The sequence below is a fragment of the Oncorhynchus gorbuscha genome, linkage group LG07, assembly GCF_021184085.1.
Source record: "Oncorhynchus gorbuscha isolate QuinsamMale2020 ecotype Even-year linkage group LG07, OgorEven_v1.0, whole genome shotgun sequence".
Taxonomy (NCBI): domain Eukaryota; kingdom Metazoa; phylum Chordata; class Actinopteri; order Salmoniformes; family Salmonidae; genus Oncorhynchus; species Oncorhynchus gorbuscha.
Window position 1 is genome coordinate 63,470,713 of NC_060179.1, and position 66,975 is coordinate 63,537,687.

Below are 66,975 nucleotides of genomic sequence, written 5' to 3' on the forward strand. Positions count from 1 at the left end.
AACACAATGCTAAACATGAAATGTGTATATAGACTAGACAGCATTTATAACTTCAACACTGATCTAAATTACAAATAGATAGCCTAACAAAGACCCAATCACAATGGAGTATAAAGTGCATTCTCCTTCTTATTGTTCTTAAAACATTTTTAAAAACTCACCAAGAGCTGCTGTCTCTTAGGTCATCCATTCCTACACACCTAACCTTTCTGTTTGTCCTTCAAATGAGAGCTAAGTCGATTATGTGCTGCTAAACAGACTGCAATTTCACTCTGAACCAAGCTCTAAAAACAACCTCAGTCATACATTTACATTTTCCCTCTGGAATCTTCCTTAGATGTGCTCCTCGTGAACTTGTGGCCCAAGTTCCTCTGTTTGTGTGTCCGAGTGAAGGATGCTGAAACACAAACTGAACTCAGTTCCTCACAACAGCCTAAACCCCCATCTGAGAACTCTTTCTTTCCTCCTCTGGGTTTAAATAAGAGTTTTTGTCTCTCTCTCTCTCCCTCTGTCTTTTAGGACAAACCCAATGTCAGGTCAAACAAAGCTACTTATTCTCAGACAGGTGTGGAATGCTCAGATCCACAGATCAATATGTCATCTGTAACACACAACTTCCACCAACATGCTGCCGCATTTGTTTACAAGGTTGTAAAGTTACTTCGGTTTTCAAAGGTTAAATTCATTTCAAAGAACAGGCCACTAAGTGTTATTATTTTCAGGATTTGATCGACTGAAGAACAACTGAAGCACTTAATCAGAAGAGATGACGAAAGTCGGATCTTTTGAGATGTTTCTGATTCAAGCAGCCACAGCAAACTATATAGCTAGCTATCGCCCAACAGTCTGTGGCTGGTTGATAATGTAGCTAGCTAGTTTTAAGATGAAGTATGAGATCACTTTATTGGTCAATTGCACACAAGGTCCAAATGAAATTTGACTTCCACTTTTAACCCAACCCCTCTGAAAGACATACATGTTTTTTGGAGAGGTGCGGGGCTGCCACACTGGGCACTGTTGTTGTGGGGGGTTAAATGCATTGCTCAAGGGGCACAACAGCAGGCAACATCATTTAGGATTTTGATACCAGCAACTCTCCGGTTTCCAGGTCACTTCCTGACAGATTCTTCCTGTCAGACCTGGGATTTGAACTGGCAACCCTCCTGTTGCTGTCTCTCTGCACTAACTGCTAGGCTACCTGCCCCTATTAACATTACTTTCAGTTTATAGATGTTGAACAAAACGAGCGACTAAGCAACAACTGAGCCATTTCCCTAGAAAACATGATGAAAGGCAAGCACAGACAGAGTCTATAATGTTCCAAATTGAGCGCCAAGGTTCCTCCATCGCGCGCGCTTCTCAAAACTACACGTAACGACATGCACTGCGCTTACGTACTTAACAATCCGACGTGAATCCCACTTCCTGGTTACCTTCCTGCTAACTCAAAAAACTTGCACCAGTCAACAACAACTAACAAGGTTTGACCTTTGCAAAAACCTTATAGCGATGTGATCTACGGTGTAAATTCCTCTCGTTTCTTCTCTTGACTTCTTTTTTTTAAGCTAGGAAGCAATATATTGCAGGAAGGTGAACAGGTAACGTTAGCTAGTTAGCTAAACAAACTGCCAGTAACTACAGTAATGTAGCTAGCTAGTTAACGTTAATCTCATTGTTTACTAACATAAACAGTGTCCGTTAGTCTATTAGCCATTACCCATGTTAACAGATTAGCTAACTTTACTGTACTACTGTAACAGCTAGCCTGTCAGCCATGGATAAACTCATTTGTCAACAACAATAAGGTGGGTTACTACTCATCCAACCATTTTCATCAACAATGGTTTGGTTAACCAGATAGACAGTGTGCTGCAACATTAGTCTTGCTATTTAAATAGCTAGCTAGTTAGGGAAATACCTAGGTAATGTTAGCTAGATAAATCAGCAATGGTGTCAGTGGCAGTTGCTGAAGGGCCATCATTACTAATTGGATAGTGGACTGGATTGCTTCATCTTCTTCAGCCATGCTTTGTCTGCCAAAATCACTGAAAGAGATGATTGCTGCCTGCCTGATGTTATTTTTAGCTCTGAATGCATCCTAATTGATGTAGTGGTCAAAAGTAGGCTTTGACAATTCTGCACCAGCTGCTAGCTTGTTAATCATAGTTCTTGCTGTAATTTATGCAATGTTGATTATTGTAGCCAGTTCCAGTTACTCAATGATGTAAATGACCATCTTACAAAGCTCTTGAGCTGATTTTTTAAAAAAGACATCAAAACCCGAGAGAGAGAGAGTAAAGAGCCAAGAAATTCTGTGTAATTTATTTTGTATGTCAGACAGACATAGTCTAAGCTGGGTTTCCTCACTTGTCTCCCAATTCACTCCACAGCTCCATCAGGCCAGGGCGACAGCACAGCACAGTGCTGGGCAGGATCGGAGGGTCCGGGAAGGAACAAAGAAAAACTGAAGAGGAAAAGAAGGGGTGAGTGGGCGGATGAGGGATTGAAGCTGCACAGAGAACCTGGAGAGGAACAGAGGGACTGAAAGAGAGGAGAATACTAGTAACAAACGACAGAGGAGCTCAAAAGGAATCCAAACAGCTCTGAGACAGTGTACGGCCCGGTATGGAGGATTTCAGACGGACCTACCTGCGTCTGTGTAAGGAGGGGGGCGTGGATCCCCAGGAGTCAGTGCTAGCTCAGCTCCAGGAGACCAGGGGAGCCGCAGCAGGATCCAGGCTGGACCTGAGGGGACACAGCCTGTCTGTAGACACCTGTGCCGTGCTGGGGAGGGTCCTTCACAAAGACACACTCTTCACCGAGCTGGCCCTCAGTGACTGCATGCTCACTGAGGAAGGTATGTGTTTGTTGGGTGGTAGTCGTGTGGGGATCTTTCTGTCTTTTTGTTACTGTGCTGACTGTGTGATACTGTGTATATTTGAGCCATGGATGTACTATGAATCCTGTAGGGCTTTTGCTACTGCTGCACAGAGATTATATAGCTAGAACTGTTTGCTTTGTTGCTGCAGTTTAGTTACATTGTTATAATGCTTAGATAACACTTTTTATAGCAACGCTTTGATAACACTTGCTCCTGACTGCCACTTGTCTTTGTCATGTCCAGGTGCCAAGCTGCTCCTGAATGGGCTGTGTGCCAACACTACTGTTAAAGTCCTGGATCTGAAGGTAAGGACCATCAGAGGCCTCTACACACCGCAGACCACTTGACTAGTCTGAGATGGGGTGGCCAGCCTGACTTGACAAATTTCAATTTGATCATATTTTTCTACTTGTTGTCAGGGAAATAACTTGAGATCAACAGGAGCTGAGGCTTTAGGGAAGCTGTTGGTGAGAAACAAGACACTGTGCAGGTGAGTTGGTTAGTGAGCTAGTAGCAAGCTAGATCATTCAATGAAAACTTTTTGGTTTAAATTTCTATTGAAATGTCTATAAAATGTGGCTAAGCGTTCAGGTATGTTAAGATTATTTCAGTTATATTTTTTTAAATAAATAAAAAGAATCCCTCTATACAACGATACTGCATTGCTAAGGGAACCATAACCCAAGCTAAGGTTGTTGTGTTGGACACAGGCTGGTGTTGGAGTGGAATGCGTTGGGGATGTGGGAGGAGGCGTTCTCAGTGTTCTGTGAGGGTTTGGCCACCAACGCCTGTCTAACCCAGCTGGACCTGCGCAACAACCAGATCAACCACCAGGGGGCCTCGGAGCTCTGCCTGGCCCTCAAGCGGAACAGCACCCTGCAGGAACTGGGTCAGTAGGTTTGCAGGTGTAGGGTTAAGTTACTTTTTAGATGCAGATTTGCTTTTTGCATTTCCCCCACAAATAGTTAAGTTTAGGATGTGGGTAGAGGAAGCTGATCCTAGATCTGTACGTAGGGAAAACTTCACAAAGGAGCACCACGTATTGGGAAATGACTCAATACAGCCAAGATCACTAGAGTCGAGATTCAACTAGAGTAGTCGGGGTGTGCATCTTTCCCTTTCAGGACGATTCAATATGTATCTAGATGCATGGGCACTGATACGGGAACAATATGTTTTAGTTTGAAGCGATTCAATGATTAGAGGAAAGAATCGATTCGGTTCGATGCGATACAATTCGATGTACTAATATTTGTTCCATAAACACATTCATTTTTCATTCTAAATTAAAAATCAGCTGCTGATGGAGCTCAAAGGTTGAGCCTCTGAGCTGTATCTGTCTGATCTGACTTCTGTGTGTGTGTAAATTATGTACTGTGTATGTATGTCTATGGATGTCCTTTGGGTGGTGGACCATTCTTGATACACACTGGAAACTGTTGAGCGTGAAAAACGCAGCAGCAATTCTTGTCACAAACCAGTGCGCCTGGCATCGACTACCATACCCCATTCAAAGGCACTTAAATATTTTGTCTTGTCCATTCACCCTCTGACACACATACACAATCCATATCTCGATTGTCTCAATGCTAAAAGAATCCTTCTTTAACCTGTCTCCTCCCCTTCATCTACACTGGTTGAAGTGGATTTAACACGTGACATCAATAATGGATCATGGCTTTCACCTGGTCAGTCTGTCCTCGAAAAAGCAAGTGTTCTTAATGCTTTATATACTCAGTGTAGATCTGTCATTCTCATTGAAAGCAAGTCTAAGAAGCGCTAGATTGGTTGTATGCGCACTATTTCTATGCTTCCCGTTCTTTAGTTTCATTTTTGAGTCTTTTACTTTCGGTTTTGTACAGCAGCTGAAAATACAATATTTTTGGTTATGGAAACGCAGCTGTTTAGATGGTACAATGATTCTCTACACAATGACTGCTTGTTTTGTCACATAAACTGAAATTAGCGCGTAGTTTGACCAGGCTACTGATATGACCCGGGGGTGTTCGGCATTGCAAAATGACTTGTAGATCAATGACTGTTAACACAATGACATGCTTAGTTCCACACTGAAGAAGAGGATGCAGTTGTCACAAAAGATGAGCGGTATTTTCAGAAGGTAGAAAGAAAGTCATTTGTCCAAAACATTTTAGTGAACCGGCGATTTGTAATGTTTGAATCTATTTCCTGACTCATGCATGCTACATTTCTATCGGTTTGGGGTCCGGACCGATGCACTCATGTCTTAAACATTTGAACCGGGACCAATGGGTATTGTGAAACATTACATCCCTGTGGAGTAGACCAAAGCCTGGTCTGAAAACAACCCAGAAGCTATTCTCCTAGCCCCTACACCTTCAGTGTCACTGTCTTCACAACTGAAAGAACCAGGTAGGTGTAAGCAATATGGTCCCCAGAGCCCATGAGAAAGCAAGGTCATCAACATATTGCTTACACTGACTGATTCAATACCTTCAGAGCCGAAAATATCAAATTTTTTGGGGCTAGGATAAAGGCTTGAACTAGATTTTTTTCTGGGAGACTAGGTCCATGAACAATGTACCATTTGATGCCTAGACAGCAAAGGTGTCATGGTTCTCTATCTGGTCTGTTGCCTGTGTTGTGGTTGTATAGATGTGAGGTGGAACAACATTGGTCTGCTGGGTGGCCGGTCCTTCCTGGAGGCTCTACAGCAGAACAGGACCCTGACACACCTGGAGATGGCTGGAAACAACATCCCCAGCGACACACTCAAAGCCCTCGGTAAGCTGTTTGTGTGTGTGTCTGTCTGTCTCAGTGTCAGTCAGTCTGTCTAAGCTTGTGTGTTGCTGAACGTCTGTTATTGTAATGTTTTTGATCGAAGTAACCACCCCCCACCTATGGTCTCCCCCCTCCATAGAGCAGGCGATGGATCATAACTCGGACAGGCAGTCCACTGTGAGAGAGAGCCGCAGCAGAACCCAGGTCCTCAGCAAGGAGATCCAGATCCTCAAGGAGGAGAAGGGACGCCAGGTATGGAGCTGCTGGGAAATAGACTTCTCCATGTAGAACAAGAAGGGGAGAGACAAGGGAATAGCACTGCACATAATATACTGTATCTTGGTTTATTATTTACCATTTGATGTTTAGAAATATGTGTGCAGATGAACCAGAAGCCCTGTATGTAAGATGTTTATGTTGCCTTTCCCCCTCTCCCTTTAGTTTCTGAGTCTGATGGAGACCATAGACAAACAGAGAGACGAGATGGGCCGAAGCACCAGGTCAGCGTGAGTGGTACAATAAGACTAGCCTTGACTGTTTCTGCATCAACAATAATAAGAAAAATAATAACGACAGCAACGTTATTGTGTTGCCAACAGGACTTGTCTGGCTAGACAATGACAACTTGGCTTAAAAGCAGAAACAGACTGGCACCCAGGCTAACATCGGTCATGTAGCTACGGTGCATTCGGAAAGTATTCAGACCCCTTGACTTTTTCCACATTTTGTTGTGTTATACAGCCCTATTCTAAAATGTATTAAATGATTGCTTTTTCTCATCAATCTACACACAATACCCCGTAATGACAAAGCAAAAACTGTTTTTTAGACATAAAAAAACTAAAATGTTAATATTACATTTACATAAGTATTCTGACCCTTTTACTCAGATGAAGCACCGTCGGCAGAGATTAGGGCCTCGAGTCTTCTTGGTATGACGCTACAAGCTTGGCACACCTGTATTTGGGGAGTTTCTCCCAGTCTTCTCTGCAGATCCTGAAGCTCTGTCAGGTTGGATGGGGAGCGTTGCGGCACAGCTATTTTCAGGTCTCTCTAGAGATGTTCGATTAGAGAAGTACTGGCTCTGGCTGGGCCACTTAATGACGTTCAGAGACTTCTCTCCTGTGATGTCTTGGCTGTGTACTTAGGGTTGTTGTCCTGTTGGAAGGTGAACCTTCGCCCCCAGTCTCAGGTCCTGAGCGCTCTGGAGCAGGTTTTCATCAAGGATCTCTCTGTACTTTGCTCCGTTCATCTTTCCCTCGATCCTGACTAGTCTGCCAGTCCCTGCAGCTGAAAAACATCCTCACAGCATGATGCTGCCACCACCATGCTTCACCGTAGGGATAGTGCCAGGTTTCCTCCAGACGCTTGGCATTCATGCCTAGGAGTTCAATCTTGGTTTCATCAGACCAGAGAATCTTCTTTCTCATGGTCTGAGAGTCCTTTAGGTGACTTTTGGCCAACTCCAAGCGGGCTGTCATGTGCCTTTTACTGAGGAGGGGCTTCCGTCTGGCCACTCTACCATAAAGGCCTGATTGGTGGAGTGCTGCAGAGATGGTTGTCCTTCTGGAAGGTCCTCCCATCTCCACAGACGAAATCTGAAACTCTGTCAGAGTGACCATCGGGTTCTTTGTCACCTCACTGACCAAGGCCCTTCTCCCCCGATTGCTCAGTTTGGCCGGGCGGCCAGCTCTGGTTCCAAACTTCTTCCATTTATGAATGATGGAGGCCACTGTGTTCTTGGGGATCTTCAATGCTGCAGAAATTTGTTGGTACCCTTCCCCAGATCTGTGCCTCGACACAATCCTGTCTCGGAGCTCTACGGACAATTCCTTCAACCTCATGGCTTGGATTTTTATATTTTACATTTATATTTAAATGCGCTGTCAACTGTGGGACCTTTATATAGACAGGTGTGTGCTTTTCTACATCATGTCCAATCGATCGGAGTCCACCTGTGGTAAATTCAATTAAGTTGTAGAAACATCTCCAATTAAGTTGTAGAAACGTATCCTGTTTCCATAATCAATGGAAACAGGATACATCTGAGCTAAATTTCGAGTCTCAGAGCAAAGGGTCTGAATAGTTATTTACATAATGTATTTCTGTTTAAAAAATAAATAATTCTAAAAACCTGTTTTCGCTTTGTCATTATGGTGTATTGTGTGTAGATTGAGTTTTTTATTTTTATTTAATCCATTTTAGAATAAGGCTGTAACGTAACAAAATGTGGAAACGGGTAAGGTGTCTGCATACTTTCTGAATGCACTGTATATACAATCTATAGACATACAGTGCTTTCAGAAAGTATTCACACCCTTTTACTCTTTCCACATTTTGTTGTTTTATGGACAGAATTTAAAATGGATTAAATTGAGATTTTGTTGTACTGGTGTACACACAAAACCTCAATGTCAAAGTAGAATTCAGTTTTTTATTTATTTTACTAATTCATTGAAAATGAAAAGCTGAAATGTCTTGAGTCAATAAGTATTCAACCCCTTTTGTTATGGCAAGTCTAAATACGTTCAGGAGTAAAAATGTGCTAAACAAGTTGTATAATAAGTTGCATGGACTTTACAATAATAGTGTTTTAACATGATTTTTTTGAATGACAACCTTATCTCTGTATCCCACACATACAATTATCTGTAAGGTCTCTCTGTTGAGCAGTGAATTTCAAACACAAATTTAATAAGGCACTAACGTAAAACTGCCCAAAAATAAAGTAACTTTTTATCCTGAACACAAAGAGTTATGTTTGGGTTAAACACAACACATCATTGAGTACCACTCATGTTTTCAAGCATGGTGGTGGCTGCATCATGTTATGGGTATGCTTGTCATCGGCAAGGACTAGGGAGTTTTTAGGATAAAAATAAACGGCAAAAGCACAGGCAAAATCCTAGAGGAAAACCTGGTTCAGTTTGCTTTCCAAGAGACACTGGGAGACATTCACTTTTCAGCAGGACAATAACCTAAAATACAAGGCCAAATATACACTGGACATTGAATTTTCCTGAATGGCCTAGTTACAGTTTTTACTTAAATCGGCTTGAAAATCAATTGCAAGACTTGAAAATGGCTGTCTAGCAATCATCAACAACCAACTTGACAGAGCTTCAAGAATAAAAACATAATATTGTGCAAATATTGTACAATCCAGGTGTGCAAAGCTCTTCGAGACTTACCCAGAAAGACTCACAGCTGTATTCACTGCCAAAGGTGATTCTGACATTTATTGACTTGGAGGTTGAATACTTATGTAAATGAGAGTGTTCTTTATTTTCAATACATTTGCAAACATTAAAAAAAAAACATTTTTACTTTGTCGTTATGGGCTATTGTGTGAAGATCTATTTTAATACATTTTGAATTCAGGCTGTAACACACAATGTGGAACAAGTCGAGGGTATATGAATACTTTCTGAAGGCTCTGTACATATGAATTACCCTGTGTTTCCCTCTCCTCCAGGACCACATCTATCCATGTGGGTCAGCTACAGGAGGCCCTGAACGAGAGGAAGTCTGTTGTCAACTCTCTCACAGCCAAGTAAGCAGGCCTCATCAGTCCATGTTTAAACCCCACATTCATCCTCAAGTCACATCAACAGGTGTAGACTTTACTGTGAAATGCTTACTTACGAGTCCTTTCTCAACAATGCACAGTTAAAAAGAAAGAAACATTTTTAAAGAAAGAAATAGTAACACAACAATAACGAGACTATATAGAAGGAGAACCGGTACCAAGTCAATGTGCAGGGGTACGAGGTCGTGACTAGGCAATCATGATAGATAATAAACAGAGTAGCATCAGCGTGTGTGAAAGTGTCAATATGTGCCGTCAATATGGGTGCACGCGTGTGTGTCTGTGTGTGAGTGTATGTGTGTGTTGGAGTGCGAGTGTGTGGGTAGAGTCCAGTGATTTCATAGAGCCATTGCAAGAGAGTTAGTGCAAAAAAATGTGGTTCGATGCAAATAGTCCGGGTAGCCATTTGATGAACTGTTTAGCAGTCTTATGGCTTGGGGGCAGAAGCTGTCCAGGAGCCTTTTGGTCCCAGACTTGGATCTCAGGTACCACTTGCCTTGTGGTAGCAGAAAGAACAGTCTATGACTTAGGTGACTGGAGTTTTGACAAGTTTTAGGTCCTTCCTCTGACACCACCTGGTATAGAGGTCCTGGATGGCAGGGAGCTCAGCCCCAGTGTCACGATCGTTAGAATAACTGGACCAAAGCGCAGCGTGATCTGGGTTCCACATCTATTGATTTCTAGTTGAAACTAGAAAAACAAAAACAATAAATCTCAAAATGATCCATGAATCTAACAATAGTGCTAATAGGCAACTATCCATGGTCAAGATCCCACAAAGCACAATGAGAAAATGGATACCTAAATATGATCCCCAATCAGAATCAGAGACAACAATAAACAGCAGTCTCTGATTGGGAACCATACCAGGCCAACATAGATCATAAATCACCTTGATAACCCACCCGAGTCACTGTCATGCCCCAACCAACATAGAGAATAAACAGCTCTCTATGGTCAGGGCATGACGCCCAGTGATGTACTGGGCTGTACACACTACCCTCTGTAGTGCCTTACATGCTGACCACACCGCTCGTGTTACGTGCGTGAGTGTTGCAAAATTAATTTCCACATACATGTTATTCAATCATTGCATCCACACTGCTCGCACTCGTCAGCGAGCGTCAGCATAGCCAGGCGCTAAAATGCAACTTGGTTCTGTGACACTTGACATGCTGCAAGTCCCGCCTCTACCATCTTATCATTGGTTTTTCGGAGCATATACCCATGTGGGTGATTGAAAGATGAACTGAGGTCCACACTTCAGGCCAGTGGTGGTGGTAATGCACCTTAAAGTTGGTTGCCAACCACCATATAAAGTAAGAAGAAGAAGCAAAAAGGAGGAGAGATTACTATAAACAAACTTGGTTTACCCTTTTATCTGTGGATTAATCAACATGCACGCTCGCCCGGTGTAGTCAGCATGTTATGGTCGGATGCCAAGCAGTTGCCATAGATGCTCTCAGTGGTGCAGCTGTAGAACTTTGAGGGTCTGAGGGCCCACATCAAATCTTTTCAGACTCCAGAGGGAGCAGAGGCATTGTTGTGCCTTCTTCATGACTGTGTTGGTGTGCTTGGACCATGATAGTTCCTTACTGATGTGGACACAGAGGAATAGCTCCGTCGATGTGAATGGGGGCGTGCTCGGCCCTCCTTTCCTGTGGTCCGTGATCAGCTCCGTTGTCTTGCATTTACATTTGTCTCTTACCTCCTCCCTATAAACTGTTTCATCGTCGTCTGTGATTTGGCCTACCACCGTCGTGTCGTCTGCAAACTTAATGATGGTGTTGCAGTCGTGCATGGGCATGCAGTCATGGATGAACAGGGAGTACAGGAGGACACTAAGCATGCACCCCTGAGGTGCCCTCGTGTTGAGGGTCAGCATTGTGGATGTGTTGTTGCCTATCCCCACCACCTAGAGGTGGCCCGTCAGGAAGTCCAGGATTCAGTTGCAGGGGGAGGTGTTCAGTCGCAGGATCCTTAGCTTAGTGATGAGCTTGGATGGCACTATGGTGTTGAACGCTGAACTGTAGTAATTGAACAGTATTCTCTCACAGGTTTTCTTTTTGTCCAGATGGGAAAGGGCAGTGTGGAGTGCAATAGAGATTGCGTCATCTGTGGATCTGTTTGGGCGGTATGCGAATTGGAGTGGCTCCAGGGTGTTTAGGATTATGGTGTTGATGTGAGCCATGACCAGCCTTTCAAAGCATTTCATGGCTCCAGATGTAAGTGCTACGGTGCGATAGTCATTTAGACAGGTTACCTTGGCGTTCTTGGGCACAGGGACTATGGTGGTCAGTTTGAAACATGTAGGTATTACAGACTAGGTCAGTGAGAGTTTGAAAATGTCTGTGAAGAGACTTGCAAGCTGGTCAGTGCATGCGCTGAGTACATGTCCTGGTAATCCGTCAGGCCCTGCGGCTCTGTGAATGTTTACCTGTTTAAAGGTCCTACTCACACAGTTGTCCAGAACAGCTGGTGCTCTCATGCATGGTTCAGTGTTGCTTGCCTCAAATTGAGCAGAGAAGGTATTTAGCTTATCTGGTAGGCTTGCATCACTGGGCAACTCGCGGCTGGGCTTCCTTTTGTAAACCGTGATGGTTTGCAAGACCTGCCACATTCAACCAGCGTTGGAGCCGGTGTAGCAAGACACTTTGTGTTATTTGTTTGATGGTTCGTTGGGGGGGGGTTCCGCTCCTTCAAAGAAGCAGCTCTAGCCTTCAGCTCAGTGCGGATGTTGCCTGTAACCCATGGCTTCTGGTTGGGGTATGTACGTACTAGAGGTCGACCGACTATGATTTTTCAACGCCGATACCGATTTATTGGATGACCAAAAAAAGCAGATACAGGTTAATCGGCCAATTTTATTTATTTAATTAATAATGACAATTACAACAATATTGAATGAACACTTATTTTAACTTAATATAATACATCAATAAAATCAATTTAGCCTCAAATAAATAATGAAACATGTTCAATTTGGTTTAAATAATGCAAAAACAAATTGTTGGAGAAGAAAGTAAAAGTGCAATATGTGCCATGTAAGAAAGCTAACGTTTAAGTTCCTTGCTCAGAACATGAGAACATATGAAAGCTGGGGGTTCCTTTTAACATGAGTCTTCAATATTCCCAGGTAAGAAGTTTTAGGTTGTAGTTATTATAGGAATTATAGGACTATTTCTCTCTATACGATTTGTATTTCATATACCTTTGACTATTGGATGTTCTTATAGGCACTTTAGTATTGCCAGTGTAACAGTATAGCTTCCATCCCTCTCCTCGCCGCTATCTGGGCTCGAACCAGGAACACATTGACAACAGCCACCCTCGAAGCAGCGTAACCCATCGCTCCAGAAAAGCCGCAGCCCTTGCAGTGCAAGGGGAACAACCACTCCAAGTCTCAGAGCGAGTGACGTTTGAAATGCTATTAGCACGCACCCCGCTAACTAGCTAGCCATTTCACATCGGTTACACCAGCCTAATCTCGGGAGTTGATAGGCTTAAAGTCATAAACAGCTCAATGCTTGAAGCATTGAAAAGAGCTGCTGGCAAAACGTACGAAAGTGCTGTTTGAAAGAATGCTTACAAGCCTAGTGGTGCCTACCATCGCTCAGTCAGACTGCTCTATCAAATATCAAATCATAGACTTAATTATAACATAATAACACACAGAAATACGAACCTTAGGTCATTAAATGGTCGAATCCGGAAACTATCATTTCGAAAACAAAACGTTTATTCTTTCAGTGAAGTACGGAACTGTTCGGTATTTTATCTAACGGATGGCATCCCTAAGTCTAAATATTGCTGTTACATTGCACAACCTTCAATGTTATGTCATAATTACGTAAAATTCTGGCAAATTAGTTCACAATGAGCCAGGCGGCCTAAACTGTTGCATATACCCTGACTCTGCGTGCAATGAACACAAGAGAATTGACACAATTTCACCTGGTTAATATTGCCTGCTAACCTTTCTTTTAGCTAAATATGCAGATTTATTTATTTATTTATTTCACCTTTATTTAACCAGGTAGGCAAGTTGAGAACAAGTTCTCATTTACAATTGCGACCTGGCCAAGATAAAGCAAAGCAGTTCGACAGATACAACGACACAGAGTTACACATGGAGTAAAACAAACATACAGTCAATAATACAGTATAAACAAGTCTATATACAATGTGAGCAAATTAGGTGAGAAGGGAGGTAAAGGCAAAAAAGGCCATGGTGGCAAAGTAAATACAATATAGCAAGTAAAACACTGGAATGGTAGTTTTGCAATGGAAGAATGTGCAAAGTAGAAATAAATATAATGGTGTGCAAAGGAGCAAAATAAATAAATTAATTAAATACAGTTGGGAAAGAGGTAGTTGTTTGGGCTAAATTATAGGTGGGCTATGTACAGGTGCAGTAATCTGTAAGATGCTCTGACAGTTGGTGCTTAAAGCTAGTGAGGGAGATAAGTGTTTCCAGTTTCAGAGATTTTTGTAGTTCGTTCCAGTCATTGGCAGCAGAGAACTGGAAGAAGAGGCGGCCAAAGAAAGAATTGGTTTTGGGGGTGACGAGAGAGATATACCTGCTGGAGCGTGTGCTACAGGTGGGAGATGCTATGGTGACCAGCGAGCTGAGATAAGGGGGGACTTTACCTAGCAGGGTCTTGTAGATGACATGGAGCCAGTGGGTTTGGCGACGAGTATGAAGCGAGGGCCAGCCAACGAGAGCGTACAGGTCGCAATGGTGGGTAGTATATGGGGCTTTGGTGACAAAACGGATTGCACTGTGATAGACTGCATCCAATTTGTTGAGTAGGGTATTGGAGGCTATTTTGTAAATGGTTTAAAAAAATATACTTCTGTATATTGATTTTAAGAAAGGCATTGATGTTTATGGTTAGGTAGACGTTGGAGCAATGACAGTTCTTCTTTGAGAATGCGCACCGCATCGATTATATTCAACGTAGGACACGCTAGATAAACTAGTAATATCATCAACCATGTGTAGTTCTAACTAGTGATTATGATTGATTGATTGTTTTTTATAAGATAAGTTGCTAGCTAGCATTAAACTTACCTTGGCTTCTTACTGCATTCGCATATCTCCCTGTGGAGTGCAATGAGAGGCAGGTGGTTCGAGCGTTGGACTAGTTAATCGTAAGGTTGCAAGATTGAATCCCTGAGCTGACAAGGTAAAAATCTGTCGTTCTGTCCCTGAACAAGGCAGTTACCCCATGGTTCCTAGGCCATCATTGAATTAAATAAAGTTGTAAAAAAAAAAAAATAGACAAAATTGTTATAAACTTAAAATCGGCCCTAATTAATCGGCCATTCCGATGAATCGGTCGACCTCTAGTACGTACTCGCCACTGTGGGGACGACATCGTCGATGCACTTATTAATGAAGCCGTTGACTGATGTGGTAAACTCCTCAATGCCATCGGATGAATCCTGGACCATATTCCAGTCTGTGCTAGCAAAACAGTCCTGTAGTTTAGCATCCAGGTCGCCAGGTCGCAATTGTAAATGAGATCTTGTTCTCAACTTGCCTACCTGGTTAAATACAGGTGAAATAAATCAAATCCGCTTCATCGGATCACTTCCGTAGTGAGTGCGTTACTGGTACTTCTTACTGTCTATGTTCAGATCTACAATGATTAGAAGACGTTTGAGCCACATGTAAATATATGAGAATTTGATTAATATGAGTCTTAGGTTGATGTTCCTCACCTTCCATATCTTGTTTTAAATCTCATCACCACATCTCCTTTATCTTAATGAAGTACTGATGCTGTGACTAGAAGAAACCCATGTTGAATTTTTAATCAGGCACTTAAAAAGATAGATATTCTTGGTTCTCAGGTAGAGGACCCAGGCAGGGGGCTATATATATATCCACGGTGACCCACTTCAGTCCCCTCTCCCTCAGGGCTCATTCATACAGGACACAGGTACTACTGTACCTCTGGATAAACCCTATGGAGGGTGGCATCCACTCTGTCTTAGATATACACTACTGTTCAAAAGTTTGGGGTCACTTAGAAATGTCCTTGTTTTTGAAAGAAAAGCACATTTATCAGAAATACAGTGTAGGGCCTCCCGGGTGGCGCTGTGGTCTAAGGCACTGCATTGCAGTGCTAGCTGTGCCACCAGAGACTCTTGGTTCGAGCCCAGGCTCGATGGGGTGACGCTCAATTGGCCTAGCATCGTCCGGGTTAGGGAGGGTTTGGCCTATCCTGTGGCGGGCCGGGCGCAGTGCACGCTAACCAGGTCGCCGGGGGCATGGTGTTTCCTCCGACACATTGGTGCGGCTGGCTTCCGGGTTGGATGCGCGCTGTGTTAATAAGCAGTGCGGCTTGGTTGGGTTGTGTTTCGGAGGACGCATGGCTTTCGACCTTCGTTTCTCCCGAGCCCATACGGGAGATGTAGCGATGAGAAAAAGATAGTAATTACTAACAATTGGATACCACGAAATTGGGGAGAAAAAGGGGGTAAAATTTTGAAAATACAGTGTAGACATTGGTAATGTTGTAAATGACTATTGTAGCTGGAAACAGCTGATTTTTTGTATGGAATATCTACATAGGCGTACAGAGGCTCATTATCAGCAACCATCACTCATGTGTTCAAATTGCACGTTGTGTTAGCAAATACAAGTTTATAATTTTAAAAGGCAAATTGATCATTTGCAATTATGTTAGCAAAGCTAAAAACTGTTGTTCTGTTTTAAAGAAGCAATAAAACTGGCCTTCATTTGACTTTCACAGACACACACCTGACCGTTCTGTGTGTCTAGATTCCAGATGACTGAGGCAGCACTGGCCATGTCAGAACAGAAGAACCACAACCTGGGAGAGCTGCTGACCAGAGTGAAGACTGAGAAAGACGAGCAGAGAGAACGACAGAGCAGGGAGAGGAAGAAAGAACAGGAGGTATGAATGGAGGGGAGGTACTAGGAAGGGGGAGGGGGACGGCGAGACTGATGTACAGATGGTCTGGTTAAGATGTATGTGAGCATAACATTGTGGTGTATGTGTTTGGTTCTGCAGGACAGTGCTCTGAGGGAGGGGAAGCTCCTCAGAGAGATTAACAGTATGTCAGAGACAAACGTACAGCTCAAGAATAAGGTATAAGTTGTGTGTGTGTGCGCTTGTGTGTATGAATATAATGTTTGTGTTTTTGATGCAGTACCTAAGCTGTTTACGGAGTCAGTCTCTCGTTATGTGTGTGTGTGTGTGTGTGTGTGTGTGTGTGTGTGTGTGTGTGTGTGTGTGTGTGTGTGTGTGTGTGTGTGTGTGTGTGTGTGTGTGTGTGTGTGTGTGTGTGTGTGTGTGTGTGTGTGTGTGTGTGTGTTAGTTGGAGAAGTTGGAGAGCAGGTGTAAGTCTCAGCAGGACCAGATTTTTGAGCTGAAGCAGGAGCTCACCAACAGCACAGCAGAGCTAAAGCTACGGCTAGCACAGGCAGAAGGTACACACACACACACACACACACACACACACACACACACACACACACACACAGAGAGAGTATACTCAATATATTCTCTCCCCCTCAGAGCGTTTGGAGATGGAGAAGAAGAGATCTAAACAGTCTCTGGAGGACATGAATAACCTTCGACAGAAAGAGGTAGAGAAGACAACCTGCTGTCTGACAATGTCTCTCACTAAATATACAACAGACTCTGTCTTTTTCCCTCTATTGAGTGTACATTGTGGGTTTGTGTGCGTGTAGGTGGACCATGTGAATCGTCACCTTGAGGAGAGTCAGAGGGCTCTACAGGACCGGATCCTCAAACTGGAGGGACAGCGGATACAGCTGGAGGAGGTCAGCTCTTTATATTGGATATTTTTGATAATGTATTGCCTTCAATAAATCACAATTAAATTCCAATGACCATAATGTGGCACAAGATCCCTATAGATGACAGAACAGAGGTGTAACTGTGTCTTTCTGTCCTGAACTGTCTTGTTGGAGTTGATCAGGGACAAGGCAGCCTGTATAACTGTGTTTTTCGTATTGTAGGAGTTGAGCAGGGCCAAGGCAGCCTGTGTTACAGAGAGAGCCCAGGCAGAGGAGGAACAGGGGAAGGTGCGGGTACAGGTTCGCCTGGAGGAGGTACTTTATACACCTGTTGTAGAACAACTCAATGTAATATGTTAGAAACTGTGTTTGTTTATCTGGGTCTCTGTGTATCAGTGTGTGTGCCTGAAATTTGGAAAAGCAATAACAATGTGAGGATTCAACTCTTTCTTCTCTCTCCCCTCCTCTGTCTGAGCAGCAGCAGCGTGTGAGTGGGTTAGAGGAGAAGCTGCGTGGGTTGCGTCAGTCCCGTGATGAGTCCCAGACCCACTGTTCCCAGCAGAAACAGACCATAGCTGAGCTGCAGGCTCGTAGTGGACAGCAGAGCATCGAGACAGACGGACTACGACGCAGGATAGAGGAGCTGCAGCAGGTCAGATTGGGAATGTGTCAGAGAGACCACTGGCACAAAACAACCAACTATACACACTGAAACAATACCTAGATCAAGTTCAGTGTACTTGTCTTACATTTGTCTGGGACAATTTGATGCTAATAAGTGATTTTTACTGATTTGACATAATCAGGTTGGTGAATTCTCAGCACTGAATGATGTTCATATGTGTAGGGGCAGAGACAACGTTGTGTGGGGGTTGTATGTTTACTGGGATGGTAATATTTGCACTTTGGTGTAATTAAATATAGAGAATTTGTCCCCCTCCAGGAGTTGTCTGGTAAGGACCAGGAGAAGGTTGCAGAGGTGAGTCGGGTCAGGGTGGAGCTACAGGAGCAGATGGGACACCTGCAGGCTGAGAGGACCGCACAGGGAGGACTGAAGGAGAAGATAGCTGCTCTGGAGAGAGAGATGAAAGGTATGCACACTCTCCTCTCCCTCTCTCCCTCCCATCTCCTCTCTTCATCCTATCTCTGTCCTCTTCTCTACATAAGGCCCATCTCACCCTTTCTCTTTTGCCTCTCACCTGTCCTCCCTCTTTGTTTTACAGTTGACATAATTGGTTGACACACTTGAAATAACCAGTATTTGTTCTGTGTATGTCTTGTCTACCACAGTGCTGGCCAGTAACCACAGAGAGGCCACCCTGGACAAGGAGAGTGAGATATCATCTCTGTTTGAGAAGCTGAGACTGAGAGAGGCAGAGATCCAGAGGATGAGAGAGGACGAGGCCCAGAGAGCTAGCTTCCTCCAGAACGCTATACTCACATACGTACAGGGGTCACCGCTGCACTACAGTCCTAAGAAGTGACCTCTGACATCTAACCTTTGACCCTTCCCATCCTTATGTAGGGACTAAGTACAGGGGTCACCATTGGGGTTCTGCAGTCCCAAGAAATAACCTCTGACCCCTAACCCCTATCCCATTTACCCTTACAACCTTGTGCCCATACACCCTCACAAAGTGGGATACTAAAGTGACCCAAACCTTTCTATTACACCCATACTCCATGTGTTCCTCTCCGGTCTTTCCCCCTCTCCCCTTTGGTCCCTCCAGCACAAAATATCAACAGCACAGATATTCACCTCTAGACATCTGCAGCTTCGGGTGTACAGTGCATTCGTAGAGTATTCAGACCCCTCAACTTTTTCCACATTTATTTTGTTACGTTACAGCCTTATTCTAAAATTGATTAAATTGCTTTCCCCCCTCATCAATCTACACACAATACCCCATAATGACAAAGCAAAAATAGGTTTAAAAAAATACAAAACTGAAATATCACATTTACGTAAGTATTCAGACCTTTTACTCTGTACTTTGTCAGCGATTACAGCCTCAAGTCTTCTTGGGTATGATGCTACACCTGTATTTGGGGAGTTTCTCCCATTTTTTCTCTGCAGATCCTCTCAAGTTCTGTCAGATTGGATGGGGAACGTCGCTGCACAGCTATTTTCAGGTCTCTCCAGAGATGTTCAATCGGGTTCAAAACCAGGCTCTGGCTGTGCCACTCAAGGACATTGAGAGTCTTGTCCCAAAGCCACTCTTGGGTGTATGTTTAGGGTTGATGTCCTGTTGAAAGGTGAACCTTCGCTCTAGTCTGAGGTCTCTGTACTTTGCTCCGTTCATCTTCCCCTCGATCCTGACTAGTCTCCCAGTCCCTGCCTCTGAAAAACATCCCCACAGCATGATGCTGCCACCACCATACTTCACTGTAGGGATGGTGCCAGGTTTCCTCCAGACATGACAATTGGCATTCAGGCCAAAGCGTTCAATCTTGGTTTCATCAGACCAGAGAATCTTCTTTCTCATGGTCTGAGAGTCTAGGTGCCTTTTGGCAAACTCCAAGCGGGCTGTCATATGTCTTTTTACTGAGGAGTGGCTTCCGTCTGGCCACTCTACCATAAAGGTCTGATTGGTGAAGTGCTGCAGAGATGGGAGAACCTTCCAGAAGGACAACCATCTCCACAGAGGAACTCTAGAGCTCTGTCAGAGTGACCATCGGGTTCTTGGTCACCTCCCTGACCAAGGCCGTTCTTCCCCAATTGCTCAGTTTGGCCGGGCGGCTATCTCTAGGAAGAGTCTCGGTTCTTTCATTTAAGAATGATGGAGGCCACTGTGTTCTTGGGAACCTTCAGTGCTGCAGAAATGTGTTGGTACCCTTCCCCGGATCTGTGCCTCGACACAATCCTGTCTCAGAGCTCTACAGACAATTCCTTCGTCCTCATGGCTTGGTTTTTGCTCTGACATGCACTGTCAACTGTGGGACCTTATATAGACAGGTGTTTGCCTTTCCAAATCATGTTGAATGAATTTAATTTACCACAGGTGGACTCCAATTAAGTTGTAGAAACGTCTCAAGGATGATCAATGGAAACAGGATGCACCTGAGCTAAATTCCGAGTCACATAGCAAAGGGTCTGAATACTTATGTAAATATGGTACTTCTGTTTTTTTTTTATATATAATACATTTGCAAAAAAAATAATAATAATGGAACTGTTTTGTCTTTGTCGTTATGGGGTGTTTTGTGTAGATTGATGGGGGGGGGGTGACTATTTCATCCATTTTAGAATAAGGATGTGACCTAACAAAATGTTGAACAAGTCAAGGGGTCTGACTACATTCTGCATGCACTGTAGTTTCTCTCAGAGTCAGTCCCAGTCAGGGATAGTAATAAACTGTTGTGTTCACAAGCTACTTACACCAGGTTTTAAGATGTGCTCATTGATATCAATGACTGACAGTTATTACATATCACAATCCTTGAAGCTTTTATGGTTGTACAAATCAGCAAATCAAGTGCAATTGAATGGTGTGTGATTAGAGCTGTGACAGTCATAACATTTTGTCAGATGGTTATTGTAATGCAAAAGACTGCCTGTCCCACTGGTAATTGACCATTAATTAACATAAACACTTTTAGCATCTCCAGGCGTGCCTTTGGAACATCAACATTTTAAAAATAAGTCAATTTACTATACACCATCAGAATAAATCCATTTATTTATTTTAGTTAGGTTCAAAAAAGAAAATGTATTTCAGAAGAACAAAATATGAGTTGGCCTACTGTAACTTATGTTATATTTTTCCCATTACAGAGAGACTACGCATATGAAGTGACTATGTTGAGCGAGAATGTGATCTGTGAAACAACAGGTCTTTACTATGTAAAATTACCTTTGAATTTAGAATGGCCCGTTATCCAATGGACATAAAGAGGAGCAGGGGAAAAATCTGTCATCTGTATGCACTGGAATAGCGAATAAAGGCCACACGCTTTCTCGCCAGTCCGTTTTGTAATCTACTTGGGTTTTATAGCAGAGAATGTGCTTAATATGAGAAGCTGAGAAATTAATATAACAACACTTATTTCACTCCATGCATCAACCACTGTTTGAGAAGCATGCTCTCACTGCCCTGTTAGGTGATATTCTGCCCAAACGCTTTATGCCATGGGCTCTCCAACCTTGTTCCTGCAGCTACCCAGTGCTTAATTTGGGAAACCAAGTGAAATCTGTTCGGGAACATCGATAATAACATGTTTTCGCAACAAATCATAATTGTATTTTTTTTTCGGGTTTGGGCTCATAAGCCTATGCAAATGCATAAGCTCTAAAATGTGTATGGGTGTGTTAAATGAATCATCACCTTTGAAGTCACTGTCCATTTCGTTGAGTTAGGCTTTGAAACAACAACCACTTACTGTTTCAACCTGCTGTTGAACTTCTTTCTTCAAATTGATCATCACAGTGAGGTGAGTTTTAAAGTGCTATAGGCCTACTGTTTTGTTGTTTGATTGCATTTTTCATTGATGTCAGAGTGGTTAGAGGAACAGTAGAGCCCTGAGTACCAGGCCATTAGTGACCTGATGGTAGTGTTATGTCCAGAGTACATAAAAGGAGATTACCATAACTCAACCTTCACATGGAATTTTACTGAGGTCTTGACTCATGACTGCAGGTGTGGCAGTAATATGGTCACCACAACAGCCCTATGTGTGATGTACATTTTTCTGTGTGTTTATATGGTTTTTGCACTGCAGTTTTGGGATTGGTACTGTGATTTTTTAAATCAATAAAAACTTGTTTTTTGTTAAGTTTAGGCTAAATTGTTTAGTCATAAATCAACAAGATTCCATATTTTTAGTCAATGGTTGTCAAACATTGGAGAAAAGACAAACCCCTTAAAAGTACAGCTTTTGATATTGTCAGAAAGAGAGGGGTTTCCCCAATTTACACAAGCTGGCAATGTGTAAACACAATACAAAAGAGCATGTTTCAGATGCTTTTACTTTCAGATGCTTTTGCTTTTAGTGCCTCTGGCATTCTAGTCTACAAGGGTTCAGGCAAGAGGGTGGTTAAAGACACCGGCCACCTGTATGTAGTCTCTTGCGGCGGTGTGGCCTCACTGGCAGAGTTCGTAACTCTCCTGACGGAGCGAGAAACACAGTGTAAGTGGGCGAGTAGGCACTCTGTGTCTTCCAAACTGCTCCACTTGAGTGAGGTCCAGCCTGCAGGTAGTGCAGCCTTCCACAGTTCCTCTGTCCATGGTGCTGAAGTGAGCGCACCTTTCTCCTGTGCTGATGTGGTTGTTCTGTCCATGGTGCTACACTAGGAATCCTCCAGCCACACCTATGCCCATGCCTCTCATGGTGCCACAGATATAGTTATGGATTTACATAATCTGCCTTATCATGGAGGAGAGTTTACCTATCTAATAAAACAGAGGGTTTTCTATAATGGAAGCCTCTAATGCAAATTCGGTTGAGTCTGGTGTACCGCAGGGCAGCCGGCTTAGACCATTACTGTTTTCTGTTTTTACTAATGACCTTCCAATGACCTTGAATAAGCCTGTCTATGTACGCTGACGACTTAATTGTATACACGTCAGCTACGACAGTACAAAATATAACTGGCACCCTTAACATAGAGCTCCAGTTTAAAAATAGTTAACTAGCAATAGGCTGCTACTAAATATCTCAAACTAAAAGCATTGTTTTTGGGACAAATCACTCAACCCTAGATAGCAAGTTATCATGGTCAAAACATACACAGTGTACAAAACATAAGGAATACCTTCCTAATATTGAATTTCACTTCCTTTTTGCCCTCAGAACACCCTCAATTCGTCAGGTCATGGACTGTGCAAGGGGTTGAAAGCGACTCACAAGGATGCTGGCCCATGTTGACTCCAATGCTTACCACAGTTGTGTCAAGTGGCTGGATATCCTTTGGGTGGTGGACCATTCTTGATACATACGGGAAACTTTTGAGCATGAAAAACATTACAGTACTTGACACGCTCAAACCAATACGCAAAGCACCTACTAACATACCCCATTCAAAGGCACATCTTTTGTCTTACCCATTCACACCCTTTGAATGGCACACATACACAATCTATCTCTCAACTGTCTCAAGGCTTGGAAATCTCCTCTACATCAAATCAAATGTTATTAGTCACGTGTCAATGTGCGGGGGCACCGGTTAGTTGAGGTAATATGTTAGTTGAGGCATTGATGCAACCAGTCAGCCATGCTCTCGATAGTGCAGCTGTAGAACCTTTTGAGGATCTGAGGACCTATACCAAATCTTTTCAGTCTATTGAGGGGGAATAGGTTTTGTCGTGCCCTCTTCACAACTGTCTTGGTGTGCTTAGACCATGTTACTTTGTTGGTGATGTAGACGCCAAGGATCTTGAAGCTCTCAACCTGCTCCACTGCGACCCCGTCGATGAGAATGTGGGCGTGCTCAGTCCTCTTTTTCCTGTAGTCCACAATCATCTACATGGATTAAAGTGGATTTAACAAGTGACATCAATAAGGAATATACAGTTTAAGTCGTAAGTTTACATACACTTAGTTTGTAGTCATTAAAACATGTTTTTCAACCACTCCACAAATTTCTTGTTAACAAACTATAGTTTGGGCAAGTCGGTTAGGACATCTACTTTGTGCATGACACAAGTAGTTTTTCCAACAATTGTTTACAGACAGATTATTTCACTTATAATTCACTGTATCATAATTCCAGTGGGTCTGAAGTTTACATACTGTAACGGCGTTCGTCAGTTGAAGGAGAAGCGGACCAAAATGCAGCGTGGTGGTTACTCATGTTCTTTAATAAAGAATAGACGATACATGAAATAACTTAATAACAAAAACAACAAACGAAACGTGAAACCTATTACAGCCTATCTGGTGAACACTAACACAGAGACAGGTACAATCACCCACGAAAACACTCACAATATATGGCTGCCTAAATATGGTTCCCAATCAGAGACAACGATAAATCACCTGACTCTGATTGAGAACCGCCTCAAGCAGCCATAGACTAATTAGTCACCCCACAACACCCCAAGACAAAAAACACACCACAATAACCCATGTCACACACTGGCCTGACCAAACAAATAAAGAAAATACAAAATACTAAGACCAAGGCGTGACACATACACCAAGTTGATTGTGCCTTTAAATAACTTGGAAAATTCCAGAAAATTATGGCATGGCTTTAGAAGCTTCTGATAGGCTAATTGACATCATTTGAGTTAATTGGAGGTGTACCTGTGGATGTATTTCTAGGCCTACCTTCAAACTCGGTGCCTCTTTGCTTGACATCATGGGAAAATCTAAAGAAATCAGCCAAGACCTCAGGATAAAAATGTAGACCTGGTTCATCCTTGGCAGCAATTTCAAAACGCCTGAAGGTACCACGTTCATCTGTACAAACAATAGTATGCAAGTATAAACACCATGGGACCACGCAGCCGTCATACCACTCAGGAAGGAGACGCGTTCTATCCCTAGTGTCAGTCGTGTGTATAGGTGGCGGTGAAGTCAGGCGCAGGAGAATCAAACCATGAATACAATAAAACAAAGTGGATACGAGGACCCGTCGCGCACCAATACAAACAACACGAATACTGAACAACAAACAATCTCTGATAAAGACATGAGGGGAAACAGAGGGTTAAAATACACAACAGGTAATGAATGGGATTGAAACCAGGTGTGTAGGAAGACAAGACAAAACCAATGGGAAATGAAAAATGGATCAATGATGGCTAGAAGACCGGTGACATCGACCACCGAGCACCGCCCGAACAAGGAGAGGCATCAACTTCGGCAGAAGTCGTGACACCTAGAGATGAACGTACTTTAGTGCGAGGCGCAGGGCGATCCGGGTGGAGATGGTGGAATTCTCGCAGCAGGGAAGAATCTAACACATCCTCCACCGGAACCCAGGATCTCTCCTCTGGACCGTACTCCTCCCAGTCCACGAGGTACTGAAGGTCCCTCGCCCGACGTCTTGAATCCAAGATGGATCGAACGGAGTACGCCGGGACCCCCTCGATGTCCAGAGCGGGCGGAGGAACATTGCGCACTTCAGCCTCCTGGAGCGGGCCAGCCACCACCGACCTGAGGAGAGACACATGGAACGAGGGGGAATACGATATTTGTTGAGTAGCTGTAACCTATAACATACCTCGTTCACTCTCCTCAGGACTTTAAACGGCCCCACAAACCGCGGACCCAGGGGCAGGTTTGGGTCGAGAGCCAGACCCTGTCCCCTGGTGCGAACACCGGGGCCTCACTGCGGTGATGGTCTGCGACAACTTTCTGGCGCAGTATGGCACGCTGTTGGTGGACGTGGGTGGCCTCCCAGGTTTCCTCCGCGCACCGGAAACAATTGTCCACCGCAGGAGCCTCGGTCTGACTGATGCCAAGGAGCCAGAATCGTGTGATACCCTAATACACATTGAAAGGGAGAAAGGTTAGTGGAGGAGTGGCGGAGCGAATTCTGGGCCATCTCTGACCAGGACATGAACTTTGCCCACTCCCCTGGCCGGTCCTGGCAATAAGAACGCAGAAACCTACCCACATCCTGGTTAACTCTCTCCACTTGCCCATTACTCTCGGTGTGAAAACCTGAGGTAAGGCTGACCGAGACCCCCAGACGTTCCATGAATGCCTTCCAGACCCTTGATGTGAACTGGGGACCCCGATCAGACACTATATCCTCAGGCACCCCATAGTGCCAGAAGACGTGTGTTAACAGGGCCTCCGCAGTTCGTAAGGCCGTAGGGAGACTGGGCAAAGGGAGGAGTCCACAATGACCAGGATCATGGTGTTACCCTGTGAAGGTGGAAGATCAGTTAAGAAATCCACTGACAGGCGCAACCACAGCCGTTGTGGAACGAGTAAGGGTTGTAACTTACCTCTGGGCAGGTGTCTAGGAGCCTTGCACTGGGCGCACACTGAGCAGGAGGAAACATAAACCTTCACGTCCTTAGCTAAAGTGGGCCACCAGTACCTCCCTTCAAGACAGCGCACCGTCCGACCTATCCCAGGATGACCAGAGGAGGGTGACGTGTGAGCTCAATAGATCTGTCGGTCGTGGACAGCAGACGGAACGTACAGACGCCCAGCTGGACACTGAGGGGGAGAGGGCTCTGCACGTGACGCCCGTTCAATGTCCGCATCCAGCTCCCACAATACCGGCGCCACCAAACAAGAGTATGGGAGTGGGATCCATGGACGGCTCCTTTGTGTCAAACAGCCGGGACAGTGCATCTGCCTTAACGTTCTGGAAGCCTGGTTTGTAAGAGAGGGTAAACACAAAACGGGTGAAAAACATGGCCCAACTTGCCAGGCGAGGATTCAGTCTCCTCGCCTCCCGGATGTACTCCAGATTGCGATGGTCAGTCCAGATGAGAAAAGGGTGTTTAGCCCCCACAAGCCAATGTATCCACGCCTTCAAAGCCTTGACGACAGCCAACAGCTCCCGGTCCCCCACATCATAGTTTCGAGGTAATGGGAGCAGCAACCTGACCAAAGCCCCGGATAAACCTCCGGTAGTAGTTTGAAAACCCTAAGAATCGCTGCACCTCCTATACGGTGGTGGGAGTCGGCCAATTACGCGTGGCTGTAATGCGGTCACCCTCCATCTCCAATTCTGACGTGGAAAGAGACGGACTGTTAGAAGAACAGGCATTTCTCAGCCTTGACGTACAGGTCATGTTCCAACAGGCGACCAAGCACTCTGCGCACCAGAGACGCATGCTCGGCGCATGTAGCAGAGTATATCAGAATGTCATCGATATACACCACTACACCCTACCCATGCAGGTCTCTGAAAATCTTGTCTATAAAGGATTGGAAGACTGATAGAGCATTCATCAACCCATACGGCATGACGAGGTACTCATAATGCCCTGAAGTGGTACTAAATGCCGTCTTCCACTCTTCTCCCTTCCGGATACGCACCAGGTTGTACGCACTCCTGAGATCCAGTTAAGTGAAGAAGCTTGCCCCATGCATTGACTCAATCGCTGTAGCGATAAGAGCGATAAGAGGTAACTGTACCTACCGTGATTTTATTGAGACCTCGATAATCAATGCACGGGCGCAAAACTCCATCCATCTTCTTCACAAAAAAGAAACCTGAGGAGACGGGTGAAATGGAGGGCCGAATATACCCCTGATGCAGGGATTCGGAGACATATGTCTCCATAGCCACCGTCTCCGCTTGCGACAGGGGATACACGTGACTCCTGGGAACCAGGAGATCTAGCTACCAGGAGATTTATCGCACAATCCCCCCCATCGATGGGATGGTAATTGAGTCGCCTTCTTTTTACAGAAAGCGAGAGCCAAATCGGCATATTCCAAGGGAATGCGCACGGTGGAGACCTGGTCTGGACTTTCCACCGTAGTAGCACCAACAGAAACCCGTAAACACCCTACCTGAGCACTCTCGCGACCACCTCTTGAGAGCCCTCTGTGGCCAAGAAACAGTGGGGTTATGACAAGCTAACCAGGGTAGGCCCAGCACCACGGGATACGCGGGAGAATCAATAAGAAAAAGACTAATCTTTTCCCTGTGACACTCGTCTCCCTTACCGGGGGAAATGGGGGAGTGAACGGAGAAAGGTACATCTACAGGAACAATGGGGATCCCTAAACTATGAGCTAATACTTTATTAATAAAATTCCCAGCCTCGCCTGAATCTACTAGCGCCTAATGCTGGGAACGCGGGGAAAGTTCAGGAAAAGTGACAGAGACAAACATATGTGCAATAGAGGGCTCTGGGTGAGAATGGTGTCTACTCACCTGGGGTGATGCCAGAGTGCCCTGCCTGCTACCTCGATTCCCAGAGGAACCAACCCAGCACCGACCGGCAGTGTGACCTCTGCGACCACATATGGTGCACAAGCGGGAACCCCCTCCGGTCTCCCTGCGCACCGCCCCTCCCAGCTCCATGGGTATCGGAGAGGGTGTGCGGGAGGATGAAACAACCAGACCCCGATCTGGATGTCCGAAAGTAGCCAACAGGTTGTCCAGCCGGATGGACAGGTCCACCAGCTGGCCGAAGGTGAGGGTGGTGTCTCTGCAGGCCAGCTCCCGACGGACGTCCTCGCGTAGACTACAGCGGTAATGGTCGATCAGGGCCCTGTTGCTCCATCCAGCGCCGGCAGGCAGGGTGCTAAACTCCAGCGCAAACTCCTGGGCGCTCCTCGTCTCCTGCCTCAGATGGTAGAGGCGCTCACCCGCCGCTCTGCCTTCTGGTGGGTGGTCGAATACTGCCCGGAAACAGAGGATGAGCTCCTCAAATGGTCCAACGCGTCATCTCCCCTCTATACACAGCGCTGGCCCACTCCAGGGCTTTCCCGGTGAGGCACGAGACGAGGGCAAAACTCTTCTCATGGTCCGATGGAGCTGGGTGGACCGTGGCCAGGTACAGGCTTAGTTTGAGGAGGAAACCCTGGCAGCGGGAGCAGCATCTCCGTCGTACCCCTGTGGCATGGATAGATGGATCCTGCTGGGTTCAGGCGGGAAAGGGGCGCTCAGGGGAGACCCCGGTTGTGCTGGTGGAGGCGCTGGAAAAACTCCCTGTAAATTATCTCCGTATGTTCCACGACGCACTCCTCCACCTCCATGGCAGGGGTACCTTCTCCTGCTGACTTCATGTTGGGTCAGAGATTCTGTCAGAGTTGTGTGTATAGGTGGCAGGGATGTCAGGCGCAGGAGAATCAAACTTAGTGGAATGGAGTTGTTTAATAACTTGGGAAAAAAACATAACTCCAAAACCATGAATACAATAAAACAAAGTGGGTACGAGGACCCGTCGCGCACCAATACAAACAACACGAATAGTGAACAACAAACAATCTCTGATAAAGACATGAGGGGAAACATAGGGTGAAAATACACAACAGGTAATGAATGGGATTGAAACCAGGTGTGTAGGAAGACAAACAAAACCAATGGAAAAAAAATGGATCAATGATGGCTAGAAGACCGGTGACAGCGACCGCCGTGCACCGCCCGAACAAGGAGAGGCATCGACTTCGGCAGAAGTCGTGACACATAGAGATGAACGTACTTTGGTGCGACAAGTGCAAATCAATCCCAGAACAACAGCAAAGAACCTTGTGAAGATGCTGGAGGAAACAGGTACAAAAGTATCTATAACCACAGTAAAACGAGTCCTAAATCGACATAACCTGAATGGCCGCTCAGCAAAGAAGAAGCCACTGCTCCAAAACCACCATAAAAAAGTCAGACTACGGTTTGCAACTTCACATGGTGACAAAGATTGTAATTTTTGGAGAAATGTCCTCTGGTCTGAAGAAACAAAAATAGAACAGTTTACCATAATGACCATCGTTATGTTTGGAGGAAAAAGGGGGAGGCTTGTAAGCCGAACAACACCATCCCAACCGTGAAGCACGGGGGTGGCAGCATCATGTTGTGGGGGTGCTTTGCTGCAGGAGGGACTGGTGCACTTCACAAAATAGATGGCATCATGAGGCAGCAAAAGTATGTACATATATTGAAGCAACATCTCAAGACATCAGTCAGGAAGTTAAAACTTGGTCGCAAATGGGTCTTCCAAATGGAAATGGACAATGCAAAACTTAAGGACCAAAGTCAAGTTATTGGGGTGGCCATCACAAAGCCCTGACCTCAATCCCATGGAAAATGTGTGGGCAGCCTACAAACCTGACTCAGTTACCCCAGCTCTGTCAGGAGGAATGGGCCAAAATTCACCCAACTTATTGTGGGAAGCTTGTGGAAGGCTACCCAAAACGTTTGACACAAGTTAAACAATGTAAAGGCAATGCTACCAAATACTAATTGAGTGTATGTAAATTTCTGACCCACTGGAAATGTGACGAAAGAAATTAAAGCTGAAATAAATAATTATCTCTACTATTATTCTGACATTTCACATTGTTAAAATAAAGTGGTGATCCTAACTGATCTAAGACAGGGAATTTGTACTAGGATTAAATGTCAGGAATTGTGAAAAACTTAGTTTAAATGTATTTAGCTAAGGTGTATGTAAACCTCCGACTTCAACTGTAGCTTTCACCTGGTCAGTCTGTATCATGGAAAGAGCAGGTGTTTTGTACACTCAGTGTCACGTATGTGTATGAAAGTAGTAAACAGTTAATGTGGATAATTCTGAATGAGTCGTGAATAATGATGAGTGAGGAGGTTTGACTCAATTGTCATTGTAATGGTGAGAGGTTAGCATGTCTTGGGGGTATGATATTTGTGCATCTGTAACTTTCTCACTCATCATTATTCACGATTCATTCAGGATTATCTGTAATCATGGTAGCATCCACATTAATGTAGAAGTGTTTAGAAACCTGTGTTCTTGTTTACAGTAAAAGGGACTCAAATGGCACAATATGTTATTTACCATTCGTTTCTATTGGGCACAAAATAATGTGAAACACAACCAAAACAAACAGCAAATGCATCCAACAAATGTGTAGAGTCACATGCTTGATGTAGTCATTGTGTGCTATGAATGTGGGACCAAAGATAATGTGTCAATACTTTTTGGCCCCTAAGATGGGGGGACTATGTACAAAAAGTGCTGTAATTTGTAAATGGTTCACCCAATATGGATGTAAATACCCTCAAAGTAATTCTGACACTCTACATTTTAACCTCATAGTCATTGTAGAATTTATACCCCAATACTTTTGGAGCTCAATGTAGACTCAATGTTTTGAGAGGCCTGTCCATGATAAGGTGTTGCTCTGCTTTCTTCAGACAGGTCCTACAGAACCTAGTTTTGTCTCACCTGGACAACTTCCCAGTTGTGTGGTCCTATGCGATAAAGAAGGTCATTCCAGTTGGTCCAGAACAGAGCAGCATGAATTGTACTTAGATGTACACAGAGGGTGAATTTCAGTGGTATGCATGTATATCTCCCTACTGGTCTTTGTGCGAGGTGTTGATGGGTTAAAAGTTCAGAACTGTCTTTTCAAGCAGTCGGCACACAGTTCGGACACTCATTGGTACAACACAAGACATGTAACCAGAGGTCTCTTCACAGTCTCCAGGTCCAGAACAGAGGCTGGGAAACGCACAGTATTAAATAGAGCCATGACTACATGGAACTCTCTGCCACCCCAGGCAACTCAAGCTAGCAATAAAACCAGATTCAAAAAAACATTATGGGACCAGGGGACTGTAAAGAGACACAGACATGTTTATATATGTTGTACTGTATTTTGCTTTGTATTATGTATTGCGTTATGTATATTATGTATTTTATTTGTTGTCTTTTGTTTGGACCCCAGGAAGGCAGCGGCTAATTCGGAATACAACGAAATACTAAGAGAAAGCAGTAAATACAGTTCGGATGGTCACTGGCCCTTTAAATACGCTCGGTCTTTTCCGTTGTTTTCTGGCGCCACTCTTCACCGACCCCCTTTCACTGCGGCTCAAAAGCTGAGCGGACTGGCCCGCTTCTCATACAAATCACAGCTACCTTTCATTGTGAAATATATATATTTTTAAAACACTTCTGTCGGCTTTGTGACACCGCCTGCTCCTTCGCAAATGCAAGCAATTAAATGCGTGGTGGTCGGCGACGGGTAAGAATCTCAATCTCAACGTAGAGATATTTTTCTCATCCTTTCTGTGTGTGTGATCAGTGATGCGGTCATGGATGGGAGATGCAGTGTGTAGGAAAAGGGGCTGGGGCTCTCTTATATGGGAAGTCTTCTTTCTAACCATTCACTTGGAAATGCACAGCTAGGTTATAAAAAACAAACAAATTAAATTCCGTTCATTTGTGGAATGTTTGTAATATCATGCGGGATGTGGGATGTGTAAAATGTACACTTTTGTATTTTTACGCTGAGAAAACGCCCAGGCTGTAGCGATGCTATGGGAAACACCTACTCGCATCGTAGGCCGTCGGAATTAGACTTCATCAGTGACGATGCGGGCTAAGGAATCTCTAGGCGTTGTTTTATAAGAATCTTAATTTACAGCGTTTAAAAAAAAAACATTTGTGATAATATAAATAATCTATACCGTTATAGTTTTGGCTGCCTTCATGCACGATCCATAATTAACTACCACGCATAATAAATGTATTTACAGTATTTGGGGGTTTGGTATGAAAAACAGCTGAGTAGGCCTATGTAGTTATTTTACTATAGAAAGAATTGATCTGATCCAATATCTGAGTTTTTCTGTACTAGGCTAAATGTTGACATCTACAGTGCCCTACTAATGCCACATCCCTTTTGGATGATTTCTGATGACACATCAGGGCATTAGCATAATGTGTTAAAATTGCATCTGCTAATCAGTCATTCCCAGAGCAACCAAGAGACCTTTAGTGGCCTGCAATCACAAAAAAAAAATAATAATCATTACCCCTCCCTCTTCCCCTCTCTTCCTATTCACACACACCATTCATCCCCTACCCTGCCATGCCACCATCAATCTGTTCATATCATTTTGACATGCAGGATACACATAATCATAGACACACACACACACATCACTGTCACCAACCCTTCCTGTATTGTGTGTTTGTCGATAACAGGGATGGGGGCAGTAGGGCGTGAGGGTGGTAGTATGTCCCCCAGGCAAAGTGAATGTAGGCCAGTGTCTGTGTGACACTTAAACTGAAAGAGAGAGAAGGGCAGACCCACACACACACGCTGAGTATCAGCCTACCTAACTCAGCAGCATTTTTTTTGTCTCGTTATTGGACTTGTGTTTTTCTATAGCAGTGAGTAAGAACCAAATATCTCTCTATCAGGGCCGTGGGTAAGACCTGTCTGCTGATCAGCTACACCACCAATGCCTTCCCCGGAGAGTACATACCCACTGTGTGAGTACACACACACACACACACACACACACACACACACACACACACACACACACACACACACACACACACACACACACACACACACACACACACACACACACACACACACATAGATGTGAGTGAGTGAGTGAGTGAGTGAGTGAGTGAGTGAGTGAGTGAGTGAGTGAGTGAGTGAGTGAGTGAGTGAGTGAGTGAGTGAGTGAGTGAGTGAGTGAGTGAGTGAGTGAGTGAGTGAGTGAGTGAAAAGTCTGCTTTCCTCTATGTAGTGTTTGTGTTTCTGACGAGTATACTTTACATAGAGCGGGCATTCAGAGATAAAGATATTCCCCCTATCTGTCTCACTAGCTTTGACAACTACTCTGCCAATGTGATGGTAGATGGGAAACCAGTGAATCTGGGTCTATGGGATACAGCAGGACAGGAAGACTACGACAGACTCAGACCACTGTCCTATCCACAGACGGTAAAACACACACACACACACACACACACACACACACACACACACACACACACACACACACACACACACACACACACACACACACACACACACACACACACACACACACACACACACACACACACACACACACACACACACAACCCATTACATTTCTGTGAAGGATTGATTTGCAATCTACCATTCCGCAGCAGAGCTTTTCTTCCAGTCTGTCCCATGTGGAGTCAGGTGATTCCGTGGTTGGTTGATATCAGTGGTTTCACCCTAAGGTCTGTCTCTCTATGGTTCTCCCCAGGATGTGTTCTTGATATGCTTCTCCTTGGTCAGCCCGGCCTCCTTTGAGAACGTCCGAGCTAAGGTCAGTACTGAACCTTCCTGCTCACAGACACAGGAACAAGGGACCTGCCGAGCCTGACCTAAAGAAGCACATCTATAGCTCTCCCTGGTTCATGTTCTGTAGCTACAGTCCTGCATATAGAGAGAGAGAGTTTGGTCATTGTGGTTTCAACCCAAAAGCATTACAATGCTCTTAGATGACATCACACACCTTTCTGTTTGTCAAACTCTCTCTCTCTCTCTCTATGACTGTGGTTCAAAATGAAGATTCACTAATTGGGATGTTGTGTTTTTAAAGAATGGGTGAGGTTATTTCAGCAGTGCCTAATTGTGTTCTATTTTATTATACTATTCTGCTCTACTCTAGCCATAATAGTCCTATAATCCATCTATGGCCCTACAGACTAGATTAGAGGTTTTATTTCAATAGCTCTGTTCTACCCAGCCTTGCTCTCCATCTTTGACTTTTGATCTAATGACCTTTACCCTCTGTCTCAGTGGTACCCTGAAGTGAGACACCACTGCCCCAACACCCCAATCATCCTGGTGGGCACCAAGCTGGATCTGAGAGATGACAAGGACACCATTGAAAGGCTGAGGGACAAGAAGCTGTCCCCCATCACCTACCCCCAGGGTCTGGCCATGGCACGAGAGATAGGTCAGTCTGTGTGGGTGTCTGCCCATCTGTGCCCACATTGGGAAGAGCCATTGGTGGTGGTCTTGGCAGATTTGGATTCTGTTGTTAATACGCTATGCAAGTGACGTGTGGTTTTCCAGGAAGTAGCCTTGTAGTTTAAAAAACAACTTTTGTAGGCTTTTTGAGTGGTCTTCAGGGCAAAAACTTAATAAAAGGCATCTGGTAGAAGTAAATTCATCAACAAACATAAATATAATTTGATGTATATATGTTAAATTACCGTGTTTTCACAAATGTCATGATATAACCGTGAAGCCCGTTCAAGAGATTAGGGGACATGATACGGAAGTACAGCGGAAGGGGCGGTTACTTTCACAGGGTTTTGCTCTAAGCAGGAAGTGACCCGCTGTGTGAGATGATGTCAGATTGCTGAGTCTGGGATAGTGCGAGATTGTCAATTAAGCCCTTTATCTTCTTACCCAGAGTCAGAGGTTTTTTTGTTCTATGTTTATAGATGTGAAATAAGCGTGTTGTTGTTTGTGTGTGGTGGTCAGGTGCTGTGAAGTACCTGGAGTGCTCTGCCCTGACCCAGCGAGGGTTGAAGACTGTGTTTGACGAGGCCATCCGCGCCGTGCTCTGCCCCCCACCCGTCAAGAAGAGGGGCAAGAGGTGCACCGTGTTCTGAGGGCTCTCATTGGTCCAGGAGAAACAGCCAATATGGCGGCCATTGTCTGGTACTACTAAAACATCACCATAATGACCACTACTTCTCTCCGGGACGAATCTTGACTTGAGACACCACGTAACGGCAATTTAACTGATGTTTGTGTAAATAACGCATTCATGTCAATGGAATATTTGATCTTAAGTTAGGATTTGGCCCGAAGTGAAAGAGAATTACTGGACTTTTTTTTTTTTTACAGTGGGAAAACGATTTGATCTGGTGTAAAGATATGCGTCGTCAAGTGTCCATTTGTCTGTTTTCCACAGAGGAAAGTACTCCTCTGTGGACAGTTAAAGTGTCTACTCTCACTCATACAACCCTCCTCCCTCTCAGTCTTGTTTGCTTGAGTTGATACAGCACTCAAAACAGCCTGTACTGTGAATATGTGGCTCTGGTTTGAAGTTGCCCTTAGTTACAGATCTAGGATCAGCGTGCCCACCTCAAATCCTAACCTTCACCATTACGGGAGAAAAAAACACAAAACTGACCTTAGATCAGTGTTTAGGGTCAATTTCACCCTACTCTGTGAAGTGAATAATGTGATAAACAGACAAGCATGCCAAAAGTGGGGGCTGTACAACCTTGCTGCCTGAGTAATGCCTCTGATGGAGGTGCCTGCATGGGTCTAAACAATCTGTCTTCATTTTCCCAACGTCCTTTGTAAATGTTCATTTGCGCGTGTGGGTGTGTGTGTGGGTGTGTGTGTGTGTGTGTTCGCATGTCACTGTATGTGTGATAGAGTAAAGTTTCAAGCAGTGTCAAGTTTTTGGTACTATTTCGTATTGTAGTGATACAAGACTTTGCAACAAACTGTCGACTCAAAAAAAGAAAAGGGAAATGGACGATCACAATCGTGGTCTGTTTTATGTGTTAACCAAACTAAGTCTAGTAATGTTTAAAAATTAAAAATAAAAAAAACCTTTGGAGGAGGAATTCATTATGGATATATCTATTTATTATGTACCTGAATATTTAACTCTTTAATTCCAGACAATTCAAAATAAAAGGATAATAGTAACTCACTTTGACTCTAGGAGGTAACATATTGCAAACATATATAATTAATTAACCAGTGCATTTCTGTGGTGGTTGTGGACCTGCAGTATAACTGTATGTCCCACTCTGGTGGTGAGATACAGAACTGCAGTCTTCTCTGTCATGACGTTATTGGTTGGCATAGCAACTGTGGTTGAATAATGTGTCTCTGAGCCTGTCCAAGGTGTCAAAACTGGCTTTGGGTAGAAGTTTTCCTCAGGTGCAGATCTAGGATCAGCTTACCACTACTCAATCCTAACCTTAACCATTAGGGGGGATTTGCAAAACTGGTCTCAGATCAGTGTCTAGGGGTAACTTCATCCTATTCCTCAATACTGTAGATCAGAATTCTGAAAAGCTACTAAAACTACTACTGCATGGATATGAACTGGTGATTTGAGCCCATTGTTATTAAGAAGAAAGCTTTTTTTAATGCACTGGCAATGTACTGTAAGATGACTTGTATAATGGTTTAATTGTTTGTCTTATTTTTTATGACTTCACATGTCAGTGTCGTGATATCTTTCAATTTTGTATAATAAATACAAATGTATATGTAACAGGTTTTTTTGTGTCAAATGTCCTGAAGTGTACTAGTGTCTAAATTATTTTATCATTCTTTGCAATGTGTGTGGGTTTTCAACTTCAGCAAAAAAAACACATCTTCCTGCTCCCAGACCAATTTGATTGCTGTCTGTCAAGATAAAGTTCAAGTCTGGTTCTTCTGCATTCTTAAATTTTTCTGATTAATGGAGGCATGACTCCAGTCCAAATACTCCACTCTTCCCCTATCACATCCATCAGTTGTCCAATCACAGCCACTCTCCTCCTGGTCTTGGTCTAACACCACACCTTGTACAGGTACAGAGTAAACATACTCAACCAGTACATTTTCCCTCTTAGAAACATCAATACTTCTAGAGAAACAATGGTGATCTCTTATACTCTGCAGCTCAGTCTGTTAGTGTCAGCTCCAACATTGCAACATCTGTGCAACATCTGTGCAACATCACCTTGGCGTGATCCTGGACAACACCCTGTCGTTCTCAACCAACATCAAGGCGGTGGCCCGTTCCTGTAGGTTCATGCTCTACAACATCCGCAGAGTACGACCCTGCCTCACACAGGAAGCGGCGCAGGTCCTAATCCAGGCACTTGTCATCTCCCGTCTGGATTACTGCAACTCGCTGTTGGCTGGGCTCCCTGCCTGTGCCATTAAACCCCTTCAACTCATCCAGAACGCCGCAGCCCGTCTGGTGTTCAACCTTCCCAAGTTCTCTCACGTCACCCCGCTCCTCCGTTCTCTCCACTGGCTTCCAGTTGAAGCTCGCATCCGCTACAAGACCATGGTGCTTGCCTACGGAGCTGTGAGGGGAACGGCACCTCAGTACCTCCAGGCTCTGATCAGGCCCTACACCCAAACAAGGGCACTGCGTTCATCCACCTCTGGCCTGCTCGCCTCCCTACCACTGAGGAAGTACAGCTCCCGCTCAGCCCAGTCAAAACTGTTCGCTGCCCTGGCCCCCCAATGGTGGAACAAACTCCCTCACGACGCCAGGACAGCGGAGTCAATCACCACCTTCCGGAGACACCTGAAACCCCACCTCTTTAAGGAATACCTAGGATAGGATAAGTAATCCCTCTCACCCCACCCCCCCCCCCTAAGTTTTAGATGCACTATTGTTAAGTGACTGTCCCACTGGATGTCATAAGGTGAATGCACCAATTTGTAAGTCGCTCTGGATAAGAGCGTCTGCTAAATGACTTAAATGTAAATGTAAATCTGTGGATCCCATTAGTTGTCAGATCTGCTGAAGGATCATGTGGATTTTCCTCGTGGACACAGCTACCGTATAGGCTGAAATTAACGTCTGCTTTGACCGGGACGATCATAACCCTAAACCTCAACTACATCTCGTAATGAAAAATGTGGAAATTGAGAAAGTTGAGGTGATTAAACTGTTTCGAGTAACCCTGGATTGTAAACTGTCATGGTCAAAACATATTGATAAAACAGTAGCTAAAATCGGGAGAAGTCTGTCCATAATAAAGCACTGCTCTGCCTTAGTAACACTATCAGCAAGGCAGGTCCTACAGGCCCTGGTTTTGTTGCACCTGGACTACTGTTCAGTAGTGTGGTCAGGTGCCACAAAGAGGGACTTGGGGAAATTGCAGTTGGCTCAGGACAGGGCAGCATGGCTAGCCCTTAAAAGTACACGGAGAGTTAACATTAATGACATGCTGGTCAATCTCTCATAGCTCAAAGTAGAGGAGAGATTGACTTCATTACTACTTGTTTTGACAAGCTGAAGGTACCAAGCTGGTTGTTTATACTATTAGCACACAGCTCAGACACCCATGCATACCCCACAAGGCATTCCACCAGAGGTCTCTTCACAATCCCCAAGTCCAGAACAGACTATAGGAGGCGCACAGTACTACATAGAGCCATGGCTACATAGAACTCTATTCCACAGATAACTGATACAAGCAGTAGAATCAGATTTAAAAAGCAGGTAAAAATACACCTTATGGAACAGCAGGGATTGTGAAGTAACACAAACGTAGGCACAGACACATGCATACACACACACACGATAACATACGGTCTATACACACACGTACGCATGGATTTTTTTAGTTGTAGATATGTGGTAGTGGAGTATGGGCACACCGAGGGCACACACTTAGTGTGTTGTGAATTCTGAAATGAATGTATTGTAACATTTTTTAAATTGTATAACCTTGCCTCAATTCTTCCGGACTCCAGGAAGTGTAGGAGCTGCCTTGGCAGCAGCTAATGGGGATCCATAATACAAATACAGCTGCAGCCAGTGCAGACAGACCTTCATCCCTAGGCCTGTTCTAAACACAAACACAAATGGCTGAATTGGTGGAGAATCTGAAGAAGACAGGACTCCAGGCTGCTCCTCTTGCTTGTTATTACGCTGGACCTGAGATGTGGCATGTGATTCCTGTAGTGGGATAAAACTCAATGCTTTCAAGTCCTGTCTGGTGTGTCTGGACTCACTTCCAGCATCACTATGAAACTCTTGCCTTTATGAAGCACAAGCTGGTCCAAGCTTCCACACAACAAAAATCACTGAAGCTGGAGACTCATATCTTTTTATTTTTATTTTACCTTTATTTAACTAGGCAAGTCAGTTAAGAACAAATTCTTATTTTCAATGACGGCCTAGGAACAGTGGGTTAACTGCCTGTTCAGGGGCAGAACGACAGATTTGTACCTTGTCAGCTCTGGGATTCGAACTTGCAACCTTTCGATTACTAGTCCAACGCTCTAACCACTAGGCTACCCTGCCGCCCATCTCCCTCACTAACAGGGACTCTAAACTGATAACACTTGTAATGCCCACTATCTTATGTTCAGAACCTTTGATTGTGTATTCTTTGGGGTTTTACACATCTTTCACATCTTTCATCCAAAATCTGCTCTATATCCACAATATATTGCCATGTCCGTACTGTGAAACGCGTAAGACAGAGCTACAGGGAGACAGGACGGACAGCTGATTGTCCTCACAGTGGCAGACCACGTGTAACAACACCTGCACAGGATCGGTACATCCGAACATCAGACCCGCGGGACAGGTACAGGATGGCAACAACTGCTAGAGTTACACCAAGAACGCACAATCCCTCCATCAGTGCTCAGACTGTCCGCAATAGGCTGAGAGAGGCTGGACTGAGGACTTATAGGCCTGTTGTAAGGCAGGTCCTCACCAGACATCACCGGCAACAACGTCGCCTATGGGCACAAATCCACCGTCACTGGACCAGACAGGACTGGCAAAAAATACTCTTCTCTGATGAGTCAAGGTTTGGTCTCACCAGGGGTGATGGTCGGATTCGAGGTTTATCGTTGAAGGAATGAGCGTTACACCGAGGCCTGTACTCTGGAGCGGGATCGATTTGGAGATGGAGGGTCCGTCATGGTCTGGGGCAGTGTCACAGCATCATCGGACTGAGTTTGTTGTCATTGCAGGCAATCTCAACGCTGTGCGTTATAGGGAAGACATCCTCCTTCCTCATGTGGTACCCTTCCTGCAGGCTCATCCTGACATGACCCTCCAGCATGACAATGCCACCAGCCATACTGCTCGTTCTGTGCGTGATTTCCTGCAAGACAGGAATGTCAGTGTTCTGCCATGGTCAGCGAAGAGCCCGGATCTCAATCCAATTGAGCAAGTCTGGGACCTGTTGGATCGGAGGGTGAGGGCTAGGGCCATTCCCCCCAGAAACGTCCCGGGAACTTGCAGGTGCCTTAGTGGAAGAGTGGGGTAACATCTCCTAGTAAGAACAGGCAAATCTGGTGCAGTCCATGAGAAGGAGATGCACTGCAGTACTTAATGCAGCTGGTGGCCACACCAGATACTGACTGTTACTTTTGATTTTGATCCCCCCCCCCTTTGTTCAGGGACACATTATTCCATTTCTGTTAGTCACATGTCTGTGGAAATTGCTCAGTTTATGTCTCATTTGTTGAATCTTGTTATGTTCATACAAATATTTACACGTTAAGCTTGCTGAAAATAAACGCAGTTCAAATCAAATCAAATTTTATTTGTCACATACACATGGTTAGCAGATGTTAATGCGAGTGTAGCGAAATGCTTGTGCTTCTAGTTCCGACAATGTAGTAATAACCAACAAGTAATCTAACTAACAATTCCAAAACTACTGTCTTATACACAGTGTAAGGGGATAAAGAATATGTACATAAGGATATATGAATGAGTGATGGCAGTTGACAGTGAGAGGACGTTTCTTTTTTTTCTGAGTTTAGTATATGATTTAAACTTGACATGCACAATTGTTCTAATCATTTGTATCCATCGGCAGGTTGTGAGCATGTTGAGAAATATTACAATTTCAATATCTTACAATTTCATTATCCGTATACAGAACATGCATAGGACATCAGAAATCGGGTACTGTAAAGCAGTTGGCTACCGTAAAAACGTTGCATGGTGTTACATGCCATTTATTTGTCATTTGTCATTTAACTCTGAAAGTGTAAAATATACACTATATTCAGCGAACATAGGAGTCCCACTATGCTAGTGATAAATAACACCTTTGAATGTGTTAAAGATTTAACACTGTTGCAGTGTTCCCCATTTTACTCTTAAAATGTTCAAATGAACTTGATTGTGGTGTTTGTTTCCATAGCTCTACTATAGAGTAGTACACAACACCCACAGTGCCAAAAATAACACTTGATTTAGAGTAGACTGGACTCTCTTTGCTTAGTGCTAACGTTGTTACACTTTCTCAGTGTAAGAAATGAACACACGTAGTGTTACAGTAAATCATTTTGGGGTTTTGTTTTAACAATGTATGGTCTAAAGCAAGGTGTCAAACTCAATCAGTACAAGGGCCATATTGAAAAAATGTGAATCTGCAGGCCAGACATAGCCTATTATGTTTGTTTTTACAAAATAACGTACATACAACTGGCCCAAACTGGCCATTGTTTTATTAAATAAATATGGCCCTATCAATACAGAGGATGCTGTATATAGTATTTTAACATACTAAAACAAAATAGATACTTAAATTTGTCCAGCCTTAGCTGCTATGCTTGCAGATGTGCATAATACGCTGTGACCATTTAATAACTCTAAATGTAAAAAATGTAGATAGGTTGTTATAACATTTAAACTTAAAACATGCTTAAAAAATTGCGCTGCTGGATCCCTGGGGCGGTTGAATGCAGTATTGCTGTATGGGACTCTAATGTACTTGCCCTCTTGCTCAGTTGTGCACCGGGGCTTCCCACTCCTCTTTCTATTCTGGTTAGAGCCAGTTTGTGCTGTTCTGTGAAGGGAGTAGTACACAGGGTTATACGAGATCTTCAGTTTCTTGGCAATTTCTCGCATGGAATAGTCTTCATTTCTCAGGATAAGAATAGACTGACGTCTTTCAGAAGAAAGGTCTTTATTTCTGGCCATTTTGAGCCTGTAATCGAATCAGCAGATGCTGATACTCCAGATACTCAACTAGTCTAAAGAAGGCCAGTTTTGTTGCTTCTTTAATCAAAACAACAGTTTTCAGCTGTGCTAACACAAATGCAAAAGGGTTTTCTAATGATCAATTATCCTTTTAAAATAAACTTGGATTAGCTAACACTGTTCACCTGACAATCATTCCTCACAATCAAATGTCGACCGCATTATCTACAAAGAGAATTCTCTTAGATTATAATCACAGCCGCACATATTCCCCCCCCAAGCAGACACATCGATAGCCCTGAACGAACTTTATTTGACTCTATGTAAACTGGAAACCACATATCCTGAGGCTGCATACATTGTAGCTGGGGATTTTAACAAGGCTAATCTGAAAACAAGACTACCTAAATTCTATCAGCATATTGATTGTGCTACCATGGCTGGTAAAATCCTGGATCATTGTTATTCTAACTTCCGCGACGCATATAAGGCCCTCCCCCGCCCTCCTTTCGGAAAAGCTGACCACGACTCCCTTTTGTTGCTCCCAGCCTATAGACAGAGACTAAAACAGGAAGCTCCCGCTCTCAGGTCTGTTCAAAGCTGGTCCAACTAATCTGATTCGACGCTTCAAGATTGCTTCGATCTCGTGGATTGTGATATGTTCCGCTTTGCGTCCAACAACAACATTGACAAATAAGCTAATTCGGTGAGCGAGTTCATTAGCTGTCACATTCGTTGTATGGATGAAGGCACAGCTTGAGTTGAATACATCTTTATTTAATTAAACGAAGAACACTTAAACAAACTTACAAAACAACAAAACGAACATGAAGCTATATATGATAATAGTTCAGACACAGGCAACTAGACACACCCAAAGAATATGGCTGCCTAAATATGGTTCCCAATCAGAGACAACGATAAACAGCTGCCTCTGATTGAGAACCAATCTAGGCAACCATAGACATATAAAACATCTAGACAGTAAACAACCCCATAAACATACAAAACCCCTCAACAGTACAAAAACACATATATCACCCATGTCACACCCTGACCTAACCAAAATATTAAAGAAAACAAAGAATACTAAAGTCAGGGCGTGACAGTACCCCCCCCCCCCCCCCCAAAAGGTGCAGACTCCAGGTCGCACACATAAGCCTATATGGGAGGGTCTGGGTGGGCATAACTCCGAGGTGGCGGCTCTGGCTCGGGACGTGGACCCCGCTCCACTTCTGACTCTGCCCACTTACATGATGTCTCTGGAGCGGGAACCCTCACCGCCGACCCCGGACTAGAGGACGCCACTGGACTGATGTTCGGCTCTGGCGGATCCGGACTGGAGGGAGACTCTGGCGGATACGGACTGGAGGGAGACTCTGGCGGATACGGACTGGAGGGAGACTCTGGCGGATACGGACTGGAGGGAGACTCTGGCGGATACGGACTGGAGGGAGACTCTGGCGGATCCGAACTGTGCCCCGTTGTGGTAGGTCCTCATCTGTGGCCCGTCGTAGGAGGTTCCGGTCTGCGGCCCATCGTAGGAGGTCACAAGAACGGTGAGCAAGAACGGTGAGCAAAAATCCCAGAACCACACGGGGGAACTAGTGAATGACCTGCAGAGAGCTGGGACCAAAGTAACAAAGCCTACCATCAGTAACACACTACGCCACCAGGGACTCAAATCCTGCAGTGCCAGACGTGTCCCCCTGCTTAAGCCAGTACATGTCCAGGCCCGTTTGCTAGAGAGCATTTGGATGATCCAGAAGAAGATTGGGAGAATGTCATATGGCCAGATGAATCCAAAATATAACTTTTTGGTAAAAACTCAACTCGTCGTCTTTGGAGGACAAAGAATGCCGAGTTGCATCCAAAGAACACCATACCTACTATGAAGCATGGGGGTGGAAACATCATGCTTTGGGGCTGTTTTTCTGCAAAGGGACCAGGACGACTGATCTGTGTAATGGAAAGAATGAATGGGGCCATGTATCGGGAGATTTTGAGTGAAAACCTCCTTCCATCAGCAAGGGCATTGAAGATGAAACGTGGCTGGGTCTTTCAGCATGACCATGATCCCAAACATCCCAAACACACGATAAGATGCACTCACACCTGCCTGCTGCCATTCCTGAGCAAGCTCTGTCCGCGTGGTGCACTAATCCCTCAGCTGAATCAACTTTAGGAGATGGTCCTGGCGCTTGCTGAACTTTCTTGGGCGCCCTGAAGCTTTCTTCACAACATTTGAACCACTCTCCTTGAAGTTCTTGATGATCCAATAAATGTTAGATTTAGGTGCAATCTCACTGGCAGCAATATCCTTGCCTGTGAAGCCCTTTTTGTGCAAAGCAATGATGACGGCACGTGTTTCTTTGCAGGTAACCATGGTTGACAGAGATCAAACAATGATTCCAAGCACCACCCTCCTTTTGAAGCTTCCAGTCTGTTATTTGAACTCAATCAGCATGACAGAGTGAGCCTTGTCAACACTCACACCTGTGTTAACGAGAGAATCACTGACATGATGTCAGCTGGTCCTTTTGTGGCTGGGCTGAAATGCAGTGGAAATTATTTTGGGGGATTTCGTTCATTTGCATGGCAAAGAGGGATTTTGCGATCACTCTTCATAACATTCTGGAGTATATGCAAATTGCAATCATATAAACTGGAGGCAGCAGACTTTGTGAAAATTTATATTTGTGTCATTCTCAAAAACATTTGGTCACGACTGTATATTACAATAGTCTCATCCAGCAGTTCTCTCTATAATCTAACACACACCCACAATCTGCAAAAAATAAACAATTGCTTACGGTTACAACAAACAGGGCAGCTCATTTATTTTATTTTATTTTACCTTTATTTAACCAGGCAAGTCAGTTAAGGACATATTCTTATTTTGATGACGGCCTGGGAACAATGGGTTAACTGCCTGTTCAGGGGCAGAACAACAGATTTGTACCTTGTCAGCTCGGGGGTTTGAACTCGCAACCTTCCAGTTACTAGTCCAACACTCTAACCACTAGGCTACGCTGCCGCCCCAAAAGACTCATTCTATTGTTCTGGGTGACACATGTAATCAGTAACATAAAACAAAATCAAGTCCGAATATAATCAGTGCTTGAAGAGGAATTAAATGGGTACAAGTGGACACCATGGAAAATGACTACGCCAGCCAATCAGAAGGCAGAATGAGAAGGTGAGAGGTTAGCAGGCCAGGAAGCCCCCGTCCACAGGCAGGGTTACACCGTTGGTCATAGAACTCTTATCGCTGAGCAGGAATAGGATAGAGTTCACCACATCCTCCACCTCTGCAGAGAGGAACACACACAAACAATAATAATAATACACACACACACACACAACCATAAAGTAACACACCTCCACATCATAATGTGCCGCTTTCACATGATAAAGAGTGGGGTTGGGCAGTCTGTGTGTCAGATGTTCATGGTTAGCTGTGTTAATAAAAACAAGAACATATAATATACAGTATAGAGTGCATTCGGAAAATATTTAGATCCCTTGACTTCTTCAGCATTTTGTTACGTTACAGCCTTATTCTAAAATGGATTCAATTGTTTTTTTCCCCTCGTCAATCTACACACAATACCCCATAATAACAAAAGTAAAACCAGTTTACTTATTTTTTGGAGGGCAAAAATGTTTAAACGGAAATATCGCATTTACATAAGTTTTCAGACCCTTTACTCAGTACTTCGTTGAAGCACCTTTGGCAGCAATTACAGCCTCAAGTCTTGTCACACGTGCATTTGGGGAGTTTCTCCCATTTTTCTCTGCAGATCCTCTCAAGCTTTGTCAGGTTGGATGGGGAGGATTGCTGCACAGCTATTGTCACGTCTCTCCAGAGATGTTTGATTGGCTTCAAGTCTGGGCTCTGGCTGGGCCACTCAAGGACATTAAGACTCGTTCTGAAGCCATTCCTGCATTTTCTTGGCTGGTGCTTAGGGTTGTTGTCCTGTTGAAAGGTGAACCTTCACCCCAGTCTGTGGTCCTTAACACTCTGGAGCAGGTTTTCATCAAGGAGCTCTCTAAACTTTGTTCCGTTCATCTTTCCCTCGATCCTGACTAGTCTCCCAGTCCCTGCCACTGAAGAGTGGCTCCCATCTGACCACTCTACCAAGGCCTGAATGGTGGAGTGCTGCAGAGATGGGAGAATCTTCCAGGACAACCATCGCACAGAGAAACTCTGGAGCTCTGTCAGAGTGACAATCAGGTTCTTGGTCACCTCTCTGACCAAGGCTCTTCTCCCCAATTGCTCAGTTTGAACGGGCGGCCAGCTCTAGGAAGAGTGTTGGTGGTTCCAAACTTCTTCCATTTAAGAATGATGGAGACCACTGTGTTCTTGGGGACCTTCAATGCTGCAGACATTTTTGGTACCCTTCCACAGATCTGTGCCTTAACACAATCCTGTCTCGGAGCTCTACGGACAGTTCCTTCAACCGCATGGCTTGATTTTTGCTCTGACATTCACAGTCAGCTGTTGGACCTTATATAGACAGGTTTGTGCCTTTCCAAATCATGTCCAATCAATCAAATTTACCACAGGTAGACTCCAATCAAGTTGTAGAAACATCTCAAGGATGATCAATGGAAACAGGATGCATCGGAGCTCAATTTCGAGTCTCATAGCAAAGGGTCTGAATACTTATGTAAATAAGGTGTTTCAGTTTTTCCCCCTCATTTCTAAAAACCTGTTTTTGCTTTATCATTATGGGGTATTGTATGTAGATTCATGAGAGAAAAAACAATGTAATCCATTTCAGAATAAGGCTGTAATGTAACAAAATGTGGAAAAAGTCAAGGGGTCTGAATACTTTCCCGAATGCACTGTATAAATAACTTATTATTAACAAAACAACATGTATGTGACCTGCGAATCGTCCCAGAGGGATGCGTGAGGTCATGGTCTTGGCCTTGCTAGGGTCATTCCATGCCAGTCTCCCCATCTTAGTCATCACGACTGTGGGGTTCACACTGTTCACACGGATCTAGCAAGAAACAAGTATACCCCAACAATCAATACTTATTAGTCAATACAGCGGTAGCCTCGCAGTTAAGAGTGTTGGGCCAGTAACCAAAAGGTTGCGGGTTCAAATCCCCAAGCTGACTAGGTGAAAACTCTGTCCTTGTGCCCTTGAGCAAGGCACTAAACACTAGTCCCTGTAGATAATCAATACATCAAATCAATACAGTGCCAAGTGAAGGTCTACACACCTCTTGCAGTCTTCACATTTTTCTGCCTTAAAATTGAAACAAATATTACATTTTTTATTTTTTATTCTACCGATGTAAACAAACTACTACAGATTTCCAAATAATTATTTTATATGAAGAGGTCTTGATTGCGTGTCTTCACACCCCAGAGTTAATGGTAGAATCTTATTCAAAATGTTTCACAGCTGTAATGGCTGCCATAGGTGCTTCCACCAACTTCCCAAACTCTTAGGCAGTGGCGTGTCCAGAACATTTTGAATGGGGTGGCCAAGGTGGGGAACAGACCCAGTTTAGGGGGGACATAACACTTTGAACCTTTATTGATGCAAGGTGTAATTGTTATATATAATTATGAAGGTTCAATGCATTAAATGCTTCAGCTTAGGTTTGGTACATGAATACAAACACTAACATTGATTAAAGGTCAGGGTTTTAAATAAGGGTATTAGCATACAGCAGTACATTTACTTGAAAGTACCATCCAGAGTGTGAATTATACCCTGACATTCGGGGGGGGTCTATTTTCTTCTTTTCCTGCACTTGCACAATGTTTTGGTTGTGGTCTTTATGGTAAAGATGTCATGTAACTGTAAAAATGTATTACCTTTTAATGTGTCGTGAACACAACCTGTCATGATGTTTTTATCTGATTGTCAAACAAATCACTTCAAAACGTAGGTTATCTACGCATGTTCGTCTACTCCAAAATAAGTCCAGCATCTGAGCAGTGCACTGTGCACCTACCATTTGAATGGAAATGACATCTTTTACAAACACTATATGTCTAATAACATTCAGTTTACAAAGGGTTGTGTATTCATGGATGCAAAAGGAAGCTATACTTCCCCAAATATTTTAACAATAAAAAAAGAAACTTAAAAATATATATTTCTCATTCCTGTTTCATAATTTCCCTTCAATTAGCAAGAGGCTGAATCCATTTCACCAGAGAACGCATCCGAGCAAGGCAAACAGCGCCCCTCTTTCTTAGTATCTGTAGCCCATGTATCTGATGCAGTCTGGCCAAAAAGAATATGACATGTCATGCTATTTTTAGCCAGACAGGATCATATACATGGGCTCCACATATATTTTTACATTTACATTTTAGTCATTTAGCAGACGCTCTTATCCAGAGCGACTTACAGTTAGTGTATTCATCTTAAGATAGCTAGGTGGGACGACATACACTGAGTGTACAAAACTCCTTCTCTTGACATAAACTGATCAGGTAAATCCAGGTGAAAGCTATGATCCCTTATTGATGTCACTTGTTAAATCCACTTCAATCAGTGTAGATGAAGGGGAGGAGACAGGTTAAAGAAGGATTTTTAAATCTTAGAACTGCAACGCTGCTGGGTTTTTCCACGCTCAACAGTTTCCCGTGTGTATCAAGAATGGTCCACCATCCAAAACACATCCAGCCAACTTAACACAACTGTGGGAAACATTGGAGTCCATCATCCCTGTGGAACACTTTCAACACCTTTTTCTGAAGGCTAAAGGGGGTGCAACTCAATATTAGGAAGGTGTTCCTAATGTTTGGTACACTCAGTGTATCTCAGTCCTAGTAAGTACATTTTTCCTCAATAAAGTATCTATCAGCAAGTAGTGGGGAAACGTCAAGTGTGAGTGTCAGATCACAAAGGGGGATACTCTTTGAAGAGGTAGGGCTTCAGATGTTTTTGGAAGATGGGGAGGGACTCTGCTGTCCTAGCTTCAGGGGCGATGTTTCGCTCGCTCGGATGCTTTCTCCGGTGAGATTGATGAGTCTTACTGTTGGTGCGCGTCTTGGTCAAAATTATGAATATATTCAGAGACGACCGATCAGATCTCAGAATTTCTTGGGGGAGGCCAATCAGATTTCAGGGGAGGCCGTGGCCACACTGGGCCGCCACTGCGACATATATCCATCGTTTTTGTATAAATTGCTCAAACTCAGTACATTTGGTTGAAGTCATTGATGGGCAGCAATATTCAAACCTTGCCTCTGATTTTCAAACAGATTTAAGTCAGGATGGAGACTGGACAATTCGGGAACAGTCAACACCTATTGGAAAGCCATTCTGGTGTCTTTGGCATAAAAACATTTGTAATTGTCCTGCTGAAAAATAAAACTATCCCAGGGTTAGGTATTAAGAAGACTGAGGCAGTTATTCCTCTAGCTTTTTATCTGGGCTTTGCTCCTTTCATGTTTCTTTTGATCTTGACAAACTCCCCAGTCCCTGCCGGTGACAAGAATACCCATAACATGATGCCACCACAATACAACTGTTGCAGACAGAGGTTTAAATGTACTGGTCTGATATCAGAAGAACCATGTGTGTCTTGATGTGTGCTCTCTGCTATTGGGTCAGTCCTCCTGTAGTTACCTGATAGGGTCCAAGCTCCAGGGCCATAACCTTAGTCAGCATGTCCAGAGCACCTTTAGTGGCACCTGCACACACAGACAGACAGTATGCATTCAAATATCAACTACATCAAGATGTAGTGAGTTAATTGATATAATCGAGCTATAGCTGAGATATGTTTTGATGGGATGTATGTGCTGCTCTGTCTGGTCCCTGTCGGTGACTTACAGTAGACGGTGTGGTCTTGGAGGGCACACTGAGACGCCTGGCTGGAGATGTTCACTATGGAGCCTCCTGTTCCTCTGGCCTTCATACCCCGAGCCACAATCTACCCACACACACACACAGAGAATGCACAGTGAGTATGGAGAAACTGTTAAGTTACCTATAACTATGTTACAGGGAGCCAATTCAATTTCTGACAGCCTTTTCTTACCTGAGAGACATGGAGGACAGCCTTCACGTTGATGTTAAAGGATCTGGGAATTGAAAGAAAGAAAGAAAAAAATTAATGGGATTTATGAGATATTCCTATTAATGTCCAGATAGCCTTCTATGTTTGGAATATTTCTGTTGTGTAACTAGCCACACAGAGGTAACACAGTTTAAACCTTGTTTATTTAAACCATCTTATCTGGAAAGCTATTTGTAAACCATGTTTAAATAAACAGGTGTAATATGTACACTACCTTTCAAACGTTTGGGGTCACATAAAAAATGTCCTTGTTTTTGAAAGAAAAGCAATTTTTTGCCCATTAAAATAATATAAAATTGATCAGAAATACAGTGTAGACATTGTCAATGTTGTAAATGACTATTGTAGCTGGAAACTGCTGATTTTTAATGGAATATCTACATAGGCGTACAGAGGCCCATTATCAACAACCATCACTCCTGTGTTCAATGGCACGTTGTGTTAGCTAATCCAAGTTTATCATTTTAAAAAGCCTAATTGATCATTAGAAAACCCTTTTGCAACTATGTTAGCACAGCTGAAAACTGTTGTTCTGTTTAAAGAAGCAATAAAACTGGCCTTCTTTAGACTAGTTGAGTATCTGAAGCATCAGCATTTGTGGGTTCGATTACAGGCTCAAAATGGCCAGAAATAAAGACCTTTCTTCTGAAACTCATTAGTCTAGTCTTGTTCTGAGAAATTAAGGCTATTCCATGCGAGAAATTGCTAAGAAACTGAAGATCACGTATAACACTGTGTACTGCTCCCTTCACAGAACAGCGCAACGCAAACAGGTTCTAACCAGAATAGAAAGAGTGGGAGGCACAACGGAGCAAGAGGACAAGTTTTCTAATGATCAATTAACCTTTTAAAATGATAAACTTAGCAAACACAACATGCCATTGGTTGCTGATAATGGGCCTCTGTACGCCTATGTGGATATTCCATTTAAAAAAATTGCTGTTCCCAGCTACAATAGTCATTTACAACATTAACAATGTCTACACTGTATTTCTGATCAATCTGATGTTATTTTAATGGACAAAGTGTTTTCTTTCAAAAACAAGGACCTTTCTAAGTGACCTCAAACTTTTGAACGGTAGTGTAGGTCTAATACAAAGTCCTTCTACTGAGTCTTGAGTGACTTGTGTTTCACTTCTATGAATATGAATTACAATCACAACATGATTTAGAGCAGTGGTTCTCAACTGGTTTTGCCTCGGGACCCAAATTGGACCAGGTTGTCTCAGTTGCGACCCAATATTCTCATTGCGATACAAAATTGCCGAAATGCCACATGGAAAGCTATTTTTACTGCTATATTGACAGTAATGTAGCAATTTATATGACAAGGGATCAACATTCCGACCATTTCCATTAACAATAATCAATTTTGATCGATGAAAAATGTTAGTAAGCTCACTGGTTTGAAAACACAAAAAAATCTAACAAATACACTAAATAGGCTGCTAAAAGCTCTGCTGAAAATACTAATTGAATTTACAAAAATTCTGACAAATTGTTTAAACAAAATGTAGATTCATTATCATTTCCACACACTTTCTAACTGGCTTTAGTAGTTGTTTTTTGAAACCTATCCGCCCCCCCCAAACCAGTTGATAATTTCTGATTTAAAGGACAGCGATGAGAGCATCTTTACATGTCAAACTGGTCGGGGGTGACCTCTAGGAAAGGCTGCAGCGTGGCATAGGCTGCGTTATTCACCAGCAGATCCACATTACCGCCGGCCTCCCGTAGCGCCTCCTCTGTGGCCCCCCAGTCGCCGAGGTTCACACACACCGGCTTGATGGACGGACACTGCAGGGAACAACCAGCACCAGAACCAATCACACAGAGAGAAAAGACAGCAGAGAGAATCACCCCAACGAATCACCACAAAGAATCTCCCATCATCTCTCGTCACGGAGCCGAAACAATGGGACATGGAGGTGAAAAGAGCAGCAGGGAAAACTAGCTAGCCTCTAATGATATGCATATAGGGCTAGTGGAGAGGAGAGGTCCTATAAGGGGACAATAGAGCATGCAACTGGGGGGGTCCAGACCCTGAGCAGTGGAGGGGGGGCTGGGCGGGGTTGTAGGGACACGAGGGTCATAACGCAGAGGAGGATGGGGAGGACCATCCTACTCAGTGAATTTCTGAAAATAAATTGGATAAAACTATACTAAATATATTCACGTCACCAAATAACTAATTAAAAGACACTGTTTGCAATGAAGTTCTACAGGTCTACAGTAGCCTCAACAGCACCATGGTGTAGCTGGAGGACAGCTATTTTCCGTCCTCCTCTGTGTACATTGACTTAAATACAAAACCTAGGAGGCTCATGGTTCTCACCTTCTATAGATTTACTGTCATGGCCAAAAGTTGAGAATGACACAAATATTAATTTTCACAAAGTCTGCTGCCTCCAGTTTGTATGATGGCAATTTGCATATACTCCAGAATGTTATGAAGAGTAATCAGATGAATTGCAATTAATTGCAAAATCCATCTTTGCCATGCAAATGAACTGAATCCCCCCAAAACATTTCCAATGCATTTTAGCCCTGCCACAAAAGGACCAGCTGACATCATGTCAGTGATTCTCTCGTTAACACAGGTGTGAGTGTTGACGAGGACAAGGCTGGAGATCACTCTGTCATGCTGATTGAGTTTGAATAACAGACTGGAAGCGTCAAAAAAAGGGTGGTGCTTGGATTCATTGTTTTTCCTCTGTCAACCATGGTTACCTGCAAGGAAACACGTGCCGTCATCATTGCTTTGCACAAAGAGGGCTTCACAGGCAAGGATATTGCTGCCAGTGAGATTGCACCTAAATCAAACATTTATCGGATCATCAAGAACTTCAAGGAGAGCGGTTCAATTGTTGTGAAGAAGGCTTCAGGGCACCCAAGAAAGTCCAGCAAGTGCCAGGGCCGTCTCCTAAAGTTGATTCAGCTGCAGGATCGTGGCACCACCAGTACAGAGCTTGCTCAGGAATGGCAGCAGGCAGGTGTGAGTGCATCTGCACGCACAGTGAGGCAAAGACTTTTGGAGGATGGCCTGGTGTCAAGAAGGGCAGCAAAGAAGCCACTTCTCTCCAGGAAAAACATTAGGGACAGACTGATATTCTGCAAAAGGTACAGGGATTGGACTGCTGAGGACTGGAGTAAAGTCATTTTCTCTGATGAATCCCCTTTCCGATGGTTTGGGGCATCTGGATAAAAGCTTGTCCGGAGAAGATAAGGTGAATGCTACCATCAGTCCTGTGTCATGCCAACAGTAAAGCATCCTGAGACCATTCATGTGTGGGGTTGCTTCTCAGCCAAGGGAGTGGGCTCACTCACAATTTTGCCTAGGAACACAGCCATGAATAAAGAATGGTACCAACACATCCTCCAAGAGCAACTTCTCCCAACCATCCAGGAACAGTTTAGTAATGAACAATGCCTTCTCCAGCATGGTGGAGCAACTTGCCATAAGGCATAAGTGATAACTAAGTGGCCCGGGGAACAAAACATTGATATTTTGGGTCCATGGCCAGGAAACTCCCCAGACCTTAATGCCATTGAGAACTTGTGGTCAATCCTCAAGAGGCGGGTGGACAAACAAAACCCCACAAATTCTGACAAACTCCAAGCATTGATTATGCAAGAATGGGCTGTCATCATCATGTGGCTCAGAAGTTAATTGACAGCATGCCAGGGCAGATTGCAGAGGTCTTGAAAAAGAAGGGTCAACACTGCAAATATTGACTCTTTGACTCTTTGACTCTTTGCTCCAACCCGACTTCCGGGTTGGAGCGAGTGGTCGCATCGGCACTTCGCTCCCGCAGGTAGAATAACTTTTTCATTACATTTCATTATATTTCATTATAGCACAATGGTTTGATTTGTCTAATCTTAACCATTTCTTCTCAGCTAGCTACATAGCCGTCTTTGTATCAAAGATAATTGCGTAATTATCGTATTTCGCCGTCCTAACGTAGTCTTCACTAGCCAGCTAGCTAACATCCACTGATTAGCTGCACTGGAGAAACTATTACACTCAACTGAACGACTTGATTAGTGTAGTGTTAGCTAGCTACATAGCTGTCTTTGCTGTCTTCGTATCTTCGTATCCAAAATAATTGTGTTGTTTAGGTTTAGAGTGTGTAGTCTTAGAGTGATTATCTTAATTTACCGAGGTTAGCTAGCCAGCTATTTGTCGTCCTTAACGTAGGAGACTCTGCTAGCTAGCCAACAGCTAGCCAACGTCTACCGAATAGACTCACAACCCGGTCGCATTCACAGGTAGTATCACATTTTCATTTCATTACAGTACAACGGTTTGATTTGTTTGATCGTAGCTAGCTACATAGCTAGCTACATAGCAGTCTTTGTATCAAAGATAACTGTGTAGTCTAGAGCGATTTTCTAGGTTAGCTAGCCAGCTATTGTCGTTCTTTTAACGTAACGTAAACAACACTACTAGCTAGCCAGCTAGCCCCCGAATAGCAGCACTGCAGAAACTATTACACTCAACGGAACGACTTGATTAGTGTAGTGTCAACAACGCACCCACTGCCAGCTAGCCTACTTCAGCAGTACTGTATCATTTTAATCATTTTAGTCAATAAGATTCTTGCTACGTAGCTTAACTTTCTGAACATTCGAGACGTGTAGTCCACTTGTCATTCCAATCTCCTTTGCATTAGCGTAGCCTCTTCTGTAGCCTGTCAACTATGTGTCTGTTTATCCCTGTTCTCTCCTCTCTGCACAGACCATACAAACGCTCCACACTGCGTGGCCGCGGCCACCCTAATCTGGTGGTCCCAGCGCGCACGACCCACGTGGAGTTCCAGGTCTCCGGTAGCCTCTGGAACTGCCAATCTGCGGTCAACAAGGCAGAGTTCATCTCAGCCTATGCCTCCCTCCAGTCCCTCGACTTCTTGGCACTGATGGAAACATGGATCACCACAGACAACACTGCTACTCCTACTGCTCTCTCTTCGTCCGCCCACGTGTTCTCGCACACCCCGAGAGCTTCTGGTCAGCGGGGTGGGGTGGTGGCACCGGGATCCTCATCTCTCCCAAGTGGTCATTCTCTCTTTCTCCCCTTACCCATCTGTCTATCGCCTCCTTTGAATTCCATGCTGTCACAGTTACCAGCCCTTTCAAGCTTAACATCCTTATAATTTATCGCCCTCCAGGTTCCCTCGGAGAGTTCATCAATGAGCTTGATGCCTTGATAAGCTCCTTTCCTGAGGACGGCTCACCTCTCACAGTTCTGGGCGACTTTAACCTCCCCACGTCTACCTTTGACTCATTCCTCTCTGCCTCCTTTCCACTCCTCTCCTCTTTTGACCTCACCCTCTCACCTTCCCCCTACTCACAAGGCAGGCAATACGCTCGACCTCATCTTTACTAGATGCTGTTCTTCCACTAACCTCATTGCAACTCCCCTCCAAGTCTCCGACCACTACCTTGTATCCTTTTCCCTCTCGCTCTCATCCAACACCTCCCACACTGCCCCTACTCGGATGGTATCGCGCCGTCCCAACCTTCGCTCTCTCTCCCCGCTACTCTCTCCTCTTCCATCCTATCATCTCTTCCCTCCGCTCAAACCTTCTCCAACCTATCTCCTGATTCTGCCTCCTCAACCCTCCTCTCCTCCCTCTCTGCATCCTTTGACTCTCTATGTCCCCTATCCTCCAGGCCGGCTCGGTCCTCCCCTCCCGCTCCGTGGCTCGATGACTCATTGCGAGCTCACAGAACAGGGCTCCGGGCAGCCGAGCGGAAATGGAGGAAAACTCGCCTCCCTGCGGACCTGGCATCCTTTCACTCCCTCCTCTCTACATTTTCCTCCTCAGTCTCTGCTGCTAAAGCCACTTTCTACCACGCTAAATTCCAAGCATCTGCCTCTAACCCTAGGAAGCTCTTTGCCACCTTCTCCTCCCTCCTGAATCCTCCTCTCCCTCCCCCCCTCCTCCCTCTCTGCAGATGACTTCGTCAACCATTTTGAAAAGAAGGTTGACGACATCCGATCCTCGTTTGCTAAGTCAAACGACACCGCTGGTTCTGCTCACACTGCCCTACCCTGGGCTCTGACCTCTTTCTCCCCTCTCTCTCCAGATGATATCTCGCGTCTTGTGACGGCCGGCCGCCCAACAACCTGCCCGCTTGACCCTATCCCCTCCTCTCTTCTCCAGACCATTTCCGGAGACCTTCTCCCTTACCTCACCTCGCTCATCAACTCATCCCTGACCGCTGGCTACGTCCCTTCCGTCTTCAAGAGAGCGAGAGTTGCACCCCTTCTGAAAAAACCTACACTCGATCCCTCCGATGTCAACAATTACAGACCAGTATCTCTTCTTTCTTTTCTCTCCAAAACTCTTGAACGTGCCGTCCTTGGCCAGCTCTCCCGCTATCTCTCTCTGAATGACCTTCTTGATCCAAATCAGTCAGGTTTCAAGACTAGTCATTCAACTGAGACTGCTCTCCTCTGTATCACGGAGGCGCTCCGCACTGCTAAAGCTAACTCTCTCTCCTCTGCTCTCATCCTTCTAGATCTATCGGCTGCCTTCGATACTGTGAACCATCAGATCCTCCTCTCCACCCTCTCCGAGTTGGGCATCTCCGGCGCGGCCCACGCTTGGATTGCGTCCTACCTGACAGGTCGCTCCTACCAGGTGGCGTGGCGAGAATCTGTCTCCTCACCACGCGCTCTCACCACTGGTGTCCCCCAGGGCTCTGTTCTAGGCCCTCTCCTATTCTCGCTATACACCAAGTCACTTGGCTCTGTCATAACCTCACATGGTATCTCCTATCATTGCTATGCAGACGACACACAACTAATCTTCTCCTTTCCCCCTTCTGATGACCAGGTGGCGAATCGCATCTGTGCATGTCTGGCAGACATATCAGTGTGGATGACGGATCACCACCTCAAGCTGAACCTCGGCAAGACGGAGCTGCTCTTCCTCCCGGGGAAGGACTGCCCGTTCCATGATCTCGCCATCACGGTTGACAACTCCATTGTGTCCTCCTCCCAGAGCGCTAAGAACCTTGGCGTGATCCTGGACAACACCCTGTCGTTCTCAACCAACATCAAGGCGGTGGCCCGTTCCTGTAGGTTCATGCTCTACAACATCCGCAGAGTACGACCCTGCCTCACACAGGAAGTGGCGCAGGTCCTAATCCAGGCACTTGTCATCGCCCGTCTGGATTACTGCAACTCGCTGTTGGCTGGGCTCCCTGCCTGTGCCATTAAACCCCTTCAACTCATCCAGAACGCCGCAGCCCGTCTGGTGTTCAACCTTCCCAAGTTCTCTCACGTCACCCCGCTCCTCCGTTCTCTCCACTGGCTTCCAGTTGAAGCTCGCATCCGCTACAAGACCATGGTGCTTGCCTACGGAGCTGTGAGGGGAACGGCACCTCAGTACCTCCAGGCTCTGATCAGGCCCTACACCCAAACAAGGGCACTGCGTTCATCCACCTCTGGCCTGCTCGCCTCCCTACCACTGAGGAAGTACAGCTCCCGCTCAGCCCAGTCAAAACTGTTCGCTGCTCTGGCCCCCCAATGGTGGAACAAACTCCCTCACGACGCCAGGACAGCGGAGTCAATCACCACCTTCCGGAGACACCTGAAATCCCACCTCTTTAAGGAATACCTAGGATAGGATAAGTAATCCCTCTCACCCCCCCCTTTAAGATTTAGATGCACTATTGTAAAGTGACTGTTCCACTGGATGTCATAAGGTGAATGCACCAATTTGTAAGTCGCTCTGGATAAGAGCGTCTGCTAAATGACTTAAATGTAAATGTGTAAATGTCAATAAAAGCCTTTGACACTTATGAAATGTTTGTAATTATACTTCAGTATTCCATAGTAACATCTGACAAAAATATCTAAAGACACTGAAGCAGCAAACTATGTGGAAATTAATATTTGTGTCATTCTCAAAACCGTTGGCCACGACTGTACATAATTATGACGACTTCCGACTTCTAAGTACAGAAAGCATACGCTACAGCTAGCCAGCACTGCAGTGCATAAAATGTGGTGACTAGTTGACTCAGAGAGAGAAAGACAATAGTTGAACAAATTCATTTCTTCAAAAATTAAGGAGAAGCTGTAGAAAGAGAGAGCTAGCTATATTTTGTTAGATTTCTTTTCAATATAACTTACTTAGCTCACTAATGCAGCTAGCTAATTTAGCCTACTCAAACAGAGAGGAATGCTATTTATGTTAGCTAACTGGCTCTTATTATTATTTGTGTTATTTCTTTAACTGAAAAGGTTATCCAACACTAAGCTAAGGCTATCCAACACTGGAACTCTTCCAAGTCAAGGTCTGCTAGATGCAGGCAAGTGTGTGCAAGGCGTTCCTGGGCATGTCACTCGCTGTCTGTTACCTTGGTTGCTCCAATTGGTCTTTTGACATGTGCACCTACATTATAAACTATAATTCGTAGGCTAGATTGTCGAAACTTCATGATGGGTATAGGGAAAATTGAGTATCACATATTAGACTAAACCTATCGATGTTACATTGAGCTGGGTGAATTAAATATGAATGACAGTCATCCAATATGCTGTAATAGAAATAAGGCCATGCTCATAATTTATTTTTATTTTTAAGACGTCTTCCCCAATCTTAAACAATACCGACACCCCACTGTTGTAGGGGCATTGGGTGTGTATGAGTGTTGCGGGGGTTACCTCCAGCAGAAGGCTGTCCAGGTCAGCCCGCGTACGTGTGACTGCCACGACCTCTGCCCCGCAGCGCGCCAGAGCAAGCGCCGTGGCCCGGCCGATGCCTGTGTGAAAATATCCATAAACACAATGACCATTATTCACTGGAGATCTCAGTGTGACGGCCAACCTGACACATACATTTCGACCGTGTTTGGGTTATTCGGTCACCCACAATCATGACAGTGGTTCTTTCAGGACACATTGGAAGTCGGCTTAGTTTGAGCTCAAAACTACTTGTTGATTTACTTGTTGTAAGTGCATTTGGTTGTGTTTTCGCAGCAAACCAGACGTCGACACTTATCTTTAAATATGGTGGTAGTTTTCTTACCTTTTCCTGCCCCCGTGACTATGGCCCGCTTGCCTGCGAAAGAGATTTCCATGGCTCTTCAGACCTTCGCTGCGAAGTTATGGGACAAGTAAATGTTGCACAATATGGAGAGCAAAGGGTGAGAGATACAATGCAACAAAATAGATCATCCGCATTCGATAAGGGCGAAATCGATACTACATGCCCTCCTCACTTTCAAATGTTGAAAAATGTCGCGTTAAAATAAATATTCGTTATATGAACAGTGCAAGATATAGTGAGCTCTATAAAGTAATTTACTTACCCAGTTGTCACTGGTTACGACAGCCGCAAAGTCATAAACCCCGCCTATTTCTACAATGTATTTTCTTAAAACGTGATTTTAAACATAACCTTAACCCTAACCACACTGCTAAATTTATGTCTAACCTTAAATTAAAACCATAAAGCACATTTTTATTCTCATGGATTTTAGCGGAAACGGATGTGGTGTATGAAGAGTGCACCTCGAAGTTGCGCAAAAAGTTAATGGATAAAAAAAGTTATTGTTCCTAGTTGACCCCTAGAAGCAACGGGTACATAGGCAACTTAATATTCAGTCTTGCATCAGAACAGAGTATTCAACAACCAACATCAAATTCACTGTAGATTGATATTTACAATCCATTTCAATATATGTATGTTTTCATGTGTATTTAGAGAGATACTTTCATTTTATAAAATATAATCTCAGTAAGCCATACTGTACAGGCCAAAGTCAATAAAACTTCAGATTTTAGTCAAAAGGCAGCCTTTTTACTCTATCAAATTATCTAGTTAGCCAAACTACATGCTAGTGATGCATGCACCATATACAGTGGGTGAAAGTATGTGCCCCCCTTTCTGATTTTCTCTATTTTTGCATATTTTTGACACTGAATGTTATCAGATCGTCAACCAAAACCTAATATTAGGTAAAGGTTTACAAATAACAAACTAAATGTATACTTAGTTTATTTATTTAATTAACACATTTATGCAACACCCAATTCCCCTGTGTGAAAAAGTTATTCCCCCTACACTAAATAACTGGTCGTGCCACCTTTAGCTGCAATGACTGCAATCAAATGCTTCCTGTAGTTGTTGATCAGTCTCTCACATCGCTGTGGAGGCATTTCGGTCCACTCTTGCATTCAGAGCTGCTTTAACTCAGGAACATTTGTGGGTTTTCAAGCATGAACTGCTCATTTCAAGTCCTGCCACAAAACATCTCAATTGGGATCCGGTCTGAACTTTGGCTAGGCCAATCCAAAACTTGTGTGTTGCTTTTTTAACAATTTTCATTTGAACTTGATTGTTGGTCTTGCTGCATGACCCAGCTACACATCAGCTTCAGCTCACAGACAGATGGCCTGGCATTCTCCTGTAGAATGATCTGATACAGAGCAGAATTCATGGTTCTTTCTATTAGGGCAAGTCGTACAGGCCCCTGAGGCAGCAGAGCATCCCCAAACCATCACACTACCACCACCATGCTTCACCGTTGGTATGAGGTTCTTACTGTGGAATGTAGTGTTTGGTTTTCGCCAGACATAATGGGACCCATCTCGTTCAAAAAGTTGACTCCAGTTTGCCAAAAAAACACCTGGATGACCATCAAGACTATTAGAAGAATGTTCCATGGACAGATGAGTCAAAAGTAAAACTTTTTGGACGACATGGGCCCCATTATGCCTGGCGAAAACCAAACACTGCATTCCACAGTAAGAACCTCGCCTGTGAGCTGAAGCGGACTCACAGCTGGGTCATGCAGCAAGACAATGATCCAAAACACAATCTACATGAAAATGGTTAAAAGCAACACATTTTATGTTTTGGAATGGCCTAGTCAAAGTACAGACCTAATCCCAATTGTGATGTTGTGGCAGGACTTGAAATGAGCAGTTCATGCTTGAAAACCCACAAATGTCGCTGAGTTAAAGCAGTTCTGCCAACATTCCTCCACAGCGATGTGCTAAACTAATCAACAACTACAGGAAGCCTTTGGTTGCAGTCATTGCAGCTAAAGGTGACACAACCAGTTAGCACGTAAAGGGGCAATTACTTTTCACACAGGGTAATTGGGTGTTGCATAACTTTGTTAGTTAAATAAATTAAATAAACACATTTGGTTTGTTATTTGTAAACTCAGGTTTCCTTTATCTAAATTCGTTTTTGGTTGAAGATCTGATAACATTCAGTATAAAAAATTTGCAAAAATAGAGAAAATCAGACAGGGGCAAATACTTTGTCACAGCACTATGTCATTTACAATTTTCAGTCTCTTCAAGACAGGCAGTGGAATCATGCACTAGCAGCAATTCAATTACTGTTGTTATTCTGGTTCTGTGACATACCCCCTCCCATCTCTCAGTGTAGGAGTGCTGATCTAAGATCAGGTACCCACCAGTCTGTATAGCACTCCTACTCGGACATGGTTTATTAAATACGGCCATGAGAATTTGTCTCACTGAGTTAACACATTCTCCAATTGAGTTTCAGTCAGAGAGAGAAATTACCCCTGTGCATAAAGCAATTATCCCAGAGTTATCTTCCCTCTCTACCGGAAATGGGGTTGGATTGATGGCAGCCCACAATAGGGTAAAGGGGAGAGTGAGGTAATCAGGCATAAATCTAATGCGAGCTGGGTTATTATGTTCCAATGAAACAAACATTTCATAGACCTCCATGCATTAGCTCAGCGTTTCCCAACTCCAGTCCTCGAGTACCCCAAACACCACACATTTTTTGTTGTAGCCCTCGCCAAACTCACCTGATTTAACTCAGAGGGCTTGATGATTAGTTGACAAGTTGATTCAGGTGTGCTTGTCCACAGCAAACATTTTAATGTGTACTGTTGTGGCTGGGAATCATGGCATTAGCTCACTGACAAACTTCATGGGCCAAGCACGTTGTTCCAAAGGGTGGGAGAATCAAACTGATTATGTGAACTCAAACATTTCAAACCTATCTTCCCCTTATTTACTGTAATAAGAATAGTAAATGTGCCAACATGAAATCCCATTTTATTGGTTGAGTACACATACTTTGCAGATGTTATTGGAGGTGCAGGGAAATGCTTATGTTCCTAGCTCCAAATGCTTATGTTCCTAGCTCGAACAATACAAAATGATAAACACAAATCCAAAAAAAGAAATATCAGAACAAGCAATGTCAGAGTCTGGAATATAAATATACAGTATGTGTATATGATGGTGTGTGTAAACAGTATATGCATAGAAAAGTTTGTACAGCAGTAGTTATATAGGATGAGCCTTGACTAGAATACAATTAAGCAATAAGGCCCGAGGTGGTGTGGTATATGGCTAATATACCACGGCTGTTTATTGCACGACGCAACGAGGAGTGCCTGGATACAGAATTTAGCCGTAGTATATTGGTCATATACCACGAGACACCAGAGGTGCCTTACTGATATTATAAAGGGGTTACCAACATAATTAGAACAGTACAAATAAATGTTTTGTCATACTCGTGGTATACGGTCTGATATACCACGGCTTTCAGGCAATCTGCATTCAGGACTCGACCCAACCAGTGTATAATATAGTATATATTCGGAAAGTATTTAGACCCCTTGAATTAAAAAATAATTATGTTACAGCCTTATTCTAAAATTAATTACAAAAACAATCCTCATCAATCAAAACACAATACCCTATAATGACAAAGCAAAAACATTTTTGCTCATTTATAAAAATCAACTTTATGTAAGAATTCAGACTCTTTACTCAGTACTTTGTTGAAGCACCTTTGGCAGCAATTACAGCCTTGAGTCTTCTTGGATATGATGCTACAAGCTTGACACATCTGTATTTGGGGAGTTTCTCTGGGGATCTTCTCTGCAGATCCTCTCAAACTCTGTCAGGTTGGATGGGGAGCGTCGCTGCACAGCTATTTTTGATCAGATTCAAGACCGAGCTGTAGCTGGACCACTCAAGGACATTCAGAGACTTGACTGTGTGCTTAGGGTTGTTGTTCAGTTGGAAGGTGAACCTTCGCCCCCCAGTCAGATGTCCTGAGCGCTCTGGTGCCTTATTTCCTCCAGACGTGATGCTTTGGGAAGTTATCAACACATTGATTGTAGTTCTCGCTTAGGAAAAACACTAAACCCCAATACCCAAGACACTAGACCCCCTCGCCTTTTCGAGACGCATACAAGGCCCTTCTGCAAACCAGATCACAAATACATTTTTATCCTCCTTTCCTATAGGCAGAAACTCAAACAGGAAGTACCTGTGCTAAGGTCTATTCAATGCTGGTCTGACCAATTGGAATCCATGCTTCAAGATTGTTTTGATCCCCCGGATTGGGATATGTTCCGGGTAGCTTCTGAAAATAACATTGACGTTTACACATAAATGGTGACTGAGTTCATCAGTAGAGGTATAGGGGATGTTGTTCCCACAGTGACTATTAAAACCTACTCAAACCAGAAACCGTGGATAGATGGCAGCATTCTCACAAAACTGAAAACGCAATATGGTTGAATACCAACAGTGTAGTTATTTCCTCCGCAAGGCAATCAAGGCCCCACAAGGGTGCGTGCTCAGGCCCCTCCTGTACTCTCTGTTCACCCATGACTGCGTGGCAATGCATACCTCCAACTCAATCAAGTGTGCAGACGACACACCAGTTGTAGGCCTGATTAGCAACAATGACGAGATAGCCTACAGGGAGGAGGTGAGGTCCCTGGTGGAATGGTCCCTCAACGTCAACAAAATGAAGGAGCTGATCATGGACTTCAGGAAACATATACAGGACCGCAGTGGAGAAGGTGGAAAACTTCAAGTTCCTCGGCATACACATCACTGAAAATCTGAAATTGTCCACCCACACAGGCAGTGTGGCGAAGAAGGCGCGACAGCTCCTCTTCAACCTCAGGAAACTGAAGAAGGTATTTAGCTTGTCCAGGAGCAAGGCATCGGTATCCGCGATGTGGCTGGCTTTCCCTTTATAATCTGTGATTGTCTGGAGTCCCTGTCACATACATCTGATCTGTTGGAATTGCAACTCCACTTTGTCCCTGTACTGTCGTTTTGCCTGTTTGATTGCCTTACGGAGAGCATTGCTAATCTGTTTGTACACGTCAGAGGCAGCTGGTTTGGTATTTGGTTTGGATGACTTCTATTCGTCACAGTGGGAACAACATCCTCTATGCATTTGTCAGACCTTACCACAGTTACTTCCTGTTTAAGTTTCTGCCTATAGGAGGGAAGAAGCGTCATTCGTTTAGAAAGAGATGGAGATATCGAGGATGAAGGTCGTGTGCCTTGTGGGTAATTAGTCTTTACCATCGGTCCTATTAGCCAATGTACAATTATTACATAATAAAATAAACAAACTACAAGCACGTATATCCTACCAACGGGACATTCAAAAATAATATTGTATGTTTCACCGAGTCATGGCTAAACGACGACATGAATAACAAACACCTGGCAGGTTATACACTGATTCGGCAGGATAAAACAGTAGCCTCTGGTAAGACAAGGGGTGGTGGTCTGTGTATATTTGTAAACAACAGCTGGTGCACGATATCTAAGGAAATCTTGGGGTTTTGCTCACCTGAAGTAGAGTATCTAATGATAAGCTGTAGACCACACTATTTACCAAGAAAGCTTTCATCTATATAATTCATAGCAGTCTATCCACCACCACAAACCGATGCTGGCACTAAGTACCGCACTCAATGAGCTGTACACGGCCATAAGCAAACAGGAAAACGCTCATCCAGAGGTGGCGCTCCTAGTGGCTGGGGACTTTAATTCAGGGAAACTTAAATCTGTTTTACCTAATTTCTACCAGCATGTTAAATGTGCAACGAGAGGGGGAAAAAAACTCTATACCACCTTTACTCCACACACAGAGACACATACAAAGCTCTCCCTCGCCCTCCATTTGGCAAATCTGACCATGATTATATCCTCCTGATTCCTGCTTACAAGCAAAAACTAAAGCAGGAAGCACCAGTGACTCGGTCAATAAAAAAGTGGTCAGATGAAGCAGATGCTAAGCTACAGGACTGTATTGCTAGCACAGACTGGAATATGTTCTGGGATTCCTCCGATGGCATTGAGGAGTACACCACAGTAGTCACTTGCTTCATCAAAAAGTGCATCGATGACGTCGTCTCCACAGTGACTGCAAGTACATACCCCAACCAGAAGCCATGGATTACAGGCAACATCCACACTGAGCTAAAGGGTAGAGCTGCTGCTTTCAAGGTACGGGACTCTAACCCAGAAGCTTGTAAAAAGTCCCGCTATGCCCTCCGACAAACCATCAAACAGGCAAAGCGTCAATACAGGACTAAGTTCGAATCGTACTACACCGGCTCCGACGCTCATTGGATGTGGCAGGGCTTGCAAACTATTACAGACTACAAAGGGAAGCACAGTAGCGAGCTGCGCGTTGACACAAGCCTACCAGACAAGCAAAATTATTTTTATGCTCGCTTTGAAGCAAGTAACACTGAAACATGCATGAGAGCATCAGCTGTTCCGGACAACTGTGTGATCATGCTCTCCGTAGCCGATGTGAGTAAGACCTTTAAACAGGTCAACATTCATAAGGCCGCAGGGCCAGACTGATTACCAGGACGTGTACGAGGATGAGCTTACCAACTGGCAAGTGTCTTCACTGACATTTTCAACCTCTCCCTGTCTGAGTCTGTAATATCAACATGTTTCAAGCAGACCATAGTCCCTGTGCCAAAGAACACTAAGGTAACCTGCCTAAATGACTACTGACCCATAGCACTCACGTCTGTTGCCATGAAGTGCTTTGAAAGGCTGGTCATGGCCCACATCAACATCATTATCCCAGAAACCCTAAACCCACTCCAATTTCCATACCGCCCTTCCTTGGTGTCCACATCACCAACAAACTATCATGGTCCATGCACACAAAGACAGTCGTGAAGAGAGCACGACAAAACCTATTCCGCAAGTCCTCAAAACGGTTCTACAGGTGCACCAACGAGGGTATCCTGACTGGTTGCATCACTGCCTGGTATGGCAACTGCTCAGCCTCTGACCGCAAGGCACTACAGAGTGTAGTGGTTATATCCCAGTACATCACTGGGGCCAAGCTTCATGCCAGGCGGTGTCAAGAGGAAGGTCCTAAAAATTGGCAAAGACTCCAGCCACCCTAGTCAGAGACTGTGCTCTCTGCTACTGCACTGCAAGTGGTACCGGAGGTCTAGGTCCAGAAAGCTTCTCAACAGCTTCTACTCCCAAAAATCAAATCAAATCAAATCAAATTTATTTATATAGCCCTTCGTACATCAGCTGATATCTCAAAGTGCTGTACAGAAACCCAGCCCCAACCCATAAGACTCCTGAACAGCTAATCAAATGGCTAGCCAGATGATTTGCTTTGCCCCCCCCCTCTTCTACACTGCTGCTATTCTCTATTTATTAGTCACTTTATAAATCTCCCGGTACCCCCTGTATATAGCCTCCACATTGACTCTGTACCGGTACCCCCTGTATATAGCCTCCACATTGACTCTGTACCGGTACCCCCTGTATATAGCCTCCACATTGACTCTGTACCGGTACCCCCTGTATATAGCCTCCACATTGACTCTGTACCGGTACCCCCTGTATATAGCCTCCACATTGACTCTGTACCGGTACCCCCTGTATATAGCCTCCACATTGACTCTGTACCGGTACCCCCTGTATATAGCCTCGCTATTGTTATTTACTGCTGTCCTTTCATTATTTGTTACTTTTATTTATTTCTTTTTTAATTATCAAGCATTTTTCTTAAAACTGCATTGTTGGTTAACCGCTT

The 66,975-nt window shown here is 44.2% G+C and overlaps 3 protein-coding genes across 8 annotated transcripts; 2 read left to right on the plus strand and 1 right to left on the minus strand.

The window, feature by feature from the left end:
• Positions 1-1,410: 1,410 nt before the first annotated feature.
• On the plus strand, positions 1,411-18,930 carry lrrc45 (leucine rich repeat containing 45). Of its 4 annotated transcripts, none has more exons than XM_046355277.1 (18): positions 1,411-1,481; positions 2,391-2,857; positions 3,125-3,186; positions 3,301-3,371; positions 3,592-3,770; positions 5,516-5,644; positions 5,781-5,893; positions 6,083-6,147; positions 9,117-9,194; positions 16,024-16,159; positions 16,277-16,354; positions 16,584-16,695; positions 16,784-16,854; positions 16,960-17,052; positions 17,251-17,343; positions 17,507-17,680; positions 17,972-18,119; positions 18,319-18,930. In XM_046355277.1, exons 2-18 carry the CDS (start codon positions 2,626-2,628, stop codon positions 18,510-18,512), a joined length of 2,028 nt encoding a protein of 675 aa, XP_046211233.1. In that variant the 5' UTR covers positions 1,411-1,481; positions 2,391-2,625; the 3' UTR covers positions 18,513-18,930. The 4 variants fall into 4 exon arrangements, with proteins under 4 accessions (XP_046211233.1, XP_046211232.1, XP_046211235.1 ...); XM_046355276.1 differs by having other exon boundaries at positions 1,450-1,805; XM_046355279.1 differs by having other exon boundaries at positions 1,450-1,805; positions 6,083-6,141.
• A 12,495-nt stretch (positions 18,931-31,425) lies between these two features.
• rac3b (Rac family small GTPase 3b) lies at positions 31,426-36,633 on the plus strand. Of its 2 annotated transcripts, XM_046357174.1 has the most exons (6): positions 31,428-31,614; positions 32,799-32,870; positions 33,219-33,336; positions 33,632-33,694; positions 34,171-34,330; positions 34,864-36,633. In XM_046357174.1, the coding sequence occupies exons 1-6, from the start codon at positions 31,580-31,582 to the stop codon at positions 34,992-34,994; spliced, it is 579 nt and encodes a 192-aa protein (XP_046213130.1). In that variant the 5' UTR covers positions 31,428-31,579; the 3' UTR covers positions 34,995-36,633. The 2 variants fall into 2 exon arrangements, with proteins under 2 accessions (XP_046213131.1, XP_046213130.1); XM_046357175.1 differs by lacking the exon at positions 33,632-33,694 and having other exon boundaries at positions 31,426-31,614.
• Positions 36,634-44,720: 8,087 nt separating this feature from the next.
• dcxr (dicarbonyl/L-xylulose reductase) lies at positions 44,721-59,614 on the minus strand. 2 transcript variants are annotated; one of them, XM_046357178.1, is made up of 9 exons: positions 59,438-59,614; positions 59,155-59,223; positions 58,791-58,888; positions 51,747-51,904; positions 50,069-50,111; positions 49,861-49,960; positions 49,654-49,718; positions 46,938-47,055; positions 44,721-45,354 (listed from the first exon to the last, which is right to left on the minus strand). In XM_046357178.1, exons 2-9 carry the CDS (start codon positions 59,204-59,206, stop codon positions 45,251-45,253), a joined length of 738 nt encoding a protein of 245 aa, XP_046213134.1. In that variant the 5' UTR covers positions 59,207-59,223; positions 59,438-59,614; the 3' UTR covers positions 44,721-45,250. The 2 variants fall into 2 exon arrangements, with proteins under 2 accessions (XP_046213134.1, XP_046213132.1); XM_046357176.1 differs by lacking the exon at positions 59,438-59,614 and having other exon boundaries at positions 59,155-59,416.
• Positions 59,615-66,975: the final 7,361 nt, after the last annotated feature.

Bases quoted from the DNA above. Each gene is read 5' to 3' on its own strand.
- dcxr (XM_046357178.1), bottom strand. From the start codon at position 59,206: ATGGAAATCTCTTTCGCAGGCAAGCGGGCCATAGTCACGGGGGCAGGA. The intron at 58,889-59,154 runs GTAAGAAAACTA...ATTTTCACACAG, and splicing joins AGTCACGGGGGCAGGAAAAG to GCATCGGCCGGGCCACGGCG. The intron at 49,719-49,860 runs GTAAGTCACCGA...CTGTGTGTGCAG, and splicing joins CCAAGACCACACCGTCTACT to GTGCCACTAAAGGTGCTCTG.
- rac3b (XM_046357174.1), top strand. From the start codon at position 31,580: ATGCAAGCAATTAAATGCGTGGTGGTCGGCGACGG. The intron at 31,615-32,798 runs GTAAGAATCTCA...TCTCTCTATCAG, and splicing joins TGCGTGGTGGTCGGCGACGG to GGCCGTGGGTAAGACCTGTC. The intron at 33,695-34,170 runs GTCAGTACTGAA...CCTCTGTCTCAG, and splicing joins TTGAGAACGTCCGAGCTAAG to TGGTACCCTGAAGTGAGACA.
- lrrc45 (XM_046355277.1), top strand. From the start codon at position 2,626: ATGGAGGATTTCAGACGGACCTACCTGCGTCTGTGTAAGGAGGGGGGC. The intron at 3,771-5,515 runs GTCAGTAGGTTT...GTGGTTGTATAG, and splicing joins CAGCACCCTGCAGGAACTGG to ATGTGAGGTGGAACAACATT. The intron at 6,148-9,116 runs GTGAGTGGTACA...CCTCTCCTCCAG, and splicing joins GGCCGAAGCACCAGGTCAGC to GACCACATCTATCCATGTGG.